The following is a 72,089-nucleotide window of genomic DNA, read 5'->3' on the forward strand; positions in this document are numbered from 1 at the left end:
GGGATATAATTTTTCCAAGCATCATCATATTAATGCCAATGGGTTAATAGGCCTGTGTGCCAGGCATTGTTCTAAGCACTTGTTATACTTTACATCATTTATGTTTACAACAACCTTGAGAGGAAGGCATTCTTATTGTCACCATTTTATAAACTGTGGGCCAGATTGAGAGTTAGTACTTTCCAAAGGTCATACTTCTCTCTACATGGCAGAGTCGGGATTTGAACTCAGGCAAACTTGCTCTAAATTATGTGTTCTTAACCTTGATACTCTGCTGTTCTCAAGAGAAAGTATAGTGTGAAAGAGATAAGTCCAAAGCTAGAACCTTTAGGGATACTCCTGTTAAAGTCAGTGGAGACTCACATACCCCAGCATCAGACTGAAAACAAAGCAGGACAACAAGGCAATCAAGATACAAAGGGAGGAAGGAGAAGGGAAAAGAAACAGCCAGTTAGTAATGAAAAGCACTACATAAAGGACAGAAGATGGACTTAATTTTTTTTCTTACAATGGAGGGGAAAGATTTCTGCTGATTAAAAAAATCTTTTGATCAAACAGAATATGATTTTAAGCTAGGTACTACCTTTCATTTTCTGCCTACTTTTTAAACTAGCCATATTGAAGGTCATTTGTAACACTTAAGGAAAAGCATGCTAGGATATGGAAGGGCAGCAAAACTAAATCCATGAAAAATCTGCACTCTGGCTGGATATACTGGATGTTGCAATCTACTTGGCTCTCTCTTCCCACCTGGTCTCTCCCCATGACTTCCCATCATTCTCTACATCTCTGTCTTTTCAGAGTTTGTTTTGTGTTATTTTCAATTTCTACATCATGCACACCTCCACAATTTCTCTTTAATGTCTTCACCTGGTTCATATATCGTGGGTTTAATCGTTAACACAAACTTAATATAAAGGAAGACTATTTCAAAACCTCATGAGGCTAACCTTCAAAATGTCCATATTATATAATACATATGTAGACATTATTATTATTCTCAGTTTTATTTCTTTGCCAAGTGTTTTTTTACGCAGTAGTTTGTATCTATACTGATTCCACATGTCCATTGAGACTCACATGTGCGATGAATTTGACTCCTTGCTGGAAATTTAATCTAAACATGTTGAACCCCTCCATTCTGCCCTAATGAGCTCAAACCAACTTCTGGCTCTGGAGCAGTTTTTGTGCCCAAGCACGAAGTGTGTGAGAAACTATGTGTAGCTGGCTCATCAGAGCAATCTAAGATCAGTCTTGCTGAAGGTGCTGTATTAATCTTGGCACTTCAGTCTTCCATATAGTTTTGTGGTTCTTGTAGTTTCCCTGTGCAAACCAGGTGTTAGCTAAGGGCTTCTGACTCCTTGTAGATATAAGTGAACTAATTTACCTACAGTTCTGCAGTTGGCAATAGACTACAGTTATTCCCATGGTAGATTAAAGATCCCTAGTGCTTATTTTCTCTGGTTACATCCATTTCCAGCTTCCACGTGTTTTCATCCTTTCTTGGTTCTACTCTGCCTCCACCCAAATTTAAAACTTGACCCTTTACTGGATTTGATTGAAAACTCTACTCACGTCTACACTCCATGAGAATAATTTTGCTGAAGGTTTATAGGAGTTGTGGAATGAATTTTTAACTGAGTCCTGCACATTGTTCCCCCTCCTTCCTTACGTAAGTCCTTCTCTCAATTTATTTTAGTTTTTTCCTTCTCGTTTTTTTTTTGGTCTTAGGTAGAATTGGATTCACTCCTTTCTCTAAAATCTTGGCCATTATTGATGCCTTTAGCCTCTGAGCTTTTCTCCTAAGAACATATCACTGCTGGTCTTTCAAGTAAATACAGTATTCTCCTTGAAACGCTTATGTGAATAAAATTTTCTCCATTTTGTTACACTCATGAGACCTGAGTGTAACAAAATTCACAATTTTTTTTACAATCACACACATGATTGTAATCACACACATACAATCACACACATGATTTTTTTACAATCACACACACACCTCGTGTTCTCTAAGTTGCCTTTCAAGTGGGCTTCCCTTTATTTCTCTGCTTTGCCTTAATAGCAAGTTGCTCTATATCTTTGCCAGGGTGGTCTATTGACTAACAGTATTACCATTCTGCCTGTGCTTATTTGGAAACTCACCTGGCCTCAAGCCTTCATTTGGTCATTAATCCCTGAGCACCCCTCTCTCAAATGGTTCACTCCTTTCCTTGATTCCATTTTCTGATACCTGGTGTTTGTATCACCTTCTGGATCTTCACCTTTCCCAGTTTCACTCATCTTCATTCAGCTTCCCCAGTCTAAGTCCTGACACCATGAAAATGTTCAATAAATATTTTTAATCAATGATGAATCCACAAGACTCTCCCTGCCTCAGAAATCCCATGCATGGTCTGGTTACTGCAGAGTGGGTTTCTCCTATTCTCCTGTGCTGAGGTAGCTGGAAGTATGTTTTAATGCCATGGTCCAGAACACGTACATTACAGCTAGGCTCTGATGACATGAAATGCAATTTTGAAACAAAATCCAAAGGAAATGAGAACTAGTTTAAACCTAGGTAGCTTGTTTGTTATTGTTTTTCTTTATTTTTTAAACCAAGGCTTTTGAAAAAGGATTTCTTGTCATTGTGCCTTAAATAGAGCAACCAAGAGAGCTGTGAGTACCTAGTTCTACGAATAAGAATATAATTATTTTAAGCTGGTTTTATGTTTCTTCTCAAGAGTGACCTGCTATAACCTGATAATTCAACTATTTATTTACCCTGGGGAAATGTTTGCAAATATGCACCAGGAAACACATACAAGAATGGTCATAGAACTAGAATTAGTGACAGAGAACTGAAAAGAGCTCAAGTATTCATGTTCAGACGAATCAATAAATAACTTGTGTTCTTATGCAACAGAATACTATACAGCAGTGAAAATGAAGGGACTACAGATGCATTCATCTATATAGATGAAGTATTTCGTTAAGTGAAGGAGCAAGTTCCAGAGGATCTATAAAATATGGCATTGTTTTTATTGATAATAATGCTCTAGAACAATTGAAAAGCAAAGTAGTGTTTAGGCAGTTAATTTTATTTTTCCCTAGTGACTTAGCCAGGAAGAGTGAGAATTTCTCCAATTATGAGGAAGAAGAGATAGAATTGAAGTAAGTCAACATTTTGACTTGTAAGTCTTCTTGATAGTGAATTATTCTCTTCAAAATCTTGGAAATTAAAGCATTGATTCTTCATGGGGTAAATTGGAAAAATAACTGTCATCCAAGAAGAAGAGAATACTGGAGAACTACATGGCTAATTATGATCTGGTAACTTCTCTTGGAAGTTTTTTCTAACTGCATAAGGCTGAAAATTCACTGAACTCTGGACACAGTAGGGGAGAATGAGTGATCTGCAAAAATAGGAGATTTAAGGAAGAAAAGTATACTTAAAATATGATGGAGGGAAAAGAACCAGAAATGTCCTCCTAAGGCTGGAAAAAAAAAGCACTAATAATCAAAGGAATGCAAACCAATACTAGTTAACACGTTGATCGAATTGGCAATATTACATTAGACTATACATTTTAATACTGTGTATTCATCTACATCGTTAGAAGAGTGTTAAATTGATACAAATCTCTAGGAAAATATTTAAGTTTGTAGCAATGATATTAAAAACATTCATATCTTACCATTAGTAATTCTAATTTTTAATCATAGATGTAATTCCAAGGTTGTTTATTACATTATTATCAATGATGTGAAAAATTAGGAAAAGCATGATTGATCATAGTATATGGTAACAGTTATGATGATATATCTGGATTATAAAATATTATCTATCATCTTTTAAAATTTCTGAAAAATATTGAAAGCACACTAACATGTTACTGATATAACTAGAAATTGATACAATAAATAAGAAATTGAACTATAATCTTGGCATGATGTCAACTATATAAATATATAAGAACATAATCAGGAAAAAAAGTTTTCCTGCAGGTATTGATATTATTGGTAAATTTCATCTTATTTATATTTTCAAGGTTTTCTAACTTATCTGAAGTGAGTAGTTAAAAAAATATTCTTAAGTAATAAGAAACCAACAAACTTTAAAAAATGATGTGTGGAAGTCTTACAAAATTTTCCTTTCAACTGTTTCAGCTAAGCCTTCACTGTGGCGGAAAGAACACACTCTAAGCACCGGGAGATGTAATTTCGCCACTAACTAACCACCTTTGTTAGAAAATCTCTTTGAGCCTATTTCTTTTGTCTTTAAAGTGTCCAGCCTATCTCAGAGGGTTTTTCTGAGGATCAAATGGAATAATGTATTTGTAATTTCTTTTAAAGTACAAAGTGCTATATTAAGGCTGTTGAGATAGATCATTCCCTTCCCAAAAAGTGATTGGAAAATCATAGGCAGCTTTTCTCCCTACACTTGTCAGAAAAATCACACATTGTACTTTGGTAAAGAGTAGAAGTGTGATTCACATATCTTGTCTGGAATGAAATGAACGTTAGTCATTCAAATGGGCGAAGTGGACCGAGAATCCAGAGAGCCAAATATAAAAGTTCTTTAATTCTCCAGAATCAAACAGGTAGCTAAATGCTGTTACTTGACTTAGTATTCCAGGATGGAAGTCTAGTAGGGAGGTGTGTAACCCAGGTTGAAATGTGACATCTGAAAGAAGAGACAATGGAGGGGAACAAGAAAACACTATGAACGCTTAAAACTTGGGCCATACTAACGTGATGAAATAAACACCTCGGCTCTTGACTTGGTTTTAACTTTTTTTAATGGCACCTTAAAAATAATGATTTGGTTGGAATATCATGGGTGGAGTAGAAAAGTGTTATTACTAGAAAGAGGGCCTTGTGAAATTTTGAGGTTTGTATTATTGTGACAGAAGGAAGCAAAATTCTAAACGTAGAAGACCTGGTTTGTGGCACTGGCTCTGGCTTGTACTGACTGACTGACTTTAGGCAAATCTACTTCTCTGCACCTGGATTCCCTTACTTTGAAATGGGTAAAAATAATAATTTCCCAGACAAATTTAAGGGTTTTTATAAGTATCAAATATACAAAGTGAAATTAGTTTCAAATAATTAGGCTGTAATGAGTTCTACACATGTAAAGTATTGTTGAGAAAATAGATATACTTTTAAAAATAGATATACTTTTTAAAAATAGTTATACCTTTTTAATACTTTTTTGGGATACTGTTTGTGAATTATATTTTATAGAGGTAATACAATTTTAAATGCATTAGGAGGATATGCTATTTAGAGGCATCTTATAGGAAATTGTTTTGTGAAACTAATAATTACCCAGCTTTTCATATACTAGATTCCTTTAAAGTCAGGCATACTCAAAGTTACAAAATATGAAACATTTTGTACCATAACAGCAATACAAATTAGTAGTTTTAAGAATTTTACCTTAGAAAATGAGAACGTTTTCCACTTAGTTTTTGACTTCTCACACTTTGTCCAAGATAGTCAAAATCATTCATCTGGTTTAGATTTTATCATCTTTTGTGAATAATAAGGTGACAAGCATTTAGGATATTCCACAGGGACAAAGTGAAAGATAGTGGGAAATACCAAGTTAATAGAACCCTTTAACCATGTAACAATCATCCTGTGTGTTTTGTTTGCTGACGCTTATTTTGGGAAGTTTTAGAGTGTGTGCCCTGTGTTTCTCATATGGTCTGCTAGGTTCAATGAAGTAGATATTTAATAAACATTATTTTTAATATTCTCAGTAGTTAACTTGTTATTGTGAAATTGTATAATTATTCAACATCCCATTTCATTCCTCGAAGAAGAGTTCATTCTGTCCCTAGATAGTTTTCTCTTGTATATTTTATTCTTAATCAAAAATGTAACTGTCGAAAACCGAATTTGTTTTTGTTTTCCAATATGTAAATCAGAAAAGTGAAATTTAACTATTTTTCCGGTAGCCTTCTTTGTGGCTGTGCTCGCAAATGGTGAGCTTCTGTAAGATCATTCTGTGAAGTTGCTCTCTGGTCCCAACTTCTAAGCTTGGCTCTCAGATTCCTCACACATTTCTGAGCTGCTGGTTGGAAGTTAAGATGACATATATACATTTCCATGGAATAAATTACTGGGTAGACTAGATATGTTCTAATGTATATGATATATCCCACATGGAAAATAAATGCTTATACTCTGCTGAGATCTATCTGGATGCAAAATGAGCACGAAAGAAACTCACACCCACTCCCATGATCAAGATTTTTTTTTTAAAGTGTTCAGGAAGCACAGATTGTGCTATTTTTGAAACTAAAGTATTGCATACAGTACTATTTATTTTCACACAAATTTGAATGATCTAGCAAAAATCACTGAAACCTTTGGGTTAGGTGGTTTTTGCTTGATCTCTACACAGGCTATTATGGGCTTGAATGATTTTCAGAAGTGAAAATTTTCACATTTCCTGAAACTGAATCATATGAACACTCAGGAAATTATTTTGACCTCTGTTTTTTTTGCTTTTTTTTGTTGTTGTTTTTCCATTCCTTTGACATACTGATGTTTGTGTTATAGGTAACAATCAGTAGTCTAAAAGTAAATCTAACTGTGTGTTTAGGGCAAGTTTTCATTGAGGAAGAGGAGAGTAAATACCTAAGAGGCTATATAATATTGCGATACAAAAGCAAATATAATGAATAGCATTTTGTGGCAGGCTCTGCTCATGCTTGGTTCTCAGTGAATGTTGAGCTGAAATAGTTTCTGCCAAAAAATAGTCAACTATTAGAGACTGACAGCAAAAAAGAGAAACTGTGTTGGAAGCAAATTAAATGTATGGAAGAGCTGGTCAAGAAGCACAGGTAAAAGTTATAAGATAAACACATCAACATGATAGTAATGAAAATGTGACGTCCCAGGGATCCTTAGGTGAAGAAAGTTTGAGAACAAGTGTAGTAGATGGTTATTCAAGGTCTATTTCTTTTCTGTTTGTTGGCTGGTTCAGAGGGTGGGTTTTGAAGTATAAGAAGGAAGAAGTTTCTCAGAACCGCTTTCCTGTTTTGACTTTTTAATATACAAAATGTTTTTTTGTATATCCGCAAGCACATATACATACATATATGCCTAAAGATTGATTTTTCCTTTAGGGAACAGGCAAAGTACAAAAAACTGCCCTGAGTATCTGAGCTGTTAGCATATAAAATGGATATTCCACCAAGTGCTTCTTTCACAAGGCTCCACTGATCTGAATGAAGTAGCCGACTGGAGTTTCTCACCTCTCCTGTCTGGTCCATTGATTTCAGCCTGGATGTATTGATCCCAGACTTTCTAGGTGGTTCACAAACAGTTCAGGTTAAATTAACTTGAGGGCAGTGTTTGAAAATGCAGAATTACTCTCACTGTTTGATGCCTGTTATTAAGCATTGTTTCCAGAAGATCAATCTTTTAATTACATTGTGCCTCCCTACTGGCGGCTCTCAGTAACATGAAGTGTGATTGGAAAAATAAAGAGAAGGAAGAAAAAAAAATCCCTTCTAGCACATTGCCTCTGCAAAAGTGACATCTCCAGGATATTGAATAGAGTCTGGTCGTTATCAGTTTATCTAAGGTTGATCCTAAAATCTCTATCAAACATTCACCTCGTGAATTCACATTTGGTAGGAAGAACATATACTACTTATATGCTCTCATCTATTGTGTGTTTGTTGTGTAATGGGAATTGTGTTAAGCATGCTAAGTGTTATATACTATGCGGTTCGCTCTGTCATCCTTTCCTGTTTTATTTTATTTTCCTTCTTGTTTTATTGAGACATAATTGACATACAGCACTATATAAATTTAAGGTATACAGCAGAATGATTTGACTTGTATATCCTTCCCTATTTTAGAAGTGAGGAAACTAAGGCTCAGTGATGTTGGGTACTTTGTCTATGGCCTTATAACAATAAGTGGCAGAGTTATGTTAAATTTAGTTCTGTCCTACTTCAAAGGTAATGATATTAACTCCTATGCTATTTTTTATATAAAATATTTTTCTTTAAATAGCTTAATGCACTGCCGTATTTTTCACCTTTTGTAGTTTGTCTCTATTTCTGGTAGGTAGAAAGGGGCAGGAATCATCCTTAGCACTTTGCAGATGAAAAAAACAGGAGCATAGAAAAATTGAGTGCCTTTTCCAAAGTACATAAGAGAGGAAGAGAATTAAATGTATGTGTCTCCTCATTGTGAATGTCTTTTTATTTATGAGATATTATATTAAAGATGCTGCAAATTCTTTGCAAATCCCTCCATTGTAAGGTGGAGTCTCATTCCCCTCTCCTTAGATCTGGGTGACTTACTTGACCAATCTAATGCAGCCGAAGTAGTGTTCTCATATTTCTGAGGCACAGAAGCTTCTGCCCAGCCTTAGTCCAGTCACTCTGGGGGAAACCAGCTGCTTTGCAGGAAGTTACTCTGAGACCGCCATTCTGTGAAGAAGCCAAAGTTAAGCACTTGGGGAGGCCAAAAGGACAGGATAAAAGAACCTGACCAGAATCAGCTATTGTAATCATCTCATCCCAGGTACCAGGCAAGTGAAAGAAGTTGTTTTAGCCTCAGGGGCTGCAATGTGGAGAAGAATCAAGGAACCCAAACCACAGCCAGGAGCAAAACCCCAGAGATATATTACTTCAGGAGAGCTGTCCCGGACATATCCAGCCATCTGAGCCATTCTATTTAGGTCCCAGTGAGCACAAAGAGAGTGCACAGTAGACAGGTTGCTCCAAGGAATGCTAGAATGTAACAGTGCCCTGCAGTCTATCAGGTTTAGTTTATCTACCCCACAGTTGAGGTGCTTTATTATGGGCTTTAAAGGTTTAGCTCGTGACCTATAATAGTATCCACAGATTTCCAGCAAGGCATTATCTTGAGACTTTGAGGGCCATGTCCCCAAGCAGATTTGAAAGTCAATTACAGGCTTTTGGTTTCCTGTGAAATTAAATTAATTAAAATTCCTAGGGAATTTTAACTTCTCATCAGACTCTCCTTTTATGATTTGGGCTTGTCTGAATGTGGGGACCTTAAAAAAATCATAAGACTCATGTGAGATGATCAACTTAGATATATTTTGAGAAGAGACATATGAATGCATGAATATGAACGAAGTTCTGATGATGGAAGGTATATATTACACATTGCTCTATCTACAAGGAAGTTTTAATACTCTAAGTACAAATAGTGTGGTTTGCGGTGCATTTACTCTGCATAACCCTGACCCTGCTCCCTTTGAATTGTATTGCTATTTTTTAGGAATTACTTAGGCTATTCAGATATTATGGTGGGGAGGGGTGCACTGCCATCTAAGAGAGTCTGGGAGGTAACCCTCTTCCTAATGACAAGTGTGAACAGATATTCCAGGCAAGCTTGATTTCATACTTCTAAGTATCTGTCATCAACGCACAGACTTGTGAGATCACCCACAGGGTAATATCCAGCTGCAGAAGCTCCAAAATATATTTATCTCTCGTCCATTAAATTCCTAACCTTTGAAATGTCTAGGACCTGTATTTTTCTCAGATTGGAGAAAGGGCTAAAGAGTAGCTCCCTGTTATACAAAAGGAAAGAAGAAAGACATGATACATTTTCACCTTTGTTATCTCTTTATGCTGATTCCAGTTCCACTCAAATATAAGCTGGGATGAAATAGCACGTTATAAAAAGCAGCAATGTCACTGGAAGCAGAAAAATAGACAATGCAGAATTTTTCAGGACATTCCTTTGGAGACTTTGACCTATATGAAATCAAATTCTAGCTTCTCTTTTTTCTTTCTGAGGAGTTTGGATAGCAACTTTTGGTTTACTTTTGTTACCTGATTATTATCCTCCCAAAATGCCTGCTAGCCATTTATCAAAAATCTACCTGGCTTTAGCTGAAGTGAGAACAATACTTGAAGGATTTTGAAATACTGAATCTATATTAGGCCTCTGAAAAGTTGCTGGCAGGTACCATAGACAAGTGTTCCTAAGAATATGTTAGATTAGCTAACTTTTCAAAGTTGCCTGATAGATCCCACGTCGATTCACTCTAGAGTTCCGAAGGATTCCCAAGTGTGTCGAGCACTGAGAGTGGGAAATATGTGGCCAAGTAGAGTGGGAAGGAAAGATGCTTACTTGCTAAATATTAGCTTCATATTCTAATCATTTCAATCAGAAGTTGAAAATGAACTGGGCTGTCACACAACACCACACAACTAAATAAACATTTTCATTCTCTACCCCACAAGTCAGGAACAACATTTAAGAATACTCAGGCCAAACAGGACCTTAAAGAATCTTCAAACCAACTGGTTCTTTAAATATAGGCTATTTATTTGTCTCGGAGGATGTCCATAAGGGTAAGCTAGTCCAAAACACCTGTTGCTCAAAATGTTCATTTAGGATGTTTTTCAAATTCTGATTTGAATGTACATTCAAGAGCTCAGAAATAAACATATATAACATAGCCACAGTTACTGATGTAGACAGACATCAATATTTTAAAGAGGTTTTCCTTTTGAATGGGTGATGGAACATATTTATAGATAGAATAATTGGTCATTGGGATCTGATTTGAAAACAACTGGATTATCACCAGGCAGTGCTATAATTAAGTTTTCTGGTTGAGTTAAAAGCTGGTCTGTTTCTCTTGTCCTGAGAACAGTGACCAAAATCTCTAACATGTCCTATAATGTCTTGTAAGATCTGAGACATGGCCTTCTTTCCCTCCTCCATTTCTAAGACTTTAACTTTCTTTCTCTGTACCTGCACCCCCTAACCTTAGTTTAGTCCTTGTAATGCTTTGTTCACTATCCTGAAACAGCCAGTTCCATATTGTTTCAGCCTCAGTCAAGTTAAATTTGTCATGTTAAATGTCACTGTTCCCATATAATATTTATTGATTCTTTGCCTCTTATCTTTTGTCACCCTCCCCCCTGCTATTTATATTAAAATATAGGAGCAAGATAAACACTGTATTACAGAAATATAGGTCATGATAATATTCTAGATTAAGTGATATCAACATTGTTATGTGGCAAACTCAGTCTTCAGGGCAGCTCATAAAAACATGTTGTGGAATTATCTTTTCTGTACAGTTTAGGTCAGAGAATGAGTTATTTCAAGTTACATAAAATATTTTTCTGCATGGCAAGGCAACCCACTGGGACAAATCATACACAGTATAGGTATGATAATTCCCAGTACTTAGTCTGTCATTAATCAGTTAGCTAGTTGTAAAGTGGAGGCAGATCACTGTGTGATACACATGCTATTTTTAAAAAACTTATTTATTATTTTATCTTATTTTTGGCTGCGTTGCGTCTTCGTTGCTGCGCGTGGGTTTTTCTCTAGTTGCGGCGAGCTGGGACTACTCTTTGTTGCGGCACGCTGGCCTCTCATTGCAGTGGCTTCTCTTGTTGTAGAGCATGGGCTGTAGGCGCGTGGGCTTCAGTAGTTGTGGCACACGAACTCCGTAGTTGTGGCTTGCGGGCTCTAGAGTGCAGGCTCAGTAGTTGTGGTGCACGGGCTTAGTTGCTCCGCGGCATGTGGGATCTTCGCAGACCAGGGCTCGAACCTGTGTCCCCTGCATTGGCAGGTGGATTCTTCACCACTGTGCCACCAGGGAAGCCTCACATGCTATTTTTGATATTGGAACCCCTACTATTACGGAAGATAATTTTAAGATATACAGAAACGAACATTTACAATTCGAATGGTTAGACACTTACGAGAAATTACTGGAATTTCATTGATGAGAGTAATATAAAATAACTTTATGAATAAATTTAAGTTAGAGAGTGAGTCGATTTAAAGGAAAAAGCAAACAATATAGCAAGTGGCAATAGATATGGCAAAAGGTGTAAAAATGGGTTGTGGATAACTGAAATATTAATCTTTTCACCTTTGTCTTTGTCCCAAGTACAAGGGAATACACGTTTTCACCTTGGTCATTGCCAATCTTTGCTCAACCAGCTTAAATGTCCACTGTCAGTCCCAAACTGAGCTATTTCTTTTAACTTTCTTGGTAACCAGACATCTAAAATTATTTTATGTTTGGACATATCATGTTTATCCTTGAATCCAGATTGACATTTTTATCTTTGAATGTGGTTGGATTCGTCCCCTTCTTCCAAGTGAGAAATCATGCAAGAAGTGGTGGATTAGTCAATCTGTCAATCTCAGACCTTCTGAGACAGAAGGGTCTCTTACATAAAATTTAAAATTTGTATACGTAGACCAAAGGATTGTGTGTGTGTGTGTGTGTGTGTGTGTTGAGAAAGACATTGATGATAACAATAGCTAATATTTATTGAGATCCTGGTACAAAAGGTGGGGAAATAAGGAAGTGGGACAGAGGATGGATAAGGAGTAGGCAAGCAGTGGCTGGAGGTATATACTAGAAGCTAAAAACAGGCTAGAGAATCAGGCCAGTCAGAAGAGAGTTCCAGTGAATGGTAATTGTCTGGACTCATGTTTGAGACCAAGGTTCTGTGCTCAAGACAACTTTTTGTACGTCCCAGTGCACCCTAGTATAGGGACTGTGTTTACTTAAAGTGAGTCGTCTAGGTAAAAAAGCCTGGAATTTAAGTGAGTGACAGTCCTATGGACTCTCTCACAGGATATCTCTACCCTAAACCCTCTCTATCCTTGTGGTTGGCTCCTGAAGTCTGCTACTCAGAGCTGCCCTTTTTATAGACTCCTCCATCTGGACTTGTCATTCACATCCTTCTATCTCCATGTCCTCAAGTCATATCGTTTGGTCTCACTTGCTTTCATAGGGCCAAACTTTTTGCACTTTCCTTCAGCTCACTCCATGTCATCCTTCTAGTCCTATTAATGGCCACTGTTTTTAAGAAAATGCCAAACTTCTTATATGGCTACAATAATCAAGATTGTGTAGCATTGGCTAAGGGTTAGACACGGGGATCAGTGCAACGAACTAGATAACCCACAAATAGATTCATACAAATACACACAAGCGGTTTTTGACAAAAATGCACATGCAATTCAATGGAGGAAAAATACCATTTTCAAGAAATGATATTGGAGCAATTAGACATCTATAATCAAAAAAAATGAACCTTGATCTGAGTCCCACACCTTATACAAAAATTAACTCAGAATGGGTCACGGACATAACTGTATAGCTTTATGTTGTATATTTATCAGAAAATCTTTGTGATCAAAAAGTAGGCAGAAATTCTTAGAGTTCTACCACAAACATGTTCCATAAAAGGAAAAATTGATAAATCAGATTTCATCAAAATTTTAAAGTTTTGCTCTGTAAAAGACCCTGTTAGAAAAATGAAAAGGCAAGATACAGAGTGGGAAAATGTACTTGTAAACCTCATACCCAAAAAAGGACTAGCATCTAGAATATATAGAGTCAACAGTAGATGAATAGTCTAATTGGAATATGGGCAAAACAAATGAAGAGACATTTCACTGAAGAGAAAATACAGATGGCAAATAAGCACATGAATAGATGTTCAACATCATTAGCCATTAGGGAAATGCAAATGAAAACCACAATGCGCTATCACTAATATCTATCAAAATGACTAAAATAAAAATATGGGAACATATGTATATGTATAACTGATTCACTTTGTTATAAAGCAGAAACTAACACACCATTGTAAAGCAATTATACTCCAATAAAGATGTAAAAAAAAAAATGACAACATTAAATGCTGGTGAGGATGCAAAGAAACTGTATCGCTTACACATTGCTGGTGGGAATGTAGAATGGCAGAGCCATTCTGGAAAAGATTGGCATTTTCTCTGAAAGTAAACAAGCACTTACTATATGACACAGCAGTTGCACTCCTGAACATTTATTCCAGAAATATAAAAACTTAGGCTCACACAAAAACCTATACATACATTTTTATGGCAGTTTTACTGACAGTAACCACTAACTGGAAACTACCCAGATGCCCTTCAGTAGGTGACTAAATGATTGTAGCACCTCCATACCATGGAATACTACTTGACAACAAAAGGAACATACTATTAATATACCCAACAATCCATAGAATTATGCAGAATTAAAAATAATCCCAAAAGATTCCTATATGATTCAATTTACATAATATTCTTGAAATGACAAAATTATAGAAACAGATTAGGGATATGGGAAGGAAAAGGGAAGTTGGTGTGGTTATTAAAGGGTAATGGGAGGAAGTATTGTGGTGATAGAAACATACTGCCAATATTCTGGTTGAAATATTGTACTATGGGAGTTACGTTGGGAGATGTTACCACTGGGAGAAATTGAATAAAGTATACACAGGACCTCTTTGTATTATTTCTTATAATTACATGTGAATCCATAATTATCTCAAAAAAATTTTTAATCATCTAGATACAGTGTAGAATATCGTTCTAGGAAAGCGGGACTGTAGTAAGATGACGTGATGAACTAACAGAGGGAAGGAATGGATGTGGTTTGAGCTAAATCAGTGGCAATGGTATTTGTGAGGACTGTATCAGTTTGAAACATAGGAGGTGGTAAGAAATCAATAGTACTTCCTGAATATGTGGATGTGGGAGTAAAGGAAAAGAAGGTGTTATGGACGAAGTCTAAATTTGGGGTTCGGCTAGTTGGCTGGATAGTGTTGATATTCACTGAAATGGTTAATTTAAGAACAGAAGTAGGTTCATGGCAAAGGCAGGAGGAGAAGCCAAGCAAAAAAGGATATGGCCAGAGAGAGTATGAAGAAGATGATGCTACAGTCTCTACTATTTCAGGAAGGAGGATGGTCCATTATACTTATCACAAACTATCTGTAACTGATGCTGATATCCACTCAGCTTTGTTTGTTTTCATTACAAGCTGTATTACCTAAACAGTCGATGTTTGCAATGGGTGTGAAAACTTTATGCATCTTATTGTTTCAAAGATCTAATTTTATTTGACCTGAACTAATGAGAGCTATGAATTGTATTTTACTGAAAGAATCAGGTTTTGATGTGAATAATCATCCTCACTTTACCTATTTTGCTAATACGCATTTTATATATTATGCTTTCATTAGGAACACATAATATTAATTTGACCGTTTGGAAAATGTATACGTATGTTTCATTCCTGGCACACCAGGGGCAATCATACACTACCCACACCTCCCCCCCGCCCCCCAACAGTTCATCTTCTAAGCCTGTCTCTTGCTGTAGGGGAGGAATTCCACCTTATACCATCAGATCTTGGCTAACTGCCCTCAAACTCATGCAACAGAACACCTAGTGCCTAAATATTCTAGTTCATTTCATTAGTGTGCAGTGCGAGAAGGAGTGAATGTCTGGAAATTGAAGCTCTCTCCGAAAGGCATAATTTTCCATTAATTTCAGATGAGAGCTTACTGACTCTCAACTAAAATACGCTGCTGTGTTCTTTAAACCTAGAGAAAAATAAGGGTAAGGCTTTAAACTGGGGGAGTTAGTAGAGATTATCCGGGCAACTAACCTATTCTTGGATCAAAGTCATATATACTCTGAATTTTTTTAAAACTATGAAATTACATCATTTGTAAAGCAGAGAGCTAAACATTACTGCTTGTATTTCACATTGTATTTTCTCCCTCTGCTGGCCAAGTGCTACAGCAACATCGAAATAAAAAAAAAGATGTTTTCCTCTGCATTGTATAATTAATTACACGCTAAAACTTGAAATATATATTGAGAGAAAGTGTCATAAAATATGTTGTATATTTTCCTCACCCTGGGTTCCCTCAAGCATTCTCTACACTCTCCCCTAAAAGAGAAACAAACCCAAAACACTCTGCCCTCAGGAAAGATTTATATTAGTAATGCCTACCTTGGTGTAATATGAAGCCAGTAGGCCCCCGGAAGAGTTGATTCAATTTCACAAACATTTATTGGGTCTTCATGTGGCAGGTGCCCTACTAGTTGCTGGGAACACAAAAATGAATAAAGCATTGTCCTACTCTATCCCTCAGGAACTCAAAGTCTAGCAGGGAAGGGAGATCCATACACAGTTAAAATTCAACATAAATGCTGCAAGACAGAATTGTATAGAGTCAGGAAATTACAGATGAAGAAGGAATTTGTACTTAAGAGTCGTGGAAAGCTACAGGGAAAACAGAAAACAGGTCTGAAGCTTAAAGGATTTTGCCACATGCATTCCACTCAGGAGGGTCCTTTGGGATAATGAAACAGCATGGGCAGAGGTACAGTGGGTGAAATCTTCCTTTTGGTGTAATGATGACTAGGTGTGTGGCAGAGAGTTAGGGTTTGTAGGTCAAATGGCTGGAACAGAGGCCAGAAAGTTAGGTTTGGATCAGAAATTTCAGACCCAAGATAGATATTCTGAGGAGTTGAAACCCTGCCTTATAGCAAATAAGAGACCACCCTTATTTTTAAGCAAGCACTTAACATGATTATCTTAGTATATTTGCATTTGGGGCTTGATTTTGTTTATTATGAAGGAATTTACAGCATCATTAAGGAGGAGGGGAAGAGTTTTTATGACAGGCTGTTTCCTGTACCACTATTAATCATAACAGGTTGGAAGCTGGGGTCCGGTAGCATTTAAGGCTGAGATTCAGATCTTGGCTGCTTTCCTCTCCATTTATTTACATTCAATCTTTTGATGACTTAAGGAAAGAAATTCATGTCAATTTGACAGCGGGAGTGAGGGAGATGGAAGGCATAATATCTCACAGTAACTCCATAAATACCTAATGTACAAGTAAATATTTTCTTTTTAAAAATGAAAGTATGTTATTTCTAATTTTCTGAAGGACAGTTTCAGATTGGTTGACGTGTAAGTAACATGATTTGCTTTGGATTGCAAGATCTCAATTTGCTTCAGAAGTTGCACTTTTTTTCTGTGTTGTATTAAAAAAATAAATCTGCAACATGCAGATGGAAATGAAGGCAAAGCATCTAAGCTGCTGCTAAATTAATGTTCTATCTCTGAACATTGACTCAATGTCACTGAGGGTCCTGGGGAAGTTGTTTCTTTCCTTCTTTTTTTTTTTTTTCTTTTTTCCCTGTAGCAAGACCATGTCACATTTCCAAAATGTGACGGTATTTATTTAGTGGCTCTGCTCTACTCTGTTTTCCTCTTTTGCTTCCATCTTTCCCTCCCTTCCTCCTTTCTTTCCTTTCCCCCTCTTTTCCATAGCTAACTGGCTATGATTCCATGGTTAAATTAGTATTATTAAGAGGATCAAAACATCTGTGAAGAAACGTCTCCTAGATAAGCCTTCAGAGAATATAAGGTGATGCATTGGAGGAAAAGGTTTGCCTCCTTTTCCAGAAACAGGTTTGGGCTCAAGAAAGTCACGTGACTATCCTTGGTCTCAATGATCTCACCCATGAAGAGAAGGGTTAGATGATCACTGAAGTCTCCCCCATTTCTAAAATTCTGTGTTTTTGACATCCAAGCAGAATGACCAAGCTTAGCCCTAAGAGATTACCTCATTCTGTGTCCCCAGGTCCCAGACTGGGGAAGTTCTACAGGTCTTCATCAGACAATGGCATGGCATGTGAGCTCCTCTCAAACTTTCCTAGAGCCCAAGCAGGAGTACCAACAGAGGCCAGCAAAACGTAAGTCTGAATATTTAAAAGTTACAAAGCAATCTGTTAAATAAAACAGATCTTATACTGCTACCTCAATAACAACAACAGAAAAGCTTCAAAATGACAAAATATTTCAAAAGGAGTAAAGTTATGCTTATTCGAATGCCTATAATTTGTCATTAAAATATTAAAAGTGATGAACTTAATTACCATTGGGACATGTCTGGGTGTTTTGAGATGGCAACGCTTGGGTGAGTTAAAAAAAATTAATAAATTAGTACATCTTTATTTTAGTAAATTTACTTATCTTTAATTTCAACAAAATGATTGATTTTGTTGTTAAAATCAGGATTTTCACATAATTTATGTTCTAATAACACTAGTAATACAAAGGATAAAAAAATAAGATGTATTCAACATGTATAAAGTTTAAATATGTTTACAGCAGTAGTGTAAAGTAAAAGATTGAAAAAGTAAAATTGTTTTCAGGGTTTTGAGGGTTTCTTCTTCTATGGTATTAACAATTTTTATTAAAATAATTGTTATAAGCAACTTTAATCAAATTATATCAGTAAGAATGGGATTTTGTCTTTAACTTTTTGAAGTAGCAATTAAACCTTATTCACTTTTAAACACAAATAATGAGATTTTCAATTCTAGTGTTCAGTGCTCATGTAATTGACAATGGAAGAAATCAGTATTAGGCTTATGCTTGTTCCTTCTATCCCACATATATACATATTTGAGTATATGATTTATTTCATATTGAGAAATGGTTCTCAGCCTCCCTTGTAACTGTTAGGAATAGTACTCTACTACAAGAATATTCAGAACCACCAGTTGGAAAACCCCAAAATGATGCAAGAAAAAGGGTGCTTGGCAATGCTGGGAAATAGTACTTGGTTAAGCAAAAAATCTATTACATTTGTGCAATCTGAGAGGAGGTACTTAAGAGGTTAATTCGTTTGATGTTTCTTCTTAACCTAAGCACTCCTACGCTCCAAGTCGGCAGCAGCATGACCCGTAAACCTTTATGGCATTTGAATGAGTTACCTTTTTTTTTTTTCCTGAACAGTGTTAGTTATAAGAATTAATGTTTGGAATTATAGATTGTGCTATGGCAGATTTGAGCACCAAGTTCTAAGTGATATATGGCCCTGTGTATCTCTAGCACATTTTTGTGAGCGTGTATTTACAATATGTAGGTCCCCTAAAGCATAGGGCCCAAGTCACCAGAGCCTGTAACCAGATCTAAGGGTGGGACTACCAGCATGGTACAGGGGAAGCTTGTATATTAAGTGTGTATATTCCCATCAGTGTCAGTCACATTCTCCTCAACTCTCTAGCATCAACACTTATCTTCTGAGTGCACGAGATTTTTGAAATCACTTCCTGAGTTGAACAATTCCGGCATGGTCCTCTCTCCTTGTGTCTTTTGTTGAGTGAGAAAAACAAATTGGGGCAAAGAGGGAGGTCGCTGTGTAAAGTACATAATGCTGCAGGGTAAGGGGTTTTATTAACGTGGTGTAGCTATTTTTATTTATGTTTTATAATTTATTAAAATACAAATTTTAAAATTAATGCTTGCATGAGTTAGAATGAATTTTAAAGAAATTTGTTGTTGGAGAATGGGCCATTTTATAACAGTGAGTCTTCCCTGAGACTGAAAACAGTCAGAGAAGATATATGACAAGGTACATCTTTGATATTAAATGATAGAAAGCCATTAAAAAAATGATTAAAAGGTTGGAGAACACTAACATTGAGAAGAAGTAATATTCAGAGAAATTAATATACCTGATATGGCAAGTCAGTCAGAGGAGAAAAACCTCCAAAATTGAGTGGGGAACTGAATTTTGGATGAAATGGAACATTTATTATCCATATTAGCCAGAGGAAACATGTTATTATACTTACTATGGCAGAAACTGCCATACTTAGGAGTTAGTTTCTGCTGTGTTTTGTAGCTGAAGTTTGAACCAGTAACTGACAGTGCCAAGATTATTAAAAACAAAAAAACAAGTTAGAACTGGAAGAGATTTAAAGATATACAGTATAGTTTCTTTGGTTTACACTTTAAGCATTTCTACTCTAACAGGGTTGAATTCATTATAATTTAGTTTATTTAATTGAGATGCATTATTTTTATAAATTTTGTTCCAACTGGTAATTTAGATTCAGAAACCTAGGTATTTTAATTATGCTTTTATGTTAATAAATAGATTCATTTTTATAAACTAAATATTTGAACTTCAAATTTGTGTAATCTTGAAACCTAATGCATCTGGTGACAGTTGTCCTGTCTTTTACTCTTTATTTTAGAGTAACTGGTATTTGTTCTCCCCCAGCAGCAGTAAAATCTCAGAGCACAGAAAATACTCTGCAGCTGAGATGTGAAAAGTTAGTTAAGAATTACTCTCAGTTCTTAAATGTAAGAAGTGGCAGCAAGTATGTTTATGAGGAAATTGAGAAGGCAAATTTTTTTTATATTTTAATTTTATTGGAGTATAGTTGATTTACAATGTTGTGTTAGTTTCAGGTGTACAGCAATGTGATTCAGTTATACATATACACATATTCATTCTTTTTTTAGATTCTTTTCTCATATAGGTTATCACAGAATATTGAGTAGAGTTCCCTGTGCTACACAGTAGGTCCTTGTTGGTTATCTATCTTATATATAGTAGTGTGTGTATGTTCCTAATTTATCCTAATTTATCCCTAATTTATCCTAATTTAAAGCTCCTAATTTATCCCTCCCCCGACATTTCCCCTTTGGTAACCATGCTCCTAATTTATCCCTCCCCCCACATTTCCCCTTTGGTAACCATGTTTGTTTTCGATATCTGTAAGTCTGTTTTGTAAATAACTTCATTTGTATATTTTTTTAAAAAAAATTAGATTCCACATATGAATGATATCATATGATATTTGTATTTGTCTGACTTACTTCACTTAGTATGATCATCTCTAGGTCCATCCATGTTGCTGCAAATGGCATTATTTCATTCTTTTTTATGGCTGAGTAATATTCCATTGTATATATGTACCACATCTTTATCCACTCATCTGTCGATGGACATTTAGGTTGCTTCCATGTCTTGGCTATTGTAAATGGTGCTGCAGTGAACATTGGGGTGCACGTATTTTCTTGAATTATGGTTTTCTCTGGATATATGCCCAGGGGTCGGATTGCTGGATCATATGGTAGTTCTATGTTTAGTTTTTTAAGGAAACTGCATACTGTTCTCCGTAGTGGTTGTACCAATTTACATCCCCAACAACAGTGTAGGAGGGTTCCCTTTTCTCCACACCCTCTCCAGCATTTATTGTTTGTAGACTTTTTGATGATGGCCATTCTGACCAGTATGAAGTGATACTTCATTGTAGTTTTGATTTGCATTTCTCTGATAGTGATGTTGAGCATCTTTTCATGTGCTCTTTGGCCATTTGTATGTCTTCTTTAGACCTATTTAGACCTTCTGCCCATTTTTTATTGGGTTGTTTGTTTTTTTGACATGGAGCTGCATGAGCTGTTTGTATATTTTAGAGATTAATCCCTTGTCAGTTGCTTCATTTGCAAATATTTTCTCCCGTTCTGTGGGTTGTCTTTTCATTTTGTTTATGGTTTCCTTTGCTGTGGAGAAGCTTTTAAGTTTAATTGGGTCCCATTTGTTTATTTTTGTTTTAATTTTCGTTACTCTAGGAGGTGGGTCAGAAAAGATATTGCTGCGATTTATGTCAAGGGGTGTTTGGCCTGTGTTTTCCTCTAAGAGTTTATAATGTCTGGCCTTAAATTTAGGTCTTTGATTCGTTTCAAGTTTATTTTTGTGTACGGTGTGAGAGAGTGTTCTAATTTCATTCTTTTACATGTAACTGTTCAGTTTTCCCAGCACTTATTGAAGAGACTCTCTTTTCTCCATTGTATATTCTTGAAAAGGGAAATTTTGTAAAACTCCAGAGCTGGTTGAGGTTTTAGCAGAGATGACTGATATCCCAAATAATCAAAGAGAAGAAAAAGATGATAAACAACATCTCAGAATATTATTTATCAAGAATCCAGTGACAGTTTGATAGACAAATATTAGGCACCAAAATTTTATGAGGCGAGGTTGGCTTAGGTCTAAACCTCAGGAAGGGTCTCATTACCTTTTCCCTTGTGTGGAGTGAAGCAGGGAGTGAACCTGGCTTTATTTTCAGGGTAAACTCCTCCTCATCAGCCTAAGACCTGTATGCATGGCTACAGGGCATAACAAATGCTCGAGTATTTAATGTGAGACTCTTTTCTTCTAAACCTCACCAGTCCTGTTCTTTGCCTATTCTTTTTAGTCTCTGTATACCATTACCATTAGTCCAATTACCAAGCTTGTCCCAAAACTCTAGAGTTATTCTGTTTATTTCCTTTTCCTCACACTCCACGACCAAGCAATTCTTCTGGTAATTGGTAAAAGCCCCCCCAATCCACCCTTCTCTCTTTACCTTCCCTGCTTCTGCCTTAGTTCAGGTCCTTTCACTCATTCATTAGGCAGCATTTATTGAGGACCTACTCTGTGGCGAGCATCATATTAGGTACTGGGCATGCAACGATGCATGAATCACAGCCCCTGCACTTGTCAGTCCAAAAATCTCCAGCTCACTTATTTAGAACAAAATATAAAAGGATACAGATGAAACGAAGGAAAGGAGGAAGCTTACGTTATCAGTGAGATGGCTGTTGATTTCCCAAAGGCTTATGGAGATGGTGTCCTAATTAGTTTATTTCTGCAGTATCTTACCTCAAGATATTCTCCAGAGTGCAACTGTAGTGCCTCTCTAAGATGCATGTCTCCTCGTGGCAGTCTCTTCAGTGGGTCCCTACACCTAAAGGACAAAGCACAAGTTACTAAGCAAGATGACATAAAGCTCTCCCACGTCTTGTCAAGGGTTCCTTCTCTATCCTTAACTCCTGCCCCCACTAGTCTACACCTTCAATCTTATTCCTTCTGCTTTAATAATATGCAGTTTGTCACCTTTTCCATGTCTCCATACTTTCGTACACGTTGTTTCCCCTCTTTGAATGTCCATTTCTTGTCCCTTTCTACAGACCTTTTGTGACCCAACTTGCAACCCTCCTTCTGTCTTTTCCCACATGCTGAGAACGGTGAAACCCCCTTACTCAAATACTGGTCCCATCCAGGGCAATTCGGAACATTTCACATGCCTCACTCACCCATTTGGCACATTTCTTCATTCATTCTTTAAAACCTTTTCAGGACTTGGGGCAACACCAAGAACATAACAGACACTTTATGCAAGTATGTGGCTGCAATAATACATGAATGAAGAAATTTGAGAACATTTGGAAATTTTAAATGTCTCCTATACAATATTTGCTTCTGATTTAGAAAGAAGGGTAATTCTTTACATGTAATATTTTTGTTGAACAGCTATTATTTAGGGCAATATTATTTGTTAATCATGTTTTTGTAGCTTACCTATAATTTTGATTTCTGACATTTTGTGTTGCCTATAAACTGTTGGCAGGTGTATCCATTATACTGAGCTAAATTGAAATAGAAGCATAAAGCTAGTACACAATTTAGATATTAGGATATTAATGCAAACTCATTCTGAGCTATACCACAGCAAAGTCTCAAACAATATTGTGGATAATGTAAGAATGCCAAACAAGGCATTCTTTCTGAGCGAAGAAAACCAAAATAATTGTGAAACTGCCCAGAAGGAAAAGGCTGGGCTGATGCCCACATGAGTTGCCGCCTTTAAACTCTTCATAAGTAACGAGAAGAGGACATGTGTGGATGTGTACTTCCAACCTGCTTAGTTATGTTTCTGATAAAAGTAAAAATCCTAGACTTGACGCAAAACAAACTGGAGCGCTGTCACATAGGAACTAGATGCAGATCATTGAGACAGGACTAGTCAGGGTCCAGTCAGGTGGCAGAAGCCACACCAATGATTTTAAAAGATTCTAAGATAGAAAATTTAATATCAAAAAGAATTAACTTGGCATAAAAGTGCTAAGTAAGAAACAGATGAGAAACAAAACTAAAACCCTCTAAATTATCAGGAAACAGGTACCAGCGCTGGAGAATAAAGGGATGACCTTAGAATAGTACAAAGCCTAAAAATTTAGAAGAGCGTCCTCGTGGGACTGAGACCCGGACCTCTTGGCAGTCAGCTGCTGCTATGGAAAAACTGCTGTTGGTGGGATAAAGAAGTATTTCTGGGGTGACAGTGACACGAACTACAAGCGAACAGGAAGTAAATAACAAATAACTAAGTCCTTTCTCTCTACTGCAGCCTTGCAGATTCCCTCCATTGTCCCCCCTTTTGGGTGAGCCTGATGGGAAGCCAGATGTCAAAGCAAAACTATGTTTGCAGAGTCCTGGTCCAGCATCAGGAAGCTGCATGTAGAAATGTGGCTTTGGAGCTGAAGAGTAATAGCCTAATACCTGGCATGACAGTCACTGGTGGGAGGACAGACAGGGTTCGGAAAGAATACATGTTAACATAACTCACAGTCTTGGAGTGTGGCTAAGTGGGGCCCCTCTCTTTCTGCCCGGTGGCTGCCCTCACTAATCCGCAGTGAACAGCATGTCCCTGCCCTTTGCAGCCCAGGCTGCATCTGAGGATTGGATCCAGATTCACTTTACCTTACTGATAGCTAGCTCCCTGGAGCATGTTGGCGTAACACATACCGTGCACTTCTTATATTTCTGAGACAAAGAAATAATCCTGGCTTTGCAGAGGTGCCAGAGAAGTGACTTTAAGAACCAAGTCAATCCTGACTTGCTGTAAATTCAAAACTTGTAGAACACTAAATGAATAACAACAACAAAGAAAAGTTAACATAATGAGTTAATCACTATCAAATGTGTTCCTCTCTTGCAAAAATATTAATATTAACAATGATCATCATCTTCTCCTAGGGATAGGAAAGGGGGAACATACACACATAAGTCCCCAAAGAAAAATTTAACACTCTATGCTGACAAACCAGTTAATGGATAGATAATTTACAGATAGAAAAGAATGGAAGACTTTTAAACCCCATCTCCACAGTGTCACTTAAAAAAAAAAATCACTGTACTTCTCCACCTTTGTGTATTTCTTGTTATTTGAGGTTAAGAATCACCTAGCTAAGAATCAAATTGAGGGCTTCTCTGGTGGTGCAGTGGTTGAGAGTCCGCCTGCCGATGCAGGGGACACGGGTTCGTGCCCCGGTCCGGGAAGATCCCACATGCCGCGGAGCGGCTGGGCCCGTGAGCCATGGCTGCTGAGCCTGCGTGTCCAGAGCCTGTGCTCCGCAACAGTGAGAGGCCCGCGTACCGAAACAAAAAAAAGAAAAAAAAAGAACCAAATCGATACCTGCCTTACAAGCCAACTTTGAGTACTGCTAATGCTTCTACAAGCCTCCTTGAAGCTAGTTAAAACTGACAGGTAGTCAGGAAAATTAGTACAAGCTCACTGTCATTGAGACAGGAAGAAAGGAAATAAACTAGATAAAGCAAAGCAAATAAACCAGATAAATGATACCATACTAATGCTTAGAGATCTACAGTTAAAGCCATTTAAAGGTTTTTACTCTCGGATCACAACTTACCCTTCCAGTTTCATCTTAACGGCATGCTTCCAAGGACCTCTATAAGCCAGCACACTGGATGACTCACTGTGTTAAGATTAAAATGTTCTTCCTATTCCCTATGCCCTGAAAGTCTCCCCAGCCTTCCTCCTTCCTACCTGGTGAAATCCTTTGGAAACTTTATCGATACTCCCTTTGAATCAACTTCTTTATGAAGTTCAATATTGTTTTCTTTCATTTCCTCCCTTGTTCTTTAATAAGATCTATGTAGCATTTACATCATAGTAATTAGAGTCTTTACATTTCTCATATCTAAGATGTCATTGATAATAATTTGTCCCATTACTTTCTAAACCAGAAAGAAAGAGAAATGGCTCACATTAAACTCTGGGGGCATCAATTTTTTTTTTTTTTTTTTTTGCCGTAGGCGGGCCTCTCACTGTTGCGGCCTCTCCCGTTGCGGAGCACAGGCTCCGGACGCGCAGGCCCAGCGGCCATGGCCCACGGGCCCAGCCGCTCCGCGGCATGCGGGATCCTCCCGGACCGGGGCACGAACCCGTGTCCCCTGCATCGGCAGGCGGACTCCCAACCACTGCGCCACCAGGGAAGCCCTGGGGGCATCAATTTTATGAAGCATCTCGACTTCAGAGTATAAATGAAAGGTGTGTTTTAGAATTAACGAAATGAGGTAGTTGTGTATAGGACTGTCTTTCTTGCTACATTGCTGAATTTTGAGCTCCATGAGAGCAGGACATGTGACTTAATATTGTGTCCCTAATGTCAAGGTTACTGTTTGACACATAACATATTCTTCAGTAAATGCTTGCTAAATGTGCCCAAAAAATAAAGACGCAAAATGAAACTGTATCATTAGCAACGTTTAGTCCAGACTTTGTTCTATGATCACAACTGATGATATGTAGGATACAAATAAGGGATACAGAATTATAAGATACAAACTTTCTTTTGGCAAAACTTCATGACTTTTATCTAGGGCTAGTTGTATTCAATATTTGCAGGATGACTAGGCATTTGTCTATGTGCTTTAATTTTAATACACATGGGAAGGCACTGCTCCTGAATCAACCATTTGTTGCCTGAAAATCCTACCTTCAGGTAATCCTTCCCTTATAACAAAATGTACAGTTTCCTGAGGGGGAATCTCATTAAGCTTTATCGGACAGCATCATTATGTTAGTTCACTTGGTCCCTCTTCAACAGCAACAAATAATAACCAATTTAAAAATAGTTCTGATAAAATAGGGTCCTTCAAGTTTATTTTAGCACTGACCAAGAAAGATTTGGAAAAGAGATTTTAGAATTAAGGACTACAGGAGGACAGAGGGTTAGCCATTCAAGAGGCAGAAGTGAACGCTGGCAGGAACAAAAGACATGGCCCAAGTGAGAAGCTCTGCTCGAATGCAATATTTTCTTTCTCGGAAACAATGCTTTTATTTCTATTCCATTCTGTAGGCCTTTTCTTTATTTATGTTACTTGCTTCTATTCAATATTCCTGCCATTTACAACATTTATTTATCTTATTTCAATGCGTGTTGCACTGTGATGTTCATTTAGACCCTTTCTTTTCAATGCCTCTCCTCCCTTCCCCTCTGCATCACCATTCCTCAAGCTTCTGTATGTTTTCTTTCCCTTCATATTAGTTTCCTAGATCAAGAGCTCTATTTGGGAATGAAGTGCGTATCCATCCCAGAAGGCACACATCCCTGGAATTTTTCAGCTTTTCCTCAGCCTGCGCCCTGTTATTCTTGTTCCCTGGGTCAGCTTGAGCTCCACTGGTTCTAATTTAAGTGATGCAGGGCACAACCTCTCAAGTCAAACTCTGTCCTCTGTAAAATGTGGGTTTTTTTTTTCCTTTTTCCCAACATATCTGTGGTTTTTATTTTTATTTTTTCTCCTTTAGTCTTTACAGATATACTGAGTAATTGGACTCAATATGCCCTTCCATGTCACGTAATTGGCTTGAAATGTCGTTTCTGCACCTGTGTGTTTTGTTTCTCCTCTCCATATCTAAAGCGCTTAAATAAAAAATACCCCATTGTTTATCTCTGGCAGCCCTATATAGCAGCCCGAACCTCTCTACTTAGGGAAAAGAGACCTGACAGATGCCTCACATGTGGCCAGGGGAACACACCTGTCTGTATCACCAATACATAATACCTTGTGTTATTTGACACTTTGAATTTTTCTAAATGCCTTTATTTCTATTTTTCATTTTCACCTCTTCCTTAGTTAGTTGAAATTTATGACATTTCTAGTGCCTTTTTAGTCATTGATTTTTGTCTTTTCTAGCAGTCATTTCATTTCTGAGTAGCATTCATATAGTTTTTATCACTATAATTCTGCATAATCAAACCAGTAATTTTGAGAATTTTTTTTTTTATTCTGAACTATATTTCTTTCAAAACATACCCCATTACTCCACCTCTAAAATTCTGTTTAATCTTTGGAAGCTGAATTACTGCCAACATGTCTTTCAGAGTTATCCCCGGTAATTTTATAATCATAGTTCCCCCAACGTGATCACTAGGTAAAATGCTCTGACTTCTCTCCTTGAATTCTTCTCTTGACAAGGCACCATCATCATTCAGATAATTGTTAAGTTCTTTCTCTGCTGTCTTCCTCTCGGAGACTGCTTCTGTTCACCTCTCCTCACCCAAGTCTGACATTTCTCTCATACAATGTTTGGGAATCAACAGCTCTCAGGCTAATTCTGGGAAGCCTTTTGAACATTCCTTCTTTTCTTTCCTTTTCTGTGCCCCTCAATTTCTCCCTTACTCAGAGTTAATAATTCACTTTCTGTGGTAGGTAGAATTTTAGCATGGCCTCAAAGACCCCCAGTAGCTGGTGTGCTTGCCCTGTACACGTTTCTGCTCTTCAGTGTGATAGACCTGTGACTATGATGGGATAGGGTAGAAGACTCTGGGCAGCCCCCAGAAGATGAGAATGACCCCCAGCTGACAGTTAGCAAGGAAACCGGACCTCAGTCCCACAGGTGCACGGTACTGACTTTGCCAACAACCACTTGAGCTAGAAAAAGGAATCTGAACTCTAGATGAGAACCCAGTCTGGCTCCCACCTTGATTTCAGCCTTGTGAGACCCTGGGCAGGACACTCAGCTCTGTCATGACCAGATTTCTGACCTAAAGAAAAGGCTAAGATAGTGATAGCTTGTTACACAACAATAGGAAAAAAAAAAAAAAAAAAGGTATGTTCTTTCTGTCTTCTTCATTTGCTGACCATCTCTCCTTGCGACTGGAATTCCACTTGTCCAAAGTACAATTTCTTAGAGACGATATACCTCAAATCCTACCAAAGTTTGACCTCTCCTTTGGGCCTGTTTGCGTTTCTCCACTCTGATCCTTACTCTTAATTTTACTTAAGTCTATTCCTCTTCACCTCCAGGAATGTTTTTGCTTTGTTTTTTTGTGACTTCCAAAGTGATAGACTTAATCTATTCCATTTATTTGCTTCCTCATAGGTAACATTCCTTTGGCTCACTGCTCATTAGTAATCAGGGTTGAATTCAGTAGCAAGCCTGCTGTAATGCATACTTTCTGATGCTCCAGTGAAACAGATTGATTCATTTATTCACTCATTCACTGACTTTTTCATTCAACAGTTAGAATGTCAACCTAAGACACAGACTTCAGTTCTAGAAACCTCATGTTATGGTGGAGATAATGTGGTTGTAGAATCAAATAATACACTAAATAGAACTTTAAAAGTTATGTAAGTTTAAGCCATTACTCTTTGGAATAAGATATAAATATACACACACCCAAAGAACATAGTTTAAGGCATTTATAGGACAAATTAGCAAATCAGTTTAAGAGAAATTTTGAAAAAGAATATGAATCAGTGCATATTTTATCCCTCAATGTATCAACTGGTGTTTTGCTTTTCTTTGAAGCAGTCGTTCACTGTCATATTTTAAGCAACTATTATATGTAAAACAACGTGTCAGGTATTTGGGAATGGCTAGTAAGGAGGAGCCAGGATTGAAAGGACACAATCTTGCCCTCTAAAAACATACCCTCTATTTTCTGCATAATGACTACATCGCCTGTCCTCATGTGTGATTTTTATAGAGCACCAGGCCTTAACGCAGGTGGACACATATTTTATACATGTACAACAGTCCAGGCACAGACCATGAGCTGAGAATTAGCATGGTAGCAGCAGTCGTTGTGCATTTTCTGTCAACAACACAATTTGACCTGCAGCACCGGTGTAGGCAGAGGGTGTGTAAATTACCATAGCCCAGGGATAAACAAGAAGTTAAACAAGAAGTTAGCAGAATGGGTAACAGTGAATTGGGGTGAGAAACTGCAGCCTGAGCAGAAAACAAATACATTTCATACGAAGAGTGTGAATTTTCCATGGAAATGAGAAAAGAGAATTCCTAAGAGAACTTATTTTCCTTGTCTATTTATTTCTGCCCTGTAGGAAGATGATAATGGGAAATATTTTAATAACATTGTAGGCTTTAACAAAGGCAGTGTTATTTTTGAATGATAATTTTTTTTAGAATCGTAAACATAATCCACATCTCACTTTCAGGATATGTGCATCATCCTGAAATCAGTCTGAACACGATATTTAAATGTCTTTGAGCTCAGGGTGTGCAGCAAGAACGCAGTAGAGCAAGGTCCAGACGTTTGTGCCCTGTGGTGTAAACTGACTCATCTGACATCTGTGAGAACGTGTGAAATCACTAGACAAGAAAAGGTCATTTTATGCAGCACATGTATCCTAGGTAACAGTTTTTATCTAAATCTTCTTTCCTTAATTGTTCCGCGTTGCTAATTCCTTCTTCCCCTTCCAACCTAGTATGTTACCAGTGAAACTGTTGCATGAACAGTTTCTTTTAGGCAATCCTAAAGTCTAAAATTATATTTCAAATATTGGTATAATAAAAATCCATGAAAAATGTTTAAAGAGTACTAGTTGATGAATCATTCGATACAACCAAGTTTCAGTATCAAAAAAAATTTTACAACCTCCTGAAATTGGATGTAATTAGGATCTGCCCCATTAAAATTTAAGGCACTGTTGTCAGACTCTGCACAGTTGTCCTTCTTTTAAAGTAGATCTCAGTCTGTTTACTCAGTGAAGCTGGTTATTAATTTCTCATAAGTAAACGGACTAAAAATCTCCACAGGGATGCAATCAGAATGGGAGCTGAAAAGTCCTAACCCTGTTAAAATAGCTGCAATGTAAAAAAGCAGAACATTAAATGGAATAACTTCACAGAGAAAAGCTAACGATTGAACTGGGAATGACATGCCTTATCAATTTTGATTTATATAGTATCAATTTTTAGTGTGTATGTTCTTTAATTTAGTTGTACTTGGTATTAAAAGTGACCTTAGATTTCATGTTTTACCCAACACTTTAAAATATTCTCATGCATAATCGTGTATACACACATGTCCACATTCACATAATAATATTGGACACATACAAATCTCTGATTATACACTCCTCAGGAGATTTCATCCTTCTTCCTATTCAACTGACATATAATTGAATGATTTCCAAATGTATTTCTCTAGACCAAAACTTTTGTTGAATCTCCAGACTTGGCTATCTTGCATCCTATTAAATATTTGCAGCTAAGTGCCCCACAAATATCTGAAAACACATCAAGCCCCATAACAAGTTCATGGCACCCTCAAGTCAACCTGTCTTCTGGTATACTTTAGTCAGTGAATGCTACCATCAACAACAGTGTTTCTCAGGACAGAAATTTAAGAGTATCTTAGAAACACTCACTATCAAAACCTCCATGCCTGTCAGGTACCAAATTCTGACAATTTTCCCTCTGAACTCTTCTCAAATACATCCTTTCCATCCTTATTTTGAATTCCTTAATTTCAAGCTCTCTCCATGTTTTGACAGACTATTTCCATAGATTCCTTACAAACCTTCCTCCTTCTAGGCCAGGTTTCATTCAGATACTCTCCATGAAGTATGCTCTCATTAAAAGAAAATCTTATATGTCAAAAAAAAAGAAAGTAATGAATCTTTAATATCTACACAATAAAATTTAGACTCATTAGGATGGCATATATACTTCTTTCTTCATAATTTCTCTGTAATTCCATGTTCAGCTTCAGCTCCCAGCATTCCCTACATAGTAGGGAACACAGTAAGGAGCCATGAATAAGGAGTCACAGCCACTAAGCAACAACAACATCTAGAAAGGACAAACTAAAAATAATTGGCAAAATAGTAGATGTAAACCCAACTATATAAAATTAAATAAAAATGCAAAAACGAAACCCTCCAATTATAAAGCAAAGAATGTAAGTCGATGAAAAAGGAAGACTTGATTATAAGTCATCTATAAGACACATATTAAATATAAAGATGCAGAACATTTCAAAGGAAGGGATAGAAAAATGATATGTCAGGCAACCAGCAAAAGAATTTGCATAGCATGGCCATACTAATATACATCAGCATTAGTATCTCCATACTAATATTAGATGAAATCTCAGCACAGAGTATTTCCAAAGATAAAGGGAGACATTTCATGATAAAAGGGCAATTAGGAAGACATAATAATCTTAAATGTGCATGCAACTAATAAGCGAGCTCCAAAATACACGAAGTGAAAACAGACAAAACTAAAGAGAGAAAAAGACAAACTAACAGTGATATTTGCATATTTTAATACTCTTCTGTTAATAATGATTAGAAAATTTGACCCAAAATAGGAAAAGATCTATCTAGAAGATCTATTTAGAAGATCTAAGTAACACTATAAACTAACTTCATATAATTGACATTTGCAGACAGCTTAAAACAAATAGGAGTAAAAATTTTTTTAACTGTCCATGGAATATTTTCTAAGATCATATGCTTGATCATAAACAAGTCTCAATATATTTCAAAAGAATGAATCTACAGAGTGTGTTCTCTGACCGTGATATAATTAAATAGATATCAGTCACTATAAAATTACCAAATATTTGAAAATTAAACAGTGCACTTTTGAATAATCCAAAGAAGTCTCAAGGGAAACTTAAAAATATTTAAAACTCAATAACAAAATAACGTATCCAAATTTGTGGGGATGCTGCTAAAGAAGTGTTTTGAAGGACGTTTAGAAATTTAAATGCCTATAGAGAGAAAGAAAAGGGAAGGAGAGAGGGAGGGAGGAAAGCTCACAATTTAAGTTTCCACCTTAAAAAGTGTTTTAGTCTACTCCAGCTGTCCTAACAAAATACCATAGGAAGGTTGGCTTAAGCAGCAGAAATTTATTTTCTCACAGTTCTAGAGGGAAGAAGTCCAAGGTCATGGTGCCCTCATGGTTAGTTTCTCTTGAGAGTTCTCTTCCCGGCTTATAGATGGCCGCCTTCTCTCTGTCTTCATGTAGCTGGAATAGATAGAACAAGCTCTCTCCTGTCTCTTCTTATACAGGCACTAACCTCATCTCGAGGGCTCCACCCTCATGACCTTATCTAAACCCCCATCTCCAAATACCATCACATTGGAAAAGAGGGATTCATGTATGAATTTAGGAGAACACAATTCAGTTCATAGCAAGTTAGCGTTTCATGTTTCAAAATTTACAGGTTTTAAAGAGAAGATAACTTTCAGAAACTTGCATCGTTTACAAATATTAACGAATCCCTACCCAATACTATGCTTACTAATTTCAACCTAAAATCAACCTTGAATAACCCAGTCCCCTAACACTGTATGTACCCTGACTACTTCTCCCCTTTTAAGACCCCACTCAGACTCTGTGAAGATGGTGTTCTCCCATGTTCAGTAAATTTACTGAACTCAGCTTTGTAAAATCAACATGTTGCCTTGGTGGTCTTTGAAGGGAAATTCTAACATTAAATAAATTTATAACAGATACAATAATAAAAATAAAAGAGAAATCTCTTGCCTAAAGATTAATTAAATGCATAACCTCATTACACCTTGATTGGTACTCTTATTGCCATGCTTAATTAAAGAGTTGGGGGGCATAAAGCCCAAATATGTATATGTGTGTGTATATACACACACACACACACACACACACACACACACACAGTTGACCTGCCTACTGTCACAGAAATGAATGGTTATTAATTTTATTTGAAAAAATTCTCAGTCCCTGAAGTTCATAAAAGCATTTTTAGGATAATCATTCACAGAAGTTTTCCAAGGACTTCTTAAAGTAGTTAAGATGGTCCCAACTATACTTATGGGATATCTTAACATAGACTGTAATGGACTCTAGTGTCGATGAGTCTTTAAAATGGACTAACTCTGTTCTGGCTCCAGAGCTGTGTTCCTAAGAAGCCTACAGAGAGCTCTTTTGAGTTTTCTCAGCACATTGTAATCATTATCAAGTTAATTTGTGTGACACCCCAGTGAGAGAAGTAAATACTGCTACCCTTCTTTAACAAATGAGGAAAGTGAGACATAACAGAGGTCAAGTTTCATTTCTAATCTGCTGTACGAATTAAAAGTTTTCTTTCTATGCCTCATCCCCAGCCATCTTAAGAGTAGACATAGATTCTTGCTCTTGTAATATTGTCATTTGTTCCAAATCACTAGTGTCTAAACACAGAAGAGAGGTTCATAATGTTTAGAACATCAGTTCATCAGTGGGAATAATCCCATTAATGGGATTTTAATGTTTTATCTGTAGAGATCAATACAAACCCTAGTTTGCTATTTCAGCATAAAATATAAACAAACTGCTCAGTACACATAATGGCTCCAGTAGTAGCAAAACAGTTCATCATCTAAGAAGACAAAAGGTCCCTCCATTAAAATGCTCCAACAGTTGCCAGCTAGACTTTATAAGAATACCAGCTTCTAATTACAACTTCATACCATAAAAAAAAAAAAAATTTCCCTCATTTCCTTTTTTCCATTCTTGTAACAAAACAGCAATCATAGAAATTAGGTTGGCATGGAGAATATCCAGACAAGAACTTGATATTGCTCTGATCAACCATATTTATCTGATAAACCAATATTGCTCTGATAAACCAACATCAAAATAAAATATTTTGTGCATTTTACACATATTATCTCATTTACTATTTATCACAATCCAAATCAAAATAGAGCAGATATTATTCTCCCTATATACAAACAAGGAAACTAAAACACAAAGTGCTGATGCTACTTTCCTGAAACAAGTAAGTGATAGTAGGGTAAGAACCCATACCTTTGACTTTAAGTCAGTGTCTCCAACACATTACTGCATCTTGTGGTGTCTAGGCTATTCTTTCCAGAGTCCAATGGCCACAATTCTTAGTAAAACTTGTCTTGGTAACAACAAGGCTATGATCACTGTAATATCAGTAGGATACATTAGCTTAAAAGCAAAACTTTCAAAAAACTATTGCCACATTAAAGAAATGTCTTATATATAAATAAATGTCAAATTGAAAGTTTTAGGTCACATAATACCCTCTAGATGTACTTAATGGTACCATAATGGCCTATTTCTAAAGGTATAATTTTGATGCCTAGGAACAGATTTTTTCTTGTGGATTCTAAACAGATTTCCAGAAAGGTTATATAATTCTCTTTAAAACATTCACATGATTTTATATTCTAAGATATATTTCTGTGTTTCAACTTTAGCAAAATGGGTCATCCTTAGTAATATCTGAAGCAAGATATTACCAGTTTCTTTATTGCACTCCTTTAAAATACATTTTAGTTATATTCTATTATCATAAACTCTTAGTAATAGTAGAGGAATTCATGATATCACATCTCTAAAGTACATCTGAACAAGCTCTTCTTCATCAGACAAAACGATTTTGAGTAATGAATGGGGTACACTTTTCAAAGGTACTCAATTTTGAGAAATTTTTCATAACTAACGTACAAAGCAATTAAAAGCATATCATTTAGTAAGTGGTATATTTGAATTATTAAACATGCCTCTTACCTGAAGTCTCCTGGAGTGTGTTCCACATATAAATAAGGCTGAGGAATTAAGTTTAGGTACAGGAAAATAAAGTTTAGAGATTAAATATATGACCAAAATATTTTTAAATGTAAGAGGGAAAAGAAAATATTCTAACAATGAGGAAAATAGATGGCTTTTTACCTTAGCTAAAAGGTTAATAAATAAAAGCTCATAAGAACAGATTAGCAAAGAATGCATTGCCCATTGAAGGAAACCTCAGATGGGGATAAGAACAAAATAGTTAAAATTTATTGAATATACTGATCTTTGTGCTTAGAATTTTACATAAACCATCTCATTTAATCCTGACACAAATTCTGTGAGGTAGACAGTATTACTAAGATCCATTTTATATGTGAGAAAATACAATGGAGTTTGTATTAGTCTGCTAGGGCTGCCATAAGAAAGCACCATAGGCTGGGTGGCTTAAACAACAGAAATTTATCATTTCACAGTTCTGGAGGCTAGAAGTCCATAATCAAGGTGTCAGAATTGGTGTTCCTCACTCATTTTTGGTAGCTGACAACAGATAATTTTTTTTAACAGAAAACATGATTTTTCTGTAGAAAAAGTCTAAGTGACTGTACTAGAAAATGGAAGGCATGCTTTGGCCTTTGATTAAAATCTTCACGAGTAAAATTTACACACTAATAGTGAATCAGAACAAAGCCAATAGCCTAACCTAATGGCAAAACCCTGTTACATTAGTTTATCTGAGATTGTTGCTTTCTTTCCATTCCCTCCTACCCTCCCTCCTTTCCTTTCTTTATTTTCCTTTCTTTCCTCTTAAACATTTTTCTTTCTCTCTGTCTCCTTTTTAGTTTGGTATATATACTGGGAAGATTAGCATATGACAATCCATCTAAGGAGATTTACACAAATTATTCATTCTACCTTAAGACAAATGTAGTGATTTTTGATACAATTTTGTACCTTTTATTCTGCTTTAAATAAGGAAAGCCCAGCGACGTTAATTGGAAGAAGGACCATAATGTATTAACACCCCTGTATTCTTTTAAGAAGGAAAAGCAGTAATGGTAATATGGCAGGAGCTGAGAAGGTCAGGCTTGATCAGGTTTTCCATGTGATCTCCACAAGAGTGGTTTCAGTAGATTGATGCTGCTAGTATAACTCTTGGGTAGGACTTGACAGGACAAGGGCCTGAAGAAATGGGAAGATCTCAGATCATGGAGGATCCTGAATGGCATGTGGAAGAGTTTGAATTCTATATAAGATGGGAACAAGGAAAAGCTTAAGATGGGGAAGAAATAATATCAAATTCCAATTTCAGAAAAGTTCCCTTCGGTAAGAATATGAAGAATACATTGGAGAGATAGTAGCCTATTTAAGAAAAAATTACTTCAGACTATGTAATGGGAAAATAATGACCTAGGAAGACAACAGTGGTAAGAAGGAAGAGAAAATGGTAGAATTGGGAATTAAGTATTCTTCCTGCTTTCTGCAGCACCTTACACAGTATCTGCCAATAAATGCCCTTGAATAAATGCAGTAAAATGTCTAGGATTTGGATAAAGATTCTGGGGGGCGGGGGAAAGGTAGTAAAGAGTTTCAAATAGGGCTGTCTTTAATCTAACCTCTTTTCCTGAACAAGATTTGGGTCTCAGCATCTCATTTATGAAGTTGTATGGACGTTTCCCACAAATACCATGTGCTAAAGTGCAGATGAGCAATTATCTTTTCTTACTTTAACCCAGTTATATAAAGAATTTGACAGCTCAGGCAAGAAATATTAAGACCAAAAATCTGGCATGAGATTACATAGTCTGTCTCCTTTTGCTCATCTCAAATCATAGATGTGACCTGGTAAAATTAAACCATCAATGCCTGATCTGAAACAGGTGTTCTTAACAGGGTGTCTTCCATCTCTGCCAACTAGACCACAAGTTTTAGTTTCTCCTGGAACCTGGAAAATAGACTGTGCCTTTGTCCTGAACAGTGTGCTTCTTTGCTCTATTTTTTTTCTTATCCTTTTCTTTTTTTAAAATCATATAATGATCTAATAGTAGGAAGTACGGCTTTAATTTTGTTATTGACTACCTAAATAGACCTTCCTGCTTGTTTAGTTCCTGTTTAACTGAAAAGGAAAGCTTCATTCAACACTATCTCTACCGTCACAGCAATGATAATGTGACCACTGCACACTGCTTTATGTTTTCATTATTTTCTCTGCACATAAATAAGGTGTCAAGAGTTTTAATACTTCACGGACAATATTCTGTAAATTATAGTAATATACTGTACTTCTTTGACCTTTTCAATATTGTGTGATTTGGTTGGCTGACCTCTCTATTTATAGCTCTGCTGAGTAGAGGGGAAGGAATGGATATCCTGCCGCTAATGAAAATATCGTATATTGAAAGAGTCAAATGATGATACTGTCTTGGTACAGATGACTGTATTTCACAAGATATACAGCATCAGGCATTGTAATTGTGATAAGTCATTCTCTTGACAAAAGGTATAATGAGATTAGAAAACTGCCAAAATTAATTCATTTACTGACAGGGTTTGTACCCAGGCTAAGAAGAGTGTGAATTTTTAAACAAAATCTCCTTAGAACCTGAACTTTGAAGTCACATTCCTTTTATTTCTCTACTGATACTTAAGATGGCATGTTTGGTACTTACATTAGTTAAGAATGGTTAAGAGTGATGATGGAGAATTTTCTTTTACAGCCTTAAAGAACAATGATCAAATTACATTTTCTCTTTCATTTGGAATTTTTGGCACAGTTTTGCCTTTTGGGAATAAGGAATGCATTCTTTAGGCTTCATACTGAATGGTTTTAATGATAGAGATAATATAAAATATTTGAAGAGAATTATTCATATTATTGTCTTTTGGCTCTATGCATATGCCGACTTGTGTTATATTGCTTGCCGAAAAAATATTTAGGGCATTTCTAACTTTCATGAGCTATTCATTAAGCAAATCAGTATTGTTGCTATTCAACTTCTCTTGGACTATGCCTTTACCTTACAGGAAAGGGGAGGGATACATAAGCCAATTTTATCACAACAGAGAGAGTTTCTTCTTTGTCAATTTGTGTAACTACTTTGCCATCATTTAAAAGTAACTTTTGCCTTGAGAACATGTGGAAGAGAAGTTGAGCTCTCTTGCAGTCCCTGTTAATTTGTCATGATATAGTAATGCATGCAGGAGCAATCCTAATTAATGTGATGACTTGGCTTATTTCACAGGCATCTGAACTCTGCCCCCAAGACATCAGTGCATCATCTATAGTCCAAGCTTTGAGAAAAATGGCCCTGCACACCTCATTCCGTTCTCAGTAGTTTTTTTTTTTTCTTCTTCCTTTTTTCTTTTCTATGCATTGTAAATGAAGAGCTTTCACTTCAAGGAGACCTGCAACCTCCCCATCTGAAAAGCAGTAGAGATCTGCTCTGCTGTTCATTTTCATTTAGTGTCTTGAATTTACTCATTTGAACAGCTTTTGGGAAGCCATTATGTGTTAAAGGATTTTAGACAGGTTAGGTATGATTTATAACATAAGGTGGAATTAGACAGGTTTGGTTTGATTAAACAGCACATCTGTTGGGGTGGTGGTGGAAAGATTCATGAAGTGAAATCAAGTCAAAGAGAGAAAAATGAAACGGCTGTGTGTAGCATGAAAGAGGATATATGTGATTGGAGATACTTAATCATATATGCGACTCTATCGACCCGATTTCCTAATGTATGCTCAGATATTTCCCGAACTTTGTCTCATTTTATCCTCACAATGATTCTCCAAGATAATCCTGCTCTTCCCATCCACAGAAGAGGAAACTGAGCTGCTTTTTTTTTTTTTTTTTTTTTTTTTTTTATTAACATCTTTACTGGAGTATAATTGCTTTACAATGGTGTGTTAGTTTCTGCTTTATAGCATAGTGAATCAGCTATACATATATCCCCATATCTCCTCCCTCTTGCATCTCCCTCCCACCCTCCCTATCCCACCCCTCTAGGTGGTTACAAAGCACCGAACTGATCTCCATGTGTTATGCGGCAGCTTCCCACTAGCTATCTGTTTTACATTTGGTAGTGTATATATGTCCATGCTACTATCTCACTTTGTCCCAGCTTACCCTTCCCCCTCCCCGTGTCCTCAAGTCCATTCTCTACGTCTGCGTCTTTCTTCCTTTCCTGCCCCTAGGTTCTTCAGAACCATTTTTTTTTTTAGATTCCATATATATGTGTTAGCATACAGTATTTGTTTTTCTCTTTCTGACTTGCTACACTCTGTATGACAGACTCTAGGTCCATTACCTCACTACAAATAACTCAATTTCATTTCTTTTATGGCTGAGTAATATTCCATTGTATATATGTGCTACATCTTTATCCATTCATCTGTTGATGGACACTTATGTTGCTTCCATGTCCTGGTTATTGTAAGTAGAGCTGCAGTGAACACTGTGGTACATGACTCTTTTTGAATTATGGTTTTCTCAGGGTATATGCCCAGTAGTGGGATTGCTGGGTCATATGGTAGTTCTATTTGTAGTTTTTTAAGGAACCTCCATACTGTTCTCCATAGTAGCTGTATCAGTTTATATTCCCACCAACAGTGCAAGAGGGTTCCCTTTTCTCCACATCCTCTCCAGCATTTATTGTTTGTAGATTTTTTGATGATGTTCTGACTGGTGTGAGATGATACCTCATTGTAGTTTTGATTTGCATTTCTCTAATGATTAGTGATGTTGAGAATCCTTTCATGTTTCTGTTGGCAATCTGTATATCTTCTTTGGAGAAATGTCTCTTTAGGTCTTCTGCCCATTTTTGGATTCGGTTGTTTGTTTTTTCGGTTGGTTGTTTTTTTGATATTGAGCTGCATGAGCTGCTTGTAAATTTTGGAGATTAATCCTTTGTCAGTTGCTTCACTTGCAAATGTTTTCTCCCATTCTGAGGGCTGTATTTTCATCTTGTTTATGGTTTCCTTTGCTGTGCAGAAGCTTTTAAGTTTCATTAGGTAACACTTGTTTATTTTTGTATTTATTTCAATTTCTCTAGCAGGTGGGTCAAAAAGGATCTTGCTGTGATTTATGTCATAGAGTGTTCTGCCTACGTTTCCCTCTGTTTTATAAGTGTCTGGCCTTACATTTAGGTCTTTAATCAATTTCGAGTTTATTTTTGTGTATGGTGTTAGGCAGTGTTCTAATTTCATTCTTTTATATGTATCTGTCCAGTTTTCCCAGCACCACTTATTGAAGCGGCTGTCTTTTCTCCATAGTATATTCTTGCCTCCTTTATCAAAAATAAGGTGACCATATGTGTGTGGGTTTATCTCTGGGCTTTCTGTCCTGTTCAGTTGATCTATATGTCTGTTTTTGTGCCAGTACCATACTTTTTTTTGAATTTTATTTACTTTTTATACAGCAGGTTCTTATTAGTCATGAATTATATACACATCACTGTATACATGTCAATCTCAATCGCCCAATTCAGCACACCACTACCACCACCACCCCGCCGCCTTGCCCGCTTGGTGTCCATATGTTTGTTCTCTACATCTGTGTCTCAATTTCTGCCCTGCAAACTGGTTCATCTGCACCATTTTTCTAGGTTCCACATATATGTGTTAATATACAATATTTGTTTTTCTCTTTCTGACTTACTTCACTCTGTATGACAGTCTCTAGATGCATCCACGTCTCAACAAAGGACCCAATTTTGTTCCTTTTTATAGCTGAGTAATATTCCATTCTTTATATGTACCGCTTCTTCTTTATCCATTCGTCTGTCCATAGGCACTTAGGTTGCTTCCATGACCCAGCTATTGTAAATAGTGCTGCAATGAACATTGGGGTGCATGTGTCTTTTTGATTATGGTTTTCTCTGGGTATATGCCCAGTAGTGGGATTCCTGGATTATATGGTAATTCTATTTTTAGTTTTTTAAGGAACCTCCATACTGTTCTCCATATTGGCTGTATCAATTTGTGTTCCCACCAATAGTGCAAGAGGGTTCCCTTTTCTCCACACCCTCTCCAGCATTTGTTGTTTCTAGATTTTCTGATGATGCCCATTCTAACAGATGTGAGGTGATACCTCATTGTAGTTTTGATTTGCATTTCTCTAATAATTAGTGATGTCGAGCAGCTTTTCATGTGCTTCTTGGCCATCTGTATGTCTACTTTGGACAAATGGCTATATAGGTCTTCTGCCCATTTTTGGACAGGGTTGTTTGTTTTTTTAATATTGAGCTGCATGAGCTGTTCATATGTTTTGGAGATGAATCCTTTGTCTGTTGATTCGTATGCAAATATTTTCTCCCATTCTGGGGGTTGTCTTGTTTTTTTAATATTGAGCTGCATGAGCTGTTCATATGTTTTGGAGATGAATCCTTTGTCCGTTGATTCGTATGCAAATATTTTCTCCCATTCTGGGGGTTGTCTTGTTTATGTCTTGTTTATGTGGGTTTATCTCTGGGCTTTCTATCCTGTTCCATTGAAATATGTCTCTGTTTTTGTGCCAGTACCATATTGTCTTGATTACTGTAGCTTTATAGTATAGTCTGAAGTCAGGGAGTCTGATTCCTCCAGCTCCATTTTTTTCCCTCAAGACTGCTTTGGCTATTCAGGGTCTTTTGTGTCTCCATACAAATTTTAAGATTTTTTGTTCTAGTTCTGTAAAAAATGCCATTGGTAATTTGATGGGGATTGCATTGAATCTGTAGATTGCTTTGATAGTAGAGTCATTTTCACAATATTGATCTTCCAATCCAAGAACATGGTATATCTCTCCATTTGTTGGTATCATCTTTAATTTCTTTCATCAGTGTCTTATAGTTTTCTGCATACAGGTCTTCTGTCTCCCTAGGTAGGTTTATTCCCAGGTATTTTATTCTTTTTGTTGCAATGGTAAATGGGAGTGTTTTCTTAATTTCTCTTTCAGATTTTTCATCATTAGTGTATAGGAATGCAGGAGATTTCTGTGCATTAATTTTGTATCCTGATACTTTACCAAATTCATTGATTAGCTCTAGTAGTTTTCTGGTGGCATTTTTAGGATTCTCTATGTATAGTATCATGTCATCTGCAAACAGTGACAGTTTTACTTCTTCTTTTCCAATTTGTATTCCTTTTATTCCTTTTTCTTCTCTGATTGCCATGGCTAGGACTTCCAAAACTATGTTGAATAATGTGGTGAGAGTGGACATCCTTCTCTTGTTACTAATCTTAGAGGAAATGCTTTCAGTTTTTCTCTATAGGTGAATGATGTTTGCTGTGGGTTTGTTGTGTATGGCCTTTATTATGTTGAGGTAGGTTCCCTCTGTGCCCACTTTCTGGAGAGTTTTTATCATAAATGGGTGTTGAATTTTGTCAAAAGCTTTTTCTGCATCTATTGAGATGATCGTGTGGTTTTTCTTCTTCAATTTGTTAATATGCTATAATCACATTGATTGATTTGCATATATTGAAGAATCCTTGCATCCCTGGGGTAAATCCCACTTGATCATGGTGTATGATCCCTTTAATGTGTTGTTGGATTCTGTTTGCTAGTATTCTGTGGAGGATTTTTGCATCTGTATTCATCAGTGATATTGGTCTGTAATTTTCTTTTTTTGTAGTATCTTTGTCTGATTTTGGTATCAGGGTGATGGTGGCCTCAAAGAATGAGTTTGGGAGTGTTCCTCCCTCTGCAATTTTCTGGAACAGTTTGAGAAAGATGGGTGTTACCTCTTCTCTAAATGTTTGATAGAATGCACCTGTGAAGACATCTGGTCCTGGATTTTTGTTTGTTAGAAGATTTTTAATCACAGTTTTAATTTCATTACTTGTGATTGGTCTGTTCATATTTTCTATTTCTTCCTGGTTCAGTCTTGGAAGCTTATACCTTTCTAAGAATTTGTCCATTTATTCCAGGTTGTCCATTTTATTGGCATAGAACTGTTGTAGTAGGCTCTTAGGATGCTTTGTATTTCTGCGGTGTCTGGTGTAACTTCTCCTTTTTCATTTCTAAGTTTATTGATTTGAGTCCTCTCCCTCTTTTTCTTGATGAGTCTGGCTAATGGTTTATCAATTTTGTTTATCTTCTCAAAGAATCAGCTTTTAGTTTTATTAATCTTTGCTATTTTCTTTGTTTCTATTTCATTTATTTTTGCGCTGATCTTTATGATTTCTTCCCTTCTGCGAACTTTGGGTTTTGTTTGTTCTTCTTTCTCTAGTTCCTTTAGGTGTAAGGTTAGATTGTTTATTTGAGATTTTTCTTGTTTCTTGAGGTAGTCTTGTATAGCTATAAACTTCCCTCTTAGAACTGCTTTTGCTGCATTCCATAGGTTTTGGATCATAGTGTTTTTATTGTAAGTTGTCTCTAGGTATTTTTTTACTTCCTCTTTGACTTCTTCAATGATCTCTTGGTCTTTTAGTAATGTATTGTTTAGCCTCCATGTGTTTGTGTTTTTTACATTGTTTCCCTGTAATTCATTTCTAATCTCGTAGTGTTATGGTCAGAAAAGATGCTTGACATGATTTCAATTTTCTAAAATTTACTGAGGCTTGATTTGTGACCCAAGATGTGATGTATCCTGGAGAATGTTCCATGCGCACTTGAGAAGAAAGTGTAATCTGCTGTATTTGGATGGAATGTCCTATAAGTATCATTTAAATCTATCTGGTCTATGTGTCATTTAAAGCTTCTGTTTCCTTATTTACTTTCATTTTAGATGATGTGTCCATTGGTGTAAATGAGGTGTTAGTCCCCCACTGTTATTGTGTTACTGTCGATTTCCTCTTTTATAACTGTTAGCAGTTGCCTTATGCATTGAGGTGCTTGGATGCATATATGTTTATAATTGTTATATCTTCTTCTTTGATTGATCGATTGATCATTATATAGTGTCCTTCCTTGTCTCTTGTAACATTCTTCATTTTAAATTCTCTTTTATATGGTATGAGTATAGCTACTCCAGCTTTCTTTTGATTTCCATTTGCATGTAATATCTTTTTCCATCCCTTCACTTTGTCTGAATGTGTCCCTAAATCTGAAGTGGGTCTCTTGTAGAGAGCATATAGATGGGTCTTGTTTCTGTATACAGTCAGCAAGCCTGTGTCTTTTGCTTGGACCATTTAATCTATTTACGTTTAAGGTAATTATCGATATGTATGTTCCTATGACCATTTTCTTAATTGTTTTGGGTTTGTTTTTTATAGGTCCTTTTCTTCTCTTGTGTTTCCCACTTAGAGAAGTTCCTTTAGCATTTGTTGTAGAGCTGATTTGGTGGTGCTGAATTCTCTTAGCTTTTGCTTGTCTGTAAAGCTTTTGATTTCTCCATCAAATCTGAATGAGATCCTTGCTGGGTAGAGTAATCTTGGTTGTAGGTTCGTCCCTTTCATCAGTTTAAGTATATCATGCCACTCCCTTCTGGCTTGTAGAGTTTCTGCTGAGAAATCAGCTGTTAACCTTATGGGAGTCCCCTTGTATGTTATTTGTCGCTTTTCCCTTTCTGCTTTCAATAATTTTTCTTTGTCTTTAATTTTTGCCAATTTGATTACTATGTGTCTTGGCATGTTTCTCTTTGGTTTTATCCTGTGTGGGACTCTCTGCACTTTCAGGACTTGGGTGGCTATCTCCTTTCCCATGTTAGGGGATTTTTTGAGTATAAGCTCTTCAAATATTTTCTCAGGTCCTTTCTCTCTCTCTGCTCCTTCTGGGACCCCTATAATGCGAATGTTGTTGCGTTTAATGTTGTCCCAGAGGTCTCTTAGGCTGTCTTCATTTCTTTTCATTCATTTTTCTTTATTCTGTTCTGTAGCAAAGAATTCCACCATCTGTCTTTCTGGTCACTTATCTGTTCTTCTGCCTCAGTTATTCTGCTATTGATTCCTTCTGGTGTAGTTTTCATTTCAGTTATTGTATTGTTTATCTCTGTTTGTTTGTTCTTTAATTCTTGTAGGTCTTTGTTAAACATTTCTTGCATCTTCTCGATCTTTGCCTCCATTCTTTTCCCAAGGTCCTGGATCATCTTCACTATCATTATTCTGAATTCTTTTTCTTGAAGGTTGCCTACCTCCACTTCATTTAGTTGTTTTTCTGTGGTTTTATCTTGTTTCTTCATCTGGCACATAGCCCTCTGCGTTTTCATCTTTTGTCTATCTTTCCGTGAATGTGGCTTTTGTTTCACAGGCTGTAGGACTGTAGTTCTTGCTTCTGCTGTCTGCCCTCTCTCAACAGCTTTTTTGAAGATGCAGGCTAATTTTTTGTAGACTGTTCCTCAGTTTGAGTTTGTGTATTATTTCCTTTTTTCAGCTTTGGTTTTAAAGATTCAGCAGATGCAAGAAACTGAGTTCTCATCGTGAGTCTCTGCTCTGCCATTTTCTGTACTGTCTTGATTACTGTAGCTTTGTAGTATACTCTGATGTCCAGGAGCCTGATTTCTGCAGCTCCGTTTTTGTTTCTCAAGATTGCTTTGGCTATTTGGGGTCTTTTGTGTTTCCATACAAATTGTGAAATTTTTTGTTCTAGTTCTGTGAAAATGCCACTGGTAGTTTGATAGGGATTGCAAAGGATCTGTAGATTGCTTTGCATAGTGTAGTCATTTTCACAATGTTGATTCTTGCAATCCAAGAACTTGGTATATCTGTCCATCTGTTTGGATCATCTTTAATTTCCTTCATCAGTGTCTTATAGTTTTTTGCATACAGGACTTTTGTCTCCTTAGGTAGGTTTATTCCAAGGTATTTGATTCTTTTTGTTGCAGTGGTAAGTGGGAGTGTTTCTTTCATTTCTCTCTCATATTTTTCATCATTAGTGTATAGGAATGCAGATGATTTCTGTGCATTAATTTTGTATCCTGCTACTTTACCAAATTCATTGATTAGCTCTAGTAGTTTCCTGGTAGCATGTTTAGGATCCTCTATGTATACTTTCAGGTCATCTGCAAACAGTGACAGCTTTACTTCTTCTTTTGCAATTTAGATTCCTTTTATTTCTTTTTCTTCTCTGATATTGTGGCTAAAACTTCCAAAACTATATTCAATAATAGTGGTGAGAGTGGACAACCTTGTCTTGTTCTGATCTTAGTGGAAACAGTTTCAGGTTTTCACCATTGAGAATGATGTTGGCTGTGGGTTTGTCATATATGGCCTTTATTATGTTGAGGTAAGTTCCCTCTGTGCCTACTTTCTGGAGGGTTTTTATCATAAATGGGTGTTGAATTTTGTCAAAATCTTTTCCTGCATCTATTGAGATGATCATATGGTTTTTCCCCTTCAATTTTTTTTTTTTTTTTTTTTTTTGCTGGACGCAGGCCTCTCACTGTTGTGGCCTCTCCCGTTGTGGAGTACAGGCTCTGGATGCACAGGCTCAGCAGCCATGGCTCACAGGCCTAATCGCTCCATGGCATGTGGGATTTTCCTAGACCGGGGCACAAACCCGTGTCCCCTGCATTGGCAGGCGGACTCTCAACCACTGCACCACCAGGGAAGCCCTCTCCTTCAATTTGGTATGGTTTATCACATTGAATAATTTGCCTGTATTGAAGAATCCTTACATTCCTGGGATACACCACACTTGATCATGTTGTATGGCCCTTTAATGTGCCGTTGGATTCTGTTTGCTAGTATTTTGTGGAGGATTTTTGCATCTATGTTCATCGGTGATATTGGCCTGTAGTTTTCTTATTTTGTGACATCTTTGTCTGGTTTTGATATCAGGGTGATGGTGGCCTCATAGAATGATATTCCCTCTGCTATATTTTGGAAGATTTTGAGAAGGATAGGTGTTAGCTCTTTTCTAAATGTTTGATAGAATTCGCCTGTGAAGCCATCTGGTCCTGGGCTTTTGTTTGTTGGAAGATTTTTAATCACAGTCTCAATTTCAGTGCTTGTGATTAGTCTGTTTATATTTTCTGTTTCTTCCTGGTTCAGTCTTGGAAGGTTGTGCTTTTCTAAGAATTTGTCCATTTCTTCCAGGTTGTCCACTGTACTGGTATATATTTGCTTGTAGTAATCTCTCATGATCCTTTGTATTTCTGCAGTGTCAATTGTTACTTCTCCTTTTTCATTTCTAATTCTATTGATTTGAGTCTTCTCCCTTTTTTCTTGATGAGTCTGCCTAATGGTTTATCAATTTTGTTTATCTTCCCAAAGAAGCAGCTTTTAGTTTTATTGATCTTTGCTATTGTTTCCTTCATTTCTTTTTCATTTTTTTCTGATCTGATCTTTATGATTTACTTCCTTCTGCTAACTTTGGTTTTTTTTTCTTCTTCTTTCTCGAATTGCTTTAGGTGTAAGGTTTATTTATTTATTTTTTCTTCTTCTTTCTCGAATTGCTTTAGATGTAAGGTTTATTTGAGATGTTTCTTGTTTCTTGAGGTAGGCTTGTATTGCTATAAACTTCCCTCTTAGAACTGCTTTTGCATCCCATAGGTTTTTGGGCTGTCGTGTTTTCATTGTCATTTGTTTCTAGGTATTTTTTGACTTCCTCTTTGATTTCTTCAGTGAGCTCTTGGATATTTAGTAGTGTATTGTTTAGCCTCCATGTGTTTCTATTTTTTCCTGAGTTTTCCTGTAATTGATATCTAATTTTATAGTGTTGTGGTCAGAAAAGATACTTGCTATGATTTCAGTTTTCTTAAATTTACCAAGGCTTGTTTTGTGACCCAAGATATGATCTATCCTGGAGAATGTTCCATGAGCACTTGAGAAGAAAGTTTATTCTGTTGTTTTTGGATGGAATGTCCTATAAATATCAATGAAGTCCACCTTTTTTAATGTGTCATTTAAAGCTTGTGTTTGCTCATTTATTTTCATTTTGGATGATCTGTCCATGGGTGAAAGTGGGGTGTTGAAGTCCCCTACTATGATTGTGTTACTGTCGATTTCCCCTTTTATGGCTGTTAGCATTTGCCTTATGTATTGAGGTGCTCCTATGTTGGGTGCATAAACATTTACAATTTTTATATCTTCTTGTTGGATTGATCCGTTGATCATTAGGTAGTGTCCTTCTTTGTCTCTTGTAATAGTCTTTATTTTAACGTCTATTTTGTCTGATATGAGAATTGCTACTCCACCTTTCTTTTGATTTCCATTTTCATGGTATATCTTTTTCCATCCCTTCACTTTCAGTCTGCATGTGTCCCTACGTCTGAAGTGGGTCTCTTGTAGACAGCATATATACGGGTCTTGTTTTTGCATCCATTCAGCCAGTCTATGTCTTTTGGTTGGAGCATTTAATCCATTTACATATAAGGTAGTTATCAATATGTATGTTCCTATTACCATTTTCTTAATTGTTTGGAGTTTGTTATTGTAGGTCTTTTCTTTCTTGTGTGTTTCCTGCCTACCGAAGTTCCTTTAGCATTTGCTGTAAAGCTGGTTTTGTGGTGCTGAATTCTCTTAGCTTTTTCTTGTCTGTAAGGGTTTTAATTTCTCTGTCAAATCTGAATGAGATGCTTGCTGGGTAGAGTAATCTTGGTTGCATGCTTTTCCCTTTCCTCACTTTATATATGTCCTGCCACTCCCTTCTGACTTGCAGAGTTTCTGCTAAAAGATCAGCTGTTAACCTTATGGGGATTCTCTTGTATGTTATTTGTTGCTTTTCCCTTGCTGCTTTTAATATTTTTTGTTTGTATTTAATTTTTGACAGTTTGATTAATATGTGTCTTGGTGTGTTTCTCTGTGGATTTATCTTGTATGGGACTCTCTGTGCTTCCTGGACTTGATTGACTCTTTCCTTTCCCATATTAGGGAAGTATTCCACTATAATCTCCTCAGATATTTTCTCAGTCCCTTTCATTTTCTCTTCTTCTTCTGGGACCCGTATAATCTGTATGTTGGTGCATTTAATGTTGTCCCAGAGGTCTCTGAGACTGTCCTCAATTCTTTTCATTCTTTTTCTTTGTTCTGCTCTGCGGTAGTTATTTTAACTATTTTATCTTCCAGGTCACTTATCCGTTCTTCTCCCTCAGTTATTCTGCTATTGATTTCTTCTAGAGAATTTTTAGTTTCATATATTGTGTTGTTCATCATTGTTTCTTTGCTCTTTAGTTCTTCTAAGTCCTTGTTTAACATTTCTTGTATTTTCTCCGTTCTATTTACAAGATTTTGATCATCTTTACTATCATTACTCTGAATTCTTTTTCAGGTAGACTGCGTATTTCCTCTTCATTTGTTTGGTCTGGTGGGTTTTTACCTTGCTCCTTCATATGCTGTGTGTTCTCTGTCTTCTCATTTTGCTTGACTTACTGTGTTGGGGTCTCCTTTTCACAGGCTGCAAGTTCGTAGTTTCCGTTGTTTTTGGTGTCTGTCCCCAGTGGCTATGGTTGGTTCAGTGGGTTGCGTAGGCTTCCTGGTGGCGGGGACCGGTGCCTGTGTTCTGGTGGATGAAGCTGGATCTTGTTTCTCTGGCGGGCAGGACCGAGTCCAATGGTGTGTTTTGGGATGTCTGTGACCTTATGATTTTAGGCAGGCTCTTTGCTAATGGGTGGGGTTGTGTTCTTGTCTTGCTAGTTGTTTGACATAGTGTGTCCAGCACTGTAGCTTGCTGGTCATTGAGTAGGTCTTAGCATTGAGATGGAGATCTCTGGGAGAGCTTTTGCCATTTGATATTACATGGAGCCGGGAGGTCTCTGGTGGACCAATGTCCTGAACTGGGCTCTCCCACCTCAGAGGCACAGGCCTATTACCCGACCGGAGCACTCTTACCCTGTCAGCCACACAGCTTTTCGAAAGTCTGAGGTCTGCCAGTGTTCAGTAGGTGTTCTGTAAGAGTTGTTCCACATGTTGATGTATTTCTGATGTATTTGTGGGGAGGAAGGTAATCTCTATGTCTTACTCCTCCACCATCTTGAAGGTCTTATTTTGTTGTGCTTGGCAGACACTGTGGGTTTAGAAATGGAAGGTTCGTGGCAACCCTGACTGGAGCAAGTCTATGAAACTGAGGTTCTAAGAAGTTAAATGACTTACTCAAGGACAAACAGCTAGGTTGAGACAGAGCCATGAATCAAACCCAGATTATTGTTGTTTTCTTCTTGTTTCTGAAGTCCATGCTCTTTGTATTTCTCTATAGTGTTCTTCCAAGTTGTTAGTCTGTTTCTCTCAGGCTGCTCACACATGGCAGTGTCTCAGGTCTTACCTGAAATGCTGAAGACATTTCAATCTGCCCCAGTCCAGAGAAACCAGTAAGAATTCCTGCTTATAGCATAGGTTGTCCAGAACCTGATGACAGACTTTTGGGTAATAAATCAGTCAAGATCTACCTCTTCACCACCTAATATCCAGGTGTCCCTTCCTTTAACTAGTCATCCTTTTAATGTTATTAAAAGGACAAATCCTTATTAATGTTCACATGTATTATTTATCCTTTGCCTTGCTCCGGAAATGATTTCACTTGGCTTATCCACTGAATGCTATTAGATAAGGGTTCATTTAGTTATCCCTCTTAGAAATACTAATACTTTCATTTAGATACAAAAGAATTTTGGTCCTTACTAGTTACCTAATTAAAATAATATACCAGTATAGATTTGCATAAACTGTGAGGAAGAAAAGGCTGACATTTTTAGTCAATAAAGCATTCCTGACAATACATAGGCAGCTAATTACCTTGCCTGTCCTCATAACTGGTTTTGCACAATTAACAATGACAGTGAATTTTCATTTATCATCAAGTGCAGGTCCCAGATTGGAAGGACAACTGGACTAATCCAGATTAGCTGATCCTTTTATCTCAACTGCCAACATGGTCCTCTATTGTTGGTTATGAGAGGAAACTCACAATCCCTCTAAGAGAATTTACTGACTATCAAAATGATATCCAAGGAAGATTGATATCTTCCTTCCTTCTTCAAGGAAGATGCTCATGTTCAAAAAGGCCTTGTCAGGGCTTCCCTGGTGGTGCAGTGGTTAGGAATCTGCCTGCCAATGCAGGGGAGATGGGTTTGAGCCCTGGTCCCAGAAGATCCCACATGTCATGGAGCAACTAAGCCTGTGTGCCACAACTACTGAGCCTGAGAGCCGCAACTTCTAAAGCCCATGCACCTGGATCCTGTGCTCCGCAACAAGAGAAGCCACCACAATGAGAGGCTCACGCACCGCAATGAAGAGTAGCCCCTGCTCACTGCAACTAGAGAAAACCCACACACAGCAATGAAGACCCAATGCAGCCAAAAATAAATAAAATGAAATAAATTAATTTAAAAAAAAGGTCTTGTCAAATTAGCTTTGCATATCCAACTTCAAAACATTTTTCAAAGGAAAACAAATAGTATAATTACCATATTTGCTTCAAGTATGCAGCTTCTAAAATTGAGAGAGAAAGTAAACATGATTATGCTTTGTTTATTTTATTTCTCTACTGTCATTGATTCCTACACACACCTAGGACATTATTCAGATTTTTGGTTTCTCAAGAATTTCACAGAATTAAATATTGTTTAAGGTAAGTGGGCTATTAACCAAAGATGATAAAGTTGGTTTAGTGTTATATGAATAAATTCCACTCTGCTACAACAATATTTGACCTGTGTGTTGTCGAATCAAGTTACAGTAAATAACAGCAAAGCGCAGCAAAATCATTGCCTTTATTATCTTCACATTAACACATAGAACAGTTATTTTTCAAATGATCATTTGTAAAATTTTAGCAACATGTGTTGGTGCTATTTTAATTCTACATGGGGAAGGTGACTGAGAAGGATGCATGCTTCTTGTCTTTAGGTGTAAGTTGGTTTGGAGAGAAAAAAATAACAAGACTAAGACAATGTTTGTTCTAAAGGCAGGGTCCTGGGAGGCTGGGCAGGTTATTGAAACATTGTGATGTCCACTTGACTAAAGCATTAAAGAAAATCTACCAGATCTGAGTTCCCATACTTTCTGCCAGGTGTTTCTCTTGGAGGATACTCATCAGCTAGGAGCCCCAAACACTGAATTATTCAGTAGAAACTCAGGCAGCTCTTGCTTCCCTGGTGAGCCTATAGTGCATTGTATCTCCTTTTGTCTGCCTTTGGGCTTCCTTGATTATGGGCTCTGTTTAAAGAAAACAGCCCTATGCATTTGACTTCTGCTGGAACTTGGTGGAGAGAGAACATATAACATGGTTTTGTTTTGTTTTAACTGATTCGGCACCCTTAGTGGTGCCCACTAGCCACATTAAAGATAATTATCAGTCAGTAGTAGTTTTATGGTAACCGACGCCTGTCAGGATCTGTAACTTCACCATAGAAAAAATCTCTCTGGGTTGAAATTTTACATGCAAAATCTCAGTCTTAAGGGAGAGAGGAAGAGTAGAGGGATAAAAATGTATTCAGGAATTTTACAGGAACTCTGTATGTGCAAGATGATTCCAGCCACATACTTCTCCAAAGCCACTCAAGACAACTTTATGGTCATAACCTTTTATTTTAACTTAGGGAATTCATAAGAGAGGAACTCAGTATTCTTGTATATCAGCTATATCCTGATATACAAGAAATAACTATTGGGAATAAGGAGAGTTTAAGAAGTGAAATTTGAATTATTTTATCAATTTCATTATTTTATCCCAGATTCTCCCTTCTCAGGGTCAACAGCTGGCAAATTTATAGATCAGTCAACAGTATTTTTGTGTTAAATAGTTTGATGCATGCTTAAGTACCTAGGTTTTACTCTTTCCCTTAAAAAGTTTATATTCTATCTAGAGTGATAAATTACAAAATATAGAAAAAAATACCCCAAAGTTGATAATATGCTATAAATCACTTTTTTCCCCAGTTCTGACTTTACTGTTTCCTCTTGAGATCTCAAAATTCTACTCCATTTCTTCCTCCAGTTTCTTCACAAACTACCTCGCTCACCTGAGATTCCAGGGACTCAAATGTTGACAAGTCTTAGAAAAGAAAAACAGCGTCATTTTAAGCAAATAAAATTATTAATAACAAGCCCCCATAGGAGTGTCTAGCATATAATACATTCTCCTTAAATGGCACATATGTATGTTTGTATTATTATTCTATCATTTTTATTACCAAAAAACCCCGAAACAAAACCAAAAGGAAATCCTTGAGTTAGCATTGTTCAGGACTAGAGGGTGTGAATGTTTTGTTAATCAATGATGAAACCAAAAGAATCGGGCATCTGCTCTGGGCAGAAGTGCCCTAGTCATTCAGGGTTTATGTAGTCTTAATTATGGTATGTCTACCCAAAGGCTCAGTCTCTACTTCCTACACCAGTGCTGGCCAGGACAAGAATAACAGTAGAAGCTTCATTCTCAAAGGATTGTCTCAAAGAATTGTCTCAAAGAATTTGTCTAGAATCCATTACTTCAGTCCCCATTCTGGACATTTAAGAGGGTATGGACCACTCACATAATCACCCAAGCACAACTTTCCTGTCTCCTACACTGGCATATCCCTTCTCTTTACTGCTGAGCACTTGGTATCCTCATTAGGAATGAAGGTCTACCACTGACCCCTCATTGGAATCTTGCCTAGTTCTTGCCAGCACCCTTTCTCTCTCCCATTTTCCTACTCTCCCTGGGTTTTTTCCTCCAAATACTAGAGACATCTCCAAATATATTGCCACCTACTTCACATTCCATATTATCTTTAAGCTGATAACTGTCTTGATTCCTCTGTAAAAAGGGACCTCCTGAGTATCATCTCAGGTCTGAGTAAGCTATAGTTGGCCATGCCTGTTTAGACATTGAAAAGCAAGTTGTTTTCCACTCTGCATGGCAATTGGTCCTGTAAATGGGTGGGAAATTTTAGCCCTGGTTCAAGCTTTGTCCCCTTCCCTAACAGCCAGGAACCAGTCTTAGAATTTCCTTTATTATTGGGCAGAGACAGATCCCTGTTTTGTGGAATTTGAAGCTTGTAAAATGTGGGAGTGCTACCAAATTAAGTTGTATGGACCCTACTCAGGCCCTAGCCCAACCAGCCAAGGCTCTCTGCCTCGGTGGGGAGGGTTCCTTTTTCTGTTTGGGTTCGAGTAGGGGATAACAGAACTGAAGCTGAGATTGACGCAGCACAAGCACTATTCAGTGGCCAAAGAATGGAGAAGTGGGAACTAAGTTCACAGATCAACTTCTCACCCACATGGTGAGAATGATTTAATTTTAAAGAGTAAAGACAAAGGAGGAATGAGGCTAACGACGGGGAGGCATATGTATTAGTCTACTGGAGAAGGGGCAGGGCTTTTTCAAGGAAGTGGGGTGCCAACACTTTTCATCCTTTTTTGGTCCTTAGTGTCTGGTTATGGCTGCTGGTAGCTCATTTAATAAGCTAATGTAGTAAAATCAGCGTATAATGGGACTCAGGGTCTATTGGAGGTCAGCTTCTTCGCCATCTTGGTTCCAGCAGGTTCCATCTGTTTTTTGTCTGTTTGTAGCTTCCTTTCTTATCTCTGGACCCTTTAACTTAAAGAGTTACGTCAACTCCTGCTAAAGGTGGGGGCATTGGCAGGTTTTGAGCAAACACCTGAAGCAGCTCTGGCAACAGGAGGGACCTTTTTTTAGAACAAGAACACACAATTATAATTGCAAAATCTAGTTTAGGGCCTTAGGAGAGCCCCATGAAAGTGAGGGCCTCAACCTGAAGCTTAAGCTTCATTAGCTTCATGGTAAGTATGTTTGTGCCCCTGGGAATTAAGGGGGCAATTAACGACACCACATATTTCTATCCTAGAGAAGTGTAATGAACAAAAATATAGTTTATTCAGCTAAAATAATTTTTTAAGTTTTTACTTGGAAATAATTATAGGCTTACAAAAAAGTTGCAAAAATAGTACATATAGTTAGTTTCTGTATGTGCTTCACCCAGCTTCCTCTGTTAGTATTTTACATAGCATGATACATTATCCAAACTATGTTAACACTGGTACACTATTATTAACTAAAATATCGACTTTATTATTCAGTTTTCACCAGTTCTTCTCACTGAAGTCCTTTATCTGTTCCAGGAGCCAATCCAGGATAGCACAGTACATTTCATTGTGATGTCTTCTTAGTCTCTCCCAACCTATGACATTTTCAGTCTTTCCTTGTCTTTCATGACCTTTGAAGAGTACTAGGCAATTGTTTTATAGAATGTTTCTTGATTTAGGTTTTTCTAATATTTTCTAATTATTGGTTGGAGGATTTGCATTTTTAGCAAGAATATCACGTAGGTGATATGCCCTTCTTAATGCATCATATCAAGAAGTATGATGTTGATTTGTCTTACTACTTGGTGATGTTAACACTGACATCTTGGTTAGGATACTATCTTCTGAGTTTCTCCATGGTAAATTTACTATTTTTTCCCCTTTAATATTAATAAAACCTGCAAATATTCCACTTTTTTTTCAAACTTTTGCCCACTAATTTTAGCATCTATCTGGATTATTTTATTAGAAGTGCTCTGGAGTTCGAATGGTGGTTTGCTATTTTCCTCATTTCTTCTGCATTTATTAATTAGAATTCTTCTATAAGACACCAGTAATTACTGGAGGCAAGATCCACCACTTATTTATTTGTTCAATTACTTATTACACTATGGACTCATGGATATTTATTTTACTCTATGGGTTATAATCTAGCATTATTATTTATTTTGTTGCTCAGATTACTGCAGCTTTGGCCTTTGGGAGCTCTTCGAGTTTGGCTCCTCTGTCAAAAGCAATTTTGAAATAATTTCTCTCTTGTGTTTTTCAAGCACTTTGAAGACACTGACTCCACAATCCAATTTCTTAAACTCTGTGTTCCCGCCTATTGAATGATCTTACACAGAATGGTTACTCTCAGACCTGAGCACTGTTTCAATCCTTCTAGCCCCTTGTGTCTTCCTCTATGCTTCCTGCAGTCCTGCTTTGTACTGTACTTGACTCTTCATCACAAAAGCCCAAGGATAGTCGCTGATGGTAGCCTTGGAAGGTGCGAAAAATAGAGGAGACTAGGCTGGCCAGGCATTCTCTTTTCTGCCAGACAAAGGGGAAAGAGTAACTAATTGTTATCCAGCCCATATGCACATACCAGAACTACTAATAAGTTCTTAACACACTTTATTTTCTTCACCTCTCATCACTTGCCTTATTGCCTATTTTAGAAATGAAGAAACTGAATTTAAGTGACTTGTCCAAACTAGCACTGCTAGTAAGTACTCTACATGATGATATGTCTCATAGAGTTGGGCCGAGACTACTTTAGCTCATGTGGGTTGTAAAGAATGACTATACTGGAAACAGAAACTAGGGAAGGAGAATTACAGATGGACAACTTCATAAAAATAGGGAATGATTTTAAAGAGATTGCCCCAATATCTGAAATTTTAACATCAAAAAAATTATTTTGCTAGTAACAGGTTTTGTGAGATACACTTTTAAGCATAAAAGCACAGAGTGAATAAATAGATTCCAAAAAGTCAAGAAGACCAATCCTTAAAACTGTCTTTAGAGGGAGAATTCCATGTCCTTTCAATTCTAAGCAGGACTGAAACTGTGACAGATTTTGATTAAGATCAGTTTTGATGTTTTGTCAGGGAGAGAGAGAGCTCAGGACTTTTTGGGTTGGGGATATCTAATGCTTCCTTGCAACAATGATGAAAATAAAGCCCTTGATTTTTGAGATCACTCACTCCAAATTTTACGAAATGACAGATCACCTAGTAATCCATTTCTTTCAAAGGACATAATTACAATTGTTCTATCCTTAATTACTTTAATCATGATTTATTTGAATATGTTGTAAACATACAATGATTTATGCTTATTTATCATAATGGTTTTTGAGGCAAGCCTTAAAAAATATATATATATATATACACACATCTAAAAAAATATATATATATATATACATAATGTATGTTTACATTTTGTAGAGTAAAATATTCAGATGTGTTTTATGCATAAATGATTTTGAGACCATTGCTTGTATTTCATTCCCTTTCAAAACTCGTCCTATGCATATTACTTGTAAAGAGTGGATGGTGTTGACACTTTTCCATAGGCTATCAACTTGGGAAGGTTGAAAATGGTAAAGTTTCCTTAGGGGACTATCAAAGTTCAGAGAAAAATATTACAGAAATGAAGAAGAAAAATGATGTGCAATGATTCTTACATAAAATTCACAGGAGAGATGTCTGAGATGCAGTGTACCACATCATAAGGTGTATATGTGTGATGCCTATATGTGTGGGAATTCTGTTATAGGTTCTGAAATGAGGGGAAATAATCCCTGTCTTCTTTGGCTCCCTAGAATGCTGCATAGAAATATAATATAATATATAATCTCCATAGAAATATATCACTTTCCAAAGTCTACAGCCAGATTTCAGAAGAGTGTTAATTAAGTTGGATTAGGTCCGTGAGGGATTTATGTAAGAAAAGCATTTAAATGCATCTTAAGGAATAAGATAAAGACTTGGACACTTTGAAATGATTGTGTGGAAGTGAAGAGCAGGTAAGATTTTCAGGCAGGAAAAACAACTTAAAGTGGGAAAACATGAGACATATATAAGGAGTAGAGGGCAGTATAATGAGAATTAAGGTCAGAAAAGTAGTATCTAATTAGAACACCAAACTAAGAAATTTGCATTTTATTCTACAAGCAGAAAAAAGTCATTGAGATTTTTTTTTTTGAATAGTGGAATGACATGATCAGAAGTATACCATAAAAATGTGAATTTGACACTAAGATAGATTGGAGAGAGAAGACATTGTAAGGAGGGAGAACAGTTAGGAAGTTAGTCTATGTAAGAGGTAATAAATATTTTAAATATTAGTTAGAGGAATGGGCAAGATGTATGAGAACAGTACCACTAAGTCAAAATCTGCAGGGACAAATTATTTGTGAGTTAGTAAGTTGTGGTTGTTTTTTTATTTTTTAATTTAAAGAAACTAGTAAAGTTATTTTTCTCCCACACTGACAGGAAAAATTGAACCTATCAAACAAGCTGTCAAAGAATCTAAAAGCCTTTCATGCAGTTTTTACAGATAATTTAAAATATATTTAACAACCATATTTTACAAATGGATAAAAATCAATTGCTCATTAAAAGGACACTAAAATTGACTTGAATATCCAACCCATATTGATATTTTTTATTCTGAATCTCTCATATGTGATACTTATTCTTTATCTTATTCATTTGCTATTTTAGCATGTATTTAGATGTAAAGGTTTACTCAAATGTTAATTATATCACTGACTTAATTTAACTTTTGTATTTGTTTATCATATATCTACAATTATATAGTAAGATAATATTTTCAAGAGAGGAAAGAAACAATCTTTATACTTTTAATTTCCCCATGGCACCTGAAAGAGTTGGTTAACTATAGTAGGTAAGTTAACATGTGCTTATTGTGATAGACTGGGCCAAAGATTGGGTTAATATTGAAGAGCAAGGAACTTCTTTTTTCAGTGTAGTAGGTGTAACAGCAGCAATTATATCAGATATTTTTCTTTGAAATTGTGCCAAACTTCGAGTGTTGATGTTTGCAAAAAATGCAGTTCTATTTCCAAAGAAATCTTTATTCTCTTTTTTGAAATAGAATTCATGAGAGAAACTTGAGGTGTGTATTTTCATTTTTGAGTATAATTATGTGGGTCAAGAGTGATGACTCATGACAAGTCAAATGGAAGGCTAACATTTTAAAACTCCTTACAATAAAAGTGAGTTTTCTAAGAGTTCTGCAGGAGGAATGTTAGCTATCAGGATCAAACTTCTTAACGTTAGGAAGGTAAAACATGGAAAAGCATATGCATATAAAAAGCATACGCAAGCACATTCCTACTAAACTCTATTGCCGTATGTATCTACATTCCTTAAAATGTGTGTGTGTGTGTATATATATATATATATATATATATAGGACAGTAGACATTTACATATATATGTAAAATTTTCTACTGTCCTATCTCCTTGTGGCTCTGGAGATATAAAAAAAAAAAAAACAACACAGATCTTATGTTTTAGATGGGAGGACTTTATTAAACCACTTGGTTTGAAATAGCTACAAGATAAACCTCCTTGGGTACAAGCAATGGTCTCAAAATCATTTTTCTATAAAAATGCATATATATCCATTCCTTAGGAGAAGGCAATTCAATGTCACTGTCCCCTCTCCCCATAAAAAAACATTCATTGAATAGCACCAACACAAGCATCTGCCCCCCAAGTTAGTTTGCAGTTAACTGTCATCGCTCTGACCTCCAAGACATTGCAGGAAATGTTCTTGGCTTCTGTTTATATATTAAACAAACTAAATAAATATTAAGCACAGCATAAGAAAAACTATTCCCTTACAAACCTGGAACAAAAGAAGCTTGTATTCCACAGATTTACCATATAAAAAAAATTGTATGAGATGCTGTTGGATTTATGTATACAAGTCACTGTTGCTCTTTTTAAAGAGCTTCCAAAGTAGCAGAGAGAAAGAATGTATGTAAACCACTGTGATATAAAGCAGAACCTGCTGATATCACTTCATGTGATTAGAAGGGATAATAAATGCTATAACATTTCAAAGAAGGAAGGCATCAATTCCAGTTGGGCTTATCAAACAAGAGTCCTTAGGAAAAGTAGGAACTGAGCAGAAAAGCCTGGTAGTATTTAGAAAGTTAAATATTAGGAGATTGGGAACTACAGGTTCCCAATATTTCAAGGCTAATTCACAAATATGAAATAATCTGATCAAACCTTGAGTTTTGAAGGAGCTAGACCTACTGTGCTGCATTCCAAGCAGTCACAGATTTAGATTTTAAATAATTTCTTTGGGCCTCAACTACAACTGGTGCCACACTCCAAAATTCAATTTTGACCTTGATCACCAGCCTCACTTGCTGATTCTCGCGTGCATCCTTGGCTTGCTGCGCCAGCTTGATGCCCTATTTAGTCCCCTCCTTTGACCCTGGATCCTGTTTCTAATGACTTTTCACCTTATACTACTTATCGTTGAATTACTTCTCCCTCTCACGGTCCTGTTGCCTTCTGTCAAACTCATAAACATGATGGAATGGCGTATATTTTATTTAAGTAATGCTAAATTGATTACTTTGTTGAGAAGAGAAAAATTGGTGTAGTTGGGTAGTGAGGAAACAAGATTGAAAAATTAAGGAAAAACAGTAGAGGAGACCAAATCATATGGACTTCATTTGATAGGTCATAATTACCCCAATTTTATGTCATGCTTTCCTACAACCTATACTATATTTTTACTCATTTTTCCTTTAAATTGACTCATTTAAACATTTTTGTGTTCATCCTAAGCAACATTAGTCACATAATCATTGTTTAAAGTAATAAAATTTTTATTCCCATTATGATAAATACATGACTATTTAAATTATTTTTCCATTTTTAACCAATGTTATGTGTTTTATTCTTTGGTAAATACAGTTATAATTAATGGGCAGCTATTAAAGCTTTAGCCAGATAATTTTAGCAAGATTAACCTTATGGTGTTATACAGGATAATTGGAGCTGGGAAAATAGAAGATTAAGGTAAACATACAGTTATGAGTTAATAAAGACCTGTATTAGAGTTTTCACTCTAATACAGAGAGAATAAAAAGAGGTGTGATAGGGAATCAGTAGGTCTTACTGGTAAGTTGAAGTGGCTGGCAAGTTTAAAGGGTTAAAATAATGCCAAATCTTGAGTCTTAATGCCTTGAAAAATGATGGTACAATCAATAAAAATGGGATTATCTGAAGAAAACACTGGTTTGTGAGAAAAGATGATTAGTTTAGTTTTGGAGATATTAAACTACGGATCTGGTAGACAGAATGTTGGAAGTTAAGGACTAGGGTTCCTGACTGATGTTTACCTGGGTGTCAGTTGCCTGGTGATGCTGGTTGTAACCATGGGAATGGCTGAGGTCTCTGAGGGGGAGTATGGAGAAAGAAAATAGCAGATGATTGAAGAGGGAGCCTTGAAGGGAGGCTTATATTTATTGTGTGGAAGGAAGAACAAGAGGCAGCAATGGCGACAGTGAAGTAATGATCCATCATGTAAGGGAAGAATCAGTGTAGTGTGTTTCTATGCACATTGAGGAAGAATAGTATCTATAAATGGATACTATTTAGTTATATTTAGTCATGGCTAAAAATAATATTATTTTGTGAAAATGTTCAGAATGCTTTTGAACAAATTGGGCATCAGGAAGGGAAAGAAAGAGCTCTTGTCAGAATGTTCAGACTTGATCAAACACAGAATCTAGAAGAGTTGGTGACAGGCAGTTGGTGATAAGGATATCTGAGAACAAGTAGCCTGATGAAGGGACTGTGGTTCAGGTAGAGAATAATGCTGAGTGGGACAGGGAGGAGCTTGGCTTCAGTCGGGGAGGACACAGGATAATGGGACTGTAATCAAGGTCGGCCACTATCTTGTGGGGAGTAGCTAGAGATTGAGTTACCAATGTTAGTGAACAAGATTGAGGCTTGGTCAAAGGAACAGGCTGAGTTCCAGCTCTTAAAACTGAAAAATGAGGAAAAGACTATCAGCAAGTTTGACTTAAGACTGGCCACCTGGGATCCTGAAATAGGACGGGGTTTTTTTTCCACTAAAGAAATTTCCCACAACCTAGAATGGGATTTAGAAGACAGCTAAGAATCACATATCACATGACTTTACGTGGGGCGAGGGGTGGTGCGTGGGGCCTGCTGCATAAACCGGAGGCCCACTCTGGAAATTCATTATTTAATCCTCATTACAGCTTGAAGGTGTAGAGTTAGTATCAAAACCAGAATTAGAAATTGCATTTTGAAATTCTTTTTGCAGGGTTTTCATGAGCGTAGTGAGGTCAAGGAAAATAAGGAAGACCATTCATGAATGATGGTAACTCCTGTTGATGATCTTGGGAGAGTAGATTCATGGGAACCCAGACAGGAAACTTCACAGAAGTTCAGAGAAATGAGGGTGTAAGGGTCCCCCCCATGGGGACTAAACATGCTAATACATTAATGGATAGTGAATAAGCATTTCTAGAATGTTCTTGCAACCCACATAAAAAGGGGTTTTGGGTATGCCAGTACTGTTTATTTAAAGTTTAAAATAGCACCGATAGAATCATTTCCAGAAAAAACACTAACTTGAACATATCCTCCCCTTCCAGGGACTCTTTGGATCTGAGTGGCCAATCTATGGTATTTTTCCGTGAGGTGTCACTGTTGTTGCATTACTAGTGTCCGTGCATAGTGTATTAATCAAGGGGCCAGAAGATAAACTGATGAAACTTAAACAGTTTCTCTGGACTTTGTTGTTTAGTGAAAGTTCTTTTCCTTCCAGGAAGAGCGTTGCCCTCCCAATCACTAGAACAAGAGCTGTGCTGTAGTGTTTTGTCTTCTTGCCTTGAGTTAATTACAGAACAAGGGGGAAGTATGCTGCCTTTTGTAGTCCCTCCTTGAGTCTTATGTAAGGTAATGTAATAAAGGAACACGTTGTACTTTTTGGACTCCTTTCTTATAAAGAACCGTGTAATGGGAAGGTCCTCAAGTCCTCCAAGATCTAGCTTGTCCTTAGTGACCCCAGAGCCCATCTGTAGAGGCCAGGCTAAACCCCCTGCTTCTAGAATACCAGCGTTCCTATCCTGATCTTTTACCAGGAATTTTGATCCCAGATTACGTATGCGAACCTGGTTAGTTCCCTCAACTCTTCTAGTTTCCACCTGTGTCACGCAACTGCTAAAAACCCATTATTGGCAAGAGGAGTCGGTGTAAAAGTTACAATTTCCTAACACCTCTAATTCTTGCACCCCTAATTAGCCACCAACTGAGCTACTTAAAAATGGTGCAAGGTGAGTTTGGACCAATTTTATGTAGAACACAAAATACAGGTATGAACTCATGTATGTTTTCTAATATAACTGAGAACAAAGAATGACAGGCAATAAATTACTTATCTTGCCACTTTGGTGCCCTTGTGGTTGTATAGGAACTAGACTACTAACATCACTTAAAATATCGTGAATTTTGACCATGAAAACAAACTGCTTTTGAATTCTCCCATCACTGGGATATTGGTTCTGCCTTGGTGTTGAGTCAGTTAAAGACACACAGTGACAAGGAGATTTGATAGCGTGCCAAAGCCATGCTGAATTTATATCTTTTAATTGTATTCCATATTTCCCTTTTATGAGTATACCCATATAAAATGGTACGTAATATTTAATGAATACAGGACTATAAGATCTTTTGGATTTAAATTCTAAGTATGCACATGAATGGAGTTCAATAAAATTATTTTATTGGTGCAAAAGAATGCACTCACAGATGCTTCCCTACTTTTTTGCAGTTTAATTTTTTGAACACAGAATCTGCTATGGGAACAGAGTAATTAATGTTGCCTGTCTCACAAGCAAAGTCTACTTGCCAAATTTACAGCTAAAAATGCAGCTCCAATCAATCTTACTGTGCCTTAACATCATGTTTTTCATCCCTGTCTCATTCTTTTGTTAATTAAATAAGATTTGTTATTTTCTGCCTCGCCATTCAAAGAGCTCACAAAACTTTGCTAGTACAAAATTCAAAGGCTTTGTACTATTTTTATATTGAAAAAGAATCAATTTAGTTTAGTAAGAGATTATGTGCAGAGTAATAGTCTAATCAGAGACCTGAAGGTTTTGAAATATTGTTACATTTCTGTTTCAAGTTATTCCTCTTATCAATCTTTTTTTTCCACTTTAAACTGTGATCAGAGTAGAGAATGCCTTTAGAAGTGGCTTAAATGACAGGAGATGATCGCTGAGAAATGCAAAGGTTGATTAACAGCGTTTGTGCAGATGGATTAACTACGAAGTAAAAGTCCATTAATGCATTTTAATAATACATACTCAATTATGACTCACCTGGGCCAGACCATCTAGTCATTAAATGACGAGAGCAGCATGTGTATTTGCTCCTTTACCAGACAGCACACATACCCTCTTCAACTGCTCTATTCAAACAATACCACGTGGTCATGTGTCAAAGCTTGTTTTTAAGTCCCTCTCCTCCTTATTTACTTTGGGGTCCAGGCTACCCAATCTTGTCTGACCTTCAACTTTTTGTTCTAAGAGCTCTTGCCTGAACTTAAAATTTTAATTTATTCGACCCACCGAAGCCCATATTCAGTGCTGTGAATCAAGATTTCATTTTTAAATAGAATATCTCCTGAAGATAGAGAAGTAGAATAGATATAAATGCTCCTTGAAACCAGAAGATGTAGTCCTTTGAATGTTTTGTGAGAAAAAAACCCATTTCATGTATCATTTGCACTGAGCTAAAAGCATTTTGCTTAAATGCCTGAAAGTATCTAGGGTGAAATAAGTATGCAAATCTTCTCAGAAACACTAGTAATATAAAACTAGCAATGAAATGAATTCTCCTCTAGCTGTTTGATCCGTTGGGTCAGTTGAGCACACTCAGTGTAGTACGTAGAGGTATAGCCATCATGCTTCATCTGACAAGTGGTGTATTCAACAAAGAGAACTGGTGCGTGAGCTTAGAGGTGGGTATGACCTTGCATGGTCTGGCAGCTGGATCAGACCTTCACTCTAAGTGTTGTATAGTCATGAGTTGCATCACAGGCGTCTCTAAGAGGTACTAATGCAGAGGAGAAGTTGACACCTAGTGAATTTCTTTGTCTATTGCTTTGAATTTCCGCAAGCTTATTACTTAGTAGAATACCCTTTCTTTGTTCTGTTTTTGGTGGAGGAAGGATGAAAAGTACTCCTTTCTGTAACTTAACAATTGTAGGGAATGGAGACATAGCATCTGCTTCTACCTTGGGCCTTTGTGAAAAACACTGTGTGTGCCATTCCTTTTACTCTTCAAAACCAGCTTAGGTATTTCTTCCTGACTCTTCCATTCCTTTATTACTCATTACTTCCTCCCTACATTTGTTTAGTGTCTGGTATTTTTGCTCTTTTCCTTTGTGGTGTGCCTGTTCCTTGGCCCCAAAGACAGATTTGGTGTCCCTGGGTTTACACTTGAACTCTCTGCTGAATGAATTTTATACTCGCCTTTTGCTTCAAGCAATTCAACATTCCTGCCCCAAGAGCTAACCCCTCTTTAAAACTGCTTAGCTAGAACTCCAACTGAGACATCCCAGCCTTCCTTTAACGTAGGGGTCGGCAAACTATAGCCTTTGGTCCAAAAGTGGGCCACAGCCTGTTACTGTAAATAAAGATTTTATTGGAACATAGCCATGCCCATCCGTTACATGTTGTCTCTGCCTAATATTATACTATAATGGCAGAACTGAGTAGTGGCAACAGAGACCAAATGGTCCATAAAACTTCTTTGCAAAAAAAGCATGTCAACCCCCGTTCTATAGAGTTTGGACAGGAAGGCAAAGAACTGAATTTTTTCCCCCTCAGTCCAGGTAGTTGTGTCATGTTTCCTCTTGTATATTGGAGGCCATTCCCAGGCCAGAAATGAACTCTAATTTTTCTTAAAATAATTATTAGATAATGCATATAGTTCTCTAGGTCATAATTGTATTCCCCTTGTCTGGTACTTACATATATTGTGCTTCTTTTTTTTCCAAGAGAAATATTAGTTATTATTTTTAGCATCAAGTATAAGAATTCCCCAGGGCAGTGGTTCCTAGGTCACCTGGGGTACTTTTTGAAACTCTTGCTTCTGGTGTCTCCCCACCGCCACCCCCAAGTTCCACTCTCGCACTACCCCCGCCCCATCTCCCACCAAAGGATCTGAAGGATCTGGAGTAGGACCTGAGTCTTTGTTTTTTTGTTCTGTTTTGTTTTGATCTTTTAAAAATTTATTTTTACTTAAGTATAGGTGAATTACAAGTTTATGTAATTACTGCTGTACAGCAAAGTGATTCAGGTATACATATATACATTCTTTTTTTTTTTTTTTTTTGTGGCACGCGGACCTCTCACTGCTGTGGCCTCTCCCGTTGCAGAGCACAGGCTCCGGACGCGCAGGCTCAGCAGCCATGGCTCGCGGGCCCAGCCGCTCCACGGCATGTGGGATCTTCCCGGACCGGGGCACGAACCGGTGTCCCGTGCATCGGCAGGCGGACTCTCAACCACTGTGCCACCAGGGAAGCCCCATATATACATTCTTTTTTCATATTCTTTTCCATTATGGTTTATCACAGGATACTGACTATAGTTCCCTGTGCTCTACAGTAGGACCTTGTTTATCCATTATATATATACCAGTTTGCATCTGCTAATCCCAAACTCCCAATCCAACCCTTTCCCAGCCCCCTCCCCCTTGGCAAACACCAGTCTATTTTCCTTGTCCCTGATTCTGTTTCACAGATAGGTTCATTTGTGTTATATTTCAGACTCCACATATAAGTGATATCATATGTAATTTGTCTTGCTCTTTCTGACTTACTTCACTTAGTATGATAATCTCTAGTTGTATCCATGTTGCTGCAAATGGCATTATTTCATTGTTTTTATGGTTGGGTAGTATTCTATTGTATATGTGTACCACATCTTCTTTACGTACTCATCTGTCGATGGACATTTAGGTTGTTTCCATGTCTTGGCTATCGTGAATAGTGCTGCTATGAACATAGGGGCATGTTTCTTTTTGCATTATAGTTTTGTCTGGATATACGCCCAGGAGTGGGATTGCTGGATCATATGGTAGTTCTATTTTCAGTTTTCTGGGGAACCTCCATACTGTTTTCCACAGTGGCTGCACCAAATTACATTCCCACCAACAGTGTAGAAGGGCTCCCTTTTCTCCACATCCTCTCCAGCATTTGTTATTTGTAGACGTTTTAATGATGGCCACTGTGACCAGTGTGAGGTGGTATGTCATTATAGTTTTGATTTTCATTTCTCTAATAATTAGCGATGTTGAGTATCTTTTCCTGTGCCTATTGGCATCTGTATTACTTCTTTGGAGAGATGTCTCTTTAGGTCTTCTGCTCATTTTTCGATTGGGTTGTTTGTTTTTTGTTGTCGAGTTTTATGACCTGTTAGTATATTTTGGAAATTAAGCCCTTATCAGTCGCATTGTTTGCAAATGTTTTCTCCCATTCTCTAGGTTGCCTTTTCATTTGTTTATGGTTTCCTTTGCTGTGTAAAAGCTTGTAAGTTTGATTAGGTTCCCGTTTGTTTATTTTTGTTTTAATTTCTATTGCCTTGGGAGACCCACCTAAGAAAACATTGGTATGATTTATGTCAGAGAATGTTTTGCCTATGTTTTCTTCTAGGAGTTTTATGGTGTCATGCCTTATGTTTAGGTCTTTAAGCCACTTTGAGTTTATTTTTGTGTATGGTGAGAAGGTGTGTTCTAACTTCATTGATTTACATGTGTCTGTCCAACTTTCCCAGCACCACTTGCTGAAGAGACTGTCTTTTTCCCATTGTATCAATATACTCGCCTCCTTTGTCTAAGATTAATTGTAGTGTGTGGTTTACTTCTGGGCTGTCTATTCTGTTCCATTGATTCATATGTCTTTTTTTTTTTTTTGCACCAATACAACAATATTTTGATTAGTTTAGCTTTGTAATATTGTCTGAAGTCTGGGATGGTTATGCCTCCTGCTTTGTGCTTTTTCTTCAGGATTGCTTTGGCAATTCTGGGTCTCTTATGTTTCCTTATGAATTTTAGGATTATTTGTTCTACTTCTGTGAAAAAGATCATGGGTAATTTGATAGGGATCACATTAAATCTGTAGATTGCTTTGGGTTGTGTGGCCATTTTAACAATGTTAAGTCTTCCAATCCAAGAGGATGGAATATCTTTCCATTTCTTTGAATCATCTTCAGTTTCCTTTATTAATGTTTTATAGTTCTCAGCATATAAGTCTTTCACCTCCTTCATTAGGTTTATTCCTAAGTATATTATTTTTGGAGTTGTGATTTTAAAAGATTTTTTTTTTTAACATTCCCTTTCTGATATTTCATTGTTGGTGAAAAGAAAGGCAACTGATTTCTGTATGTTAACCTTGTATCCTGCTACCTTGCTGAATTCATTTATCAGTTCTAGCAGTTTCTGTGTGGAGTCTCTAGGGTTTTCTATATATAGTATCATCTGCATATGATGACAGTTTTACCTCTTCCTTTACAATTTGGATACCTCGTATTTCTTTTTCTTGTCTGATTGCTGTGGCTAGAACTTCCAATACTATGTTGAAGAGAAGTGGTAAAAGTGGGCATCCTTGTATTGTTCTAGATTTTAGTGGGAAGGTTTTCACCTTTTCACCACTTAGTATTATATTAGCTGTGGGTTTGTCATATATAGCTTTTACTATTTTGAAATATGTTCCCTCTATACCAACTTCGGTAAGAGTTTTTATCATGAATGGATATTGAATTTTGTCAAATGCTTTTTCTAAATCTATTGAGATGATCATGTGGTTTGGTCTTTTCTTTTGTTTATGTGGTGTATCACATTGATTGATTTGCATATGTTGAACCATCCTTGTGAACTTGGGATAAATCCAACTTCGTCACGGTGTATGATTTTTTTTTTTTCTAATTAAGTTGTTGGGTTTTTTTTCACACACACACACTGTATTTTATTTTTACAAGAGACAAATAAGCTGACACCAAGCATTGTAAATGGATGAACACAACAAAAGCAACAATGATTGCAATTAACAAACATGAAACACACTCATACTATATCATAATATTGACATTCAGCCCAGTAATCCTCCACTGTAAAGGCTCCTTTACTTTGCAGTGAAAATTGATTTGTATATTTTTTGCCTCTGAGTCCTTGTGGCATTTTTTTTTTTTCAAACAGAAAGTAACAAAAATTATAATCACCCTCATCAGTTCACTCAGTCCCATGTAATTATTTTTTTCATCTTGATCTTTTGTTAGCACTTTTATGAATCCATCAGTTTTCCATTAGAGTTCTGAAAATGCTTATTCACTCAGTTCATCAGTATAGTCAGTTACCAGAAACCTGTACTTGTCAGAGTCTTTTCCATGAATTCCTTGAAGATGAAACTCTTTTATAGGAACATTTTTGCAAAAGCATCAGACTACACTCAGAACTTCTGTAAACGACAAAAGACTTAAAAATGACCACAGTTAGAGATTTGATGAATTGACAAGGAAATTTAGTTATTTCTGAGATATACATTTTAAAGTAATGACTTCAGACTATACTACAAAGCTACAGTAATCAAGACAGTATGGTACTTGCACAAAAACAGAAATATATATCAATGGAACAGGATAGAAAGCCCAGAGATAAACCCACGCACATATGGTCACCTTATCTTTGATAAAGGAGGCAGGAATGTACAGTGGAGAAAGGACAGCCTCTTCAATAAGTGGTGCTGGGAAAACTGGACAGCTACATGTAAAAGTATGAGATTAGATCACTCCCTAACACCATACACAAAAATAAGCTCAAAATGGATTAAAGACCTAAAGGTAAGGCCAGAAACTATCAAACTCTTAGAGGAAAACATAGTCAGGACACTCCATGACATAAATCACAGCAAGATCCTTTTTGATTCACCTCCTAGAAAAATGGATATAAAACAAAAATAAACAAATGGGACCTAATGAACTTCAAAGCTTTTGCACAGCAAAGGAAACCATAAACAAGACCAAAAGACAACCCTCAGAATGGGAGAAAATATTTGCAAATGAAGCAACTGACAAAGGATTAATCTCCAAAATTTACAAGCAGCTCATGCAGCTCAATAACAAAAAAACAAACAACCCAATCCAAAAATGGGCAGAAGACCTAAATAGACATTTCTCCAAAGAAGATATACAGACTGCCAACAAACGCATGAAAGAATGCTCAACATCACTAATCATTAGAGAAATGCAAATCAAAACTACAATGAGATATCATCTCACACCAGTCAGAATGGCCATCATCAAAAAACCTAGAAACAATAAATGCTGGAGAGGGTGTGGAGAAAAGGAAACCCTCTTGCACTGTTGGTGGGAATGTAAATTGATACAGCCACTGTGGAGAACAGTGTGGAGGTTCCTTAAAAAACTACAAATAGAACTACCATATGACCCAGCAATCCCACTACTGGGCATATACCCTGAGCAAACCATAATTCAAAAAGAGTCATGTATCAGAATGTTCATTGCAGCTCTATTTACAATAGCCCGGAGATGGAAACAACCTAAGTGTCCATCATCAGATGAATGGATAAAGAAGATGTGGCACATATATACAATGGAATATTACTCAGCCATAAAAAGAAACGATATTGATCTATTTGTAATGAGGTGGATAGACCTAGAGTCTGTCATACAGAGTGAAGTAAGTCAGAAAGAGAGACACAAATAACGTGTGCTAACACATATATATGGAATTTAAGGGAAAAAAATGTCATGAAGAACCTAGGGGTAAGACAGGAATAAAGACACAGACCTACTAGAAAATGGACTTGAGGATATGGGGAGGGGGAAGGGTAAGCTGTGACAAAGCAAGAGAGAGGCATGGACATATATACACTACCAAACGTAAGGTAGATAGCTAGGGGGAAGCAGCCTCATAGCACAGGGAGATCAGCTCAGTGCTTTGTGATTGCCTGGAAGGGTGGGATAGGGGGGGGGGGGGGGGAGGGAGACGCAAGAGGGAAGAGATATGGGAACATATATATATATATATAAAACGGATTCATTTTGTTGTAAAGCAGAAACTAACACACCATTGTAAAGCAATTATACTCCAATAAAGATGTTAAAAAAATAAAAAAGTAATAACTAGCATTATGACTTATAACATTAAACCAGAGCATATAACATTTTTGGAAATTTCATATAATGTCTGAAACATTTATATTAACATGTTTCCATACAAATAACCCAAAGAAAGTTTAGTATTAGTTGGTTTTTTTATTTGTTTGTTTTATTATACTGCAGGTTCTAATTAGTCATCAGTTTTATACACATCAGTGTATACATGTCAGTCCCAATCACCCAATTCAGCACACCACCATCCCCACCCCACCACGGTTTTCACCCCTTGGTGTCCATACGTTTGTTCTCTACATATGTGTCTCAACTTCTGCCCTGAAAACTGGTTCATCAGTACCATTTTTCTAGGTTCCATATACATGCATTAATATACGATATTTGATTTTCTCCTTCTGATTTGCTTCACTCTGTATGACAGTCTCTAGATGCATCCACGTCTCTACAAATGACTCAATTTCGTTCATTTTTATGGCTGAGTAATATTCCATTGTATATATGTACCCCTTCTTCCTTATCCATTCACCTTTCGATGGGCATTTAGGTTGCTTCCATGACCTGGCTATTGTAAATAGTGCTGCAATGAACATTGGGGTGCATGTGTCTTTTTGAATTATGGTTTTCTCTGGGTATATGCCCAGTAGTGGGATTGCCGGATCATATGGTATAATTCTATTTTTAGTTTTTTAAGGAACCTCCATACTGTTCTCCATAGTGGCTGTATCAATTTACATTCCCACCAACAGTGCAAGAGGGTTCCCATTTCTCCACACCCTCTCCAGCATTTGTTGTTTGTAGATTTTCTGATGATGCCCATTCTAACTGGTGTGAGGTGATACCTCATTGTATTTTGATTTGCATTTCTCTAATAATTAGTGATGTTGAGAAGCTTTTCATGTGCTTCTTGGCCATCTATATGTGTTCTATGGAGAAATGCCTATTTAGGTCTTCTGCCCATTTTTGGATTGGGTTGTTTGTTTCTTTAGTATTGAGCTGCATGAGCTGTTTATATATTTTGGAGATTAATCCTTTGTCCATTGATTCATTTGCAAATATCTTCTCACATTCTGAGGGTTGTCTTTTCGTCTTGTTTATGGTTTCCTTTGCTGTATAAAAGTTTTTAAGTTCCATTAGGTCCCATTTGTTTATTTTTGTTTTTATTTCCATTACTCTAGGAAGTGGATCAAAAAAGATCTTGCTGTGATTTATGTCAGAGTGTTCTTCCTATGTTTTACTCTAAGAGTTTTATACTGTCCAGTCTTACATTTAGGTCTCTAATCCATTTTGAGTTTATTTTTGTGTATGGTGTTAGGGAGTGTTCTAATTTCATTCTTTTACATGTAGCTGTCCAGTTTTCCCAGCACCACTTATTGAAGAGACTGTCTTTTCTCTATTTTATATCTTTGCCTCCTTTGTCATAGATTAGCT

This window comes from Aethalodelphis obliquidens, unplaced genomic scaffold (genome assembly GCF_003676395.1).
Source record: "Aethalodelphis obliquidens isolate GAN/ISIS:26980383/991018 unplaced genomic scaffold, ASM367639v1 scaffold12, whole genome shotgun sequence".
Lineage (NCBI taxonomy): Eukaryota > Metazoa > Chordata > Mammalia > Artiodactyla > Delphinidae > Aethalodelphis > Aethalodelphis obliquidens.